The sequence below is a fragment of the Salmo salar genome, chromosome ssa17, assembly GCF_905237065.1.
Source record: "Salmo salar chromosome ssa17, Ssal_v3.1, whole genome shotgun sequence".
NCBI classification, from domain to species: Eukaryota; Metazoa; Chordata; class Actinopteri; order Salmoniformes; family Salmonidae; genus Salmo; species Salmo salar.
In genome coordinates, this window is record NC_059458.1 from 64,603,770 (window position 1) to 64,675,858 (window position 72,089).

Below are 72,089 nucleotides of genomic sequence, written 5' to 3' on the forward strand. Positions count from 1 at the left end.
GATTGCTGCCCACCCCTCTCCCCTACTTCATTATAAGACTTGGACGACATCATGGTGAGGTAATCAGACAAGCTGAGCACACACACAAACACATACACACCAAAAAGAACACAAACATGCCTGCGTGCACACACACTCTCTACATACACAAACCAGCAAGGCCCAGCCAAACACGCTAGGCTGTCCACTCCCTGCCTGTATACAGTACACTGTATATACCCAGTCAGACAAGGGCACTTTGCCTCTTTCCTCTCCCATGTATCTAATTAGAACTGTGTTGTCCCTGGGCCTGAGTGTCTGCTCTGCTCTGTCATTAATCCTCTGGCCCTCTGGCTGCCCACCAACTGGCCCACTGATACCAAGCAGGGTCAAAATCTTCTGCTCCCAGGAACACGGTCGCCTACGCCCGACTGTGGCTGTGCGTGGCTCGGCCGGCGTGCTGCTGGCCAGCGGCAGGGTGAGTCAGGTCCCATTCAAAGAGCACTTCCATAAAGCATGCCTTTCGGGTCAGTTAAACTACGCCATGGATGTCACGTCCGCGTGTTGTCTGTTGTTAGTCTGTTAATGACACATCCAGCAGTCCAGTCTGCAGCCTTCCTCTTAGAAGCCTAATCTTGTAAACTCTTCTAAGTTTATTTATTTTCACATGGCTCTGACAGGGACAAGACACGCAGCTAAGAAAATGTCAGTGCTCATGCTGTGTTAACAACACCATCCAAAATAAATATTAATCCACCAGCCTAAATTCATTGGCCGCCTGCCGGCAGCAACATGCATAGGATTCAGTACCTAATGTGCTGAATGCCTATGTAACTGCACATTGACACAGCAATCGTGGAAGACCGCTAAGATTATTAATGGTGGGAATGTATTGACGGCAAGATGATTGCCACAGGGCAGGAGACAGAGGGGGGAAGTAGAGGGTCTGGTAAACCTTTGAGCTTAAACCAAGTTTCTCACTCACTGTCAGCATTTTGTAGAGACAGAGAGAAAAGAAGGGAGAGAGAAAGAGAACGAGGGAAAGATGAGGATGGGGAGAGAGAGTGAGAGGAAGCAAAATAGTTTGTGAGAGGGAGAGAGGAAGTGAGATGAAGAGAGAGGTACCAATGAGAGAGAGTGAGAGAGATAGATAGATGAGAGAGAGAAAGAATGATAAATATATATATATATATATACATATGTATATATATATATATATATAAGAGAGAGAGAGAGAGAGAGAGAGAGAGAGAGAGATGAATAAAATGACTAGAAGAGAGGAGAGGAGGGCTGATGAATGGCCAGACTGTCATGGGGTGAGCAGCCATTGTTTTGGCCGGAGGAGTGTTTTTGAGATGAGCCCCAGGCTTTCCCTGCTGCGAATAGTTTGAGGAAAATCAGCAGCCTGTAGGAGAGCTGGAGACTAGAGACTGATGATGCTGGAGGGAAAGAGACTGGCTGGGAGAGGAATATGTTTGTATGCTGCAAGACTGATATCTCATATTCTCTCCACATGCAGATGCTCACACATGACATGACAGCAGTGTGTGCGTGCGTGCGTGCGTGCGTGCGTGTGTGTGTGTGTGCGTGTGTGTGTGTGTGTGTGTGTGTGTGTGTGTGTGTGTGTGAATTGATCCTACGGCTTATTGTGTGTGTGTGTGTGTGTGTGTGTGTGTGTGTGTGTGTGTGTGTGTGTGTGTGTGTGTGTGTGTGTGTGTGTGTGTGTGTGTGTGTGTGTGAATTGATCCTACTTTATTACTATGGCTTATTGTTTATATTTTTTCTGAAAACCACTGTCCACGTTCTTTTACACATGTAAGTTCATGAGAACATCAGCCGCTACGCTCCACCCCACAAACTCATTACCCAATTTATACTCCTCCTCCAGCTCCACACTGGCAGCTCTCCTTGCTTTATGGAGACGCTAAATAACTTTTTGGTAATTCAAAAAGTTGGTCACTAGTGAAGTGGAACCGTCGGAAAATTAGATTAATATAGGCTCTACTAGAAGTCTAAGTATCTTATTTTACACTTCTTTATTTTCCAGTAAGAATTAGAAATTATCTTTGTATCTTTGTAAAGAAAAAAAAGAAAAGAAATGGAACTTAAAATCATTAAGTTTACCCCCCCCCCACCGAGAGATAGAGAGATGAGAGATAGAGAGAGAGAGATGAGAGAGAGAAAGAACAAGAGACAGAGAGAGAGCGAGAGAGAGAGAAATAAAATGACTAGAAGGGAGTGGAGGAGGGCTGAGGAATGGCCAGACTACATCAAGGCTACATCAAGGCTACATCAAGGCTACATCAAGGCCGTCTCATAGATGAGCTCATGTGGTGCTTTAAGGAGTAGAAAACAGTGGGTGGCCAACAAACAGCGTTTCACTACTTTCTACCTTCTCGCTGAGGAGATCATCGGCCCGGACGTCTCACTTTCAAGCTTCCCTCTCTTCCCTCTCTTTCCTCTCTACCCCAGGTCCCTGAACCCAGAGGTAGACGAGTAGAGGTAGACGAGATAGCCTCCTGCTATCAATGATTCAACAGCTCACTTATGTTTCTGGTTAGTGCTACTCACATAGAGCCCCTGGGACAGGAAGGGCACGTATTCGGTTAAACTTCTCTACATTTAAACCCTCCGTGCACCTTTCCATTTTTAACATTTACATTTACATTACATTTTAGTCATTTAGCAGACGCTCTTATCCAGAGCGACTTACAAATTGGTGCATTCACCTATAATATCCAGTGGAACAACCACTTTACAATAGTGCATCTAAATCTTTTAAGGGGGGGGTTAGAAGGATTACTTTATCCTATCCCAGGTATTCCTTGAAGAGGTGGGGTTTCAGGTGTCTCCGGAAGGTGGTGATTGACTCCGCTGTCCTGGCGTCGTGAGGGAGCTTGTTCCACCATTAACTATGCGAGAGAAGAACTTGATACATTCCTTAACAAAATATATATTGGATAAACAACTGTAACAGAGGAAACTGCATCATTATTCAATGCACAGTTTTGACTTATTCACATGTGGTTTAAGTACACAGTTTTACTGTCTGCTTAAAAAATAATCAACAATCTATATTCACTTTTAATCTGCAGTGTTAATACAAGCTATATGAAATGGAGGCCTGAACACATCATGTTCATTTTCTTATCCAGTTGTGTGCTATGCTAGCTAGTTATGCTAGCCCCATGCTTTCTACAGATAATATAATCTCCAACAGGCAGATATTGCAATTAATCCTGCTGATCTCCTGTGTTAACCTGGACCTCAGTGCTATGACTGGAGTCTGCAGTCTGAAGGCGTACAGAAGAGAGCCCGTCTCTCAGCCCCCCATGAGAAGTCAAAGACCATGGCAAGGAAACTCAGCACCAGCTTCCTGGAAGCTTCACCACCACTTGGCCTCCCCACAGCAGGCAGTCTGTGTCGGTCTGAGCCATGGATACACTCTTCTGCCGGCTGGTTGGGTTGGGTCGATAGATACCATTCGGGTCCTGGTTGGAGAGATGTCTGTGTGGAATAAGAGTACAGTCCCTCCCACACAGATAAATAAGTACAGTACTGCTGAGAACTAGTCTAGGGCCCTATAAAATACACATTGAGGAGAACTAGTCTAGGGCCCTATAAAATACACACTGAGGAGAACTAGTCTAGGGCCCTATAAAATACACATTGAGGAGAACTAGTCTAGGGCCCTATAAAATACACGTTGAGGAGAACTAGTCTAGGGCCCTATAAAATACACATTGAGGAGAACTAGTCTAGGGCCCTATAAAATACACATTGAGGAGAACTAGTCTAGGGCCCTATAAAATACACATTGAGGAGAACTAGTCTAGGGCCCTATAAAATACACATTGAGGAGAACTAGTCTAGGACCCTATAAAATACACATTGAGGAGAACTAGTTTAGGTCCCTGTAAAATACAAGTTGAGGAGAACTAGTCTAGGGCCCTATAAAATACACATTGAGGGGAATGCGGACGGAATCACTGAATCCAGACATTAAAACGGAATTCAACAATATTCTAAAATGTATTGAACTTAGTAGGGAATCAATTAAATGCATTGAATTTATTCGAAAATTCATCAATTTGCCCAAGATTATCATAAGACATGAACAAAATCCATCAGTGATTAATATTTTCCTTCAACATTCTGAAGAGGCGACGGCATAGGAATGCCCCTGTCTGTGTGTGCTCGTTTGTCTAGCACTTTGTGTAGCCGTTAGCGATAAGAGTAATGTAATGGCAACTTCTAAATGTAGATGGAAAGGCTTTCCCAAAAACCTTCTCAATTAATTGTTAACTACTTGACAAAATAATATAATGATTATTTGCCTCAATCCAGTGGCCATTTTTAAAAGAAAATTCTGCAGTCACATGAGCGCTACAGAAACATCCTTAACCAAACAATGGTCTCTGGCTGGTGCCCAGTTGAATTAAAGGGTAACTACACCCAAAAATCTACATTTCTAAGAATTTTTATAGACCTCAAAAGTGGTCTTCTGATGTGATTTAAGCATTGTTTTGGACATAGAACATCCAATTTTGTTGTTTTCTATTAAAAATGTTTGATTTTGAGAGTGAAAACCTGAAACAAAACTGGAAAAACTGAAACCTGGAAATTCAAAACGGAGAAAGCAGAATTTGGTGAAAAAAACGGAATAAGGCGAAAACATTATAGGGCCAGGCCCTATAATTACAAGGCCCCTGCTACACTGTCAGTGAATCCTACCCTGGTTCTCCACATATTAATTTCTTCTTCCATCTCTGTAGGTCCACTCTGGTGCTGCGCAGGGAGAATATGTTCCTAGGCACCAGAGGCACGGCTGTCGATCAAACGGCGCATATCTCCCACTCCGGGAGGGGGGGGGTGTAAAGGCAGGACCCTTTTGACCAACGCACTTAAATAGATACAGCACTGTACTTATTCAGGATCCTTCTCCCCCTTCTGTCTCCCTGTGTCTCTGCCTCTGTGCCTGGCACTCACCTCAGCTCCCAACCGGGAGTGGAAATAGAACACGCTGTGGTCCTCTTGTGTTCCTGTTTGGAGCTCCCACAGAGTGCAGGGAGCGAGGTAGAGGTGCTTCACAGAACCTAATACAGCTCCTGGAGAGCTGAGCAGAGATGATAATCAGAGAGCAATGGGGAGGGGTGGAAACAGAGGCAGCCGGAAAGAATGTTCAGATTCGAGGAATAAATCGTGGAGATTTATGCTCTTATGCGTTTTTGTTCTGTTTTTAATGGAGCACACCAGGGAATCTGAGAAACAATCCTACACTAAACTGTGTTCCCAAATAGGAGCTGTGTCGCAGGGGGTTGGTTTCTATGGTTGCGTACTCTCCATTTTAAAATATCATGTCATTCCATTATCTGTTGGCTCACAAAACTAACTAAATACGAGAAGTGGAAGAGCCTTTGGGGAGATGAAGACGGCATATTTCCATTTGTGCTGCAGAATAAGATGGAAGGTGTCTTGAGGTAGCTCAGAGCAGTTTGGAGGACATGTAGATCCTGATGGGCCTTCTTCTATTAACAGCAGGCATATAGAACTGAAGCATTGATGGGGAGTTTACCATACACCTAAGATCTCAACATAAATTACCTACACAGAAGATTTGCCGGATCAATTTACAGACAGCATGGAAATGTAAACAAACTGTGTACATTTAGTGAAAAATGCGACAAAATCTTAGATGAATTTGCTTTTCAAAGATGGAAATACCTCTATTTTCTCCTCTCTCAACACAATATACATACAAATTGAGACATCTGTATGTGTGTGTGTGCTTGTGCGCGCGTGTGTGTATGTGTGTGTGTGTGTGTGTGTGTGTGTGTGTGTGTGTGTGTGTGTGTGTGTGTGTGTGTGTGTGTGTGTGTGTGTGTGTGTGTGTGTGTGTGTGTGTGTGTGTGTGTGTGTGTGTGTGTGTGTGTGGACTATATGGATAGGCATCACACTATGAATAGATGTGCATGTGGTATTATCGTCCCACCATCTCAGCCTCCCTGCCTTCCTGTGGATATGACGATATGAAGATATGAAGAGCCACACATAAAACAGTTGGTCACTTCCTGTTGTTTATTTTGTAAGTGCCCCTCCATGGGTCCCCTGTTGACAGACTAATGGATGAGTCCAGGATAGTGTCTCTCTGCCCGGCCAACAGCCCGTTTAATGGAGCCAGGCTGAGAACACACACCAGGTGTGGTGAAATAAAGATAATAGTCTGCCAGCCTTCCACTCCTCTTGCCTTTCGCTTAAGTGCAGCCATCTGATGACCCACTGGACTTATCCTTTTCTCAGACCTGGTGGAGAGGCAGAAGAGAAGAGAGCTGAGTGCAGTTGTATTAAAGCAATTGCAAAGACCTAGACGAAGACAAATGGATGTTTTCTCTGTTCAGTGACAAATCATAGGGCCCGAGGGACAAGACACGAAGGATTTTATGGCTTATAACATTCAAGAAATTCCCATGTGTGGTGAATATGCTCTTCGGGGCAGAAAATGCTTAATTTAAAAGAATGGACTTGATTGAAGGTAGACTCAGCAATATGACGTAGATGCAGAAAGTCAAAAGCGTAGTGGGTGAATTTCCGCAACAACTAAGAGCGTTGAAGCGCAAGGCTTAACTTCTCTGCTGTTTTGGTCCTGTGGCTACCACTCTGTACACAGTGTGAAGTGAACCCATTCACATGCAAAGATACTGTGTGTGACTATGTGAGAGCGATGTGTTGCATCTCGCTTATTTCAATATCTCCGGTGCTGCTCGTGGCAAAGTCATTTTCCTGAGTCTATCTTTAAAAGGTTTCAAAGGTAACATTCCTTTTGTTAAATTCTTGAATTTGAATTACATTTGAATTGAAGTAGAAAAACAGGGTACATAACTGCAATTCAAATTTGAATTAAAGTAAATACAATTGAATTCAGTGAAATTCTATATTAGGTGTAGTCTTCACAAATAGAAATCTTGTACATAAAACATATACATGAATATCAAATGTTGTTGAAACAATTTATTTTCAGGACAAACTATGAATGATCAAGGAAAACAAGGAAAACAAAGCGCAACAGCGTCTCTTCAACCTGAGGGAACTGAAGAAATTTGGCTTGTGACCTAAACCCTCACAAACTTTTACAGATGCACTATCGAGAGCATTCTGTCGGGCTGTATCACCACCTGGTATGGCAACTGCACCTTCCACTACCGCAGGGCTCTCCAGAGGGTGGTGCGGTCTGCACAACGCATCACCGGGGACAAACTACCTGTCCTCCAAGACACCTACAGCACCCGATGTCACAGTAAGGCCAAAAAGATCATCAAGGACAACAACCACCCAAGCCACTGCCTGTTCACCCCGCTACCATGTAGAAGGCGAGGTCAGTACAGATGCATCAAAGAAAGCTGGGACCGAGAGACTGAAAAACAGCTTCTATCTCAAGGCCATCAGACTCTTAAACAGCCATCACTAACACAGACTTGAAATCATTGGCCACTTTAATAAATAGAACACTAGTCATTTTAATAATGCACTTTAATAATGTTTACATATCTTGATTTACTCATCTAATGTGGATGTACTGTATTCTATACTATCTATTGCATCTTAGCCTATGCTGTTCTGACATTGCTCATCCATATATTTATATTTTCCTATTCCATTCCTTACTTAGATTTGTGTGGATTAGTTTTTTGTTGTGGAATTGTTAGATATTACTTGTTAGATATTGCTGCATTGTCGTAACTAAACGCACAAGCATTTCGCTACGATCGTAATAGCATCTGCTAACCATGTGAATGTCACCATTATGGTAGGAGACTATAACACAGTGTTAAGTACCTCAATGGACCGTAAAGGTAATCACTAAACAAACAATTATCACCGTGCCTTTAAGGAAATCACAAATATTATGGACACATTAGAAACAGTGGATATTTGGAGACTAAAAAATCCCGACCTAGTGAGATATACATGGAGGAGACTTAATCAAGCTAATCATCTTGACTACTTTCTTGTCTCTTTCTTCCTTGCATCAAAGGTTAAAAAAAGTTGTAATAGGAGACAGAATGCGATCGGATCATCATCTAATCGGCATTCACATAACTCTTATAGATTTTCCACGTGGACAGGGATATTGGAAATTCAATCAAAGTTTACTGGAGGACAACTTATTTTTAACGAAGACAAAAGAATTTATAACAGAATTTTTCCAGTATAATATAAGTTCAGCAAATCCCCTTATTGTTTGGGATACCTTTAAATGTACCTTCAGAGGTCATTCAATTCAATATTCATCAATAATAAAAAAAAGCAGTTTCTGGCTAAAGAGAAGACTAATAAGGGAAATCCATGAACTAATAGTACACATAGATAGCAATAAAAACAATACTACAGACATACAAAATAAGTTAGAGGAAAAACAAAAAGAACTTGAGGTACTTATTCAAGAATGATCGAATGTAATCTATTACAAAAATAAAGCAAACTGGATGGAAAACGGAGAAAAATTCACAAAATTCTTCCTGAATCTCCAATACGGAAATCGAACAAAAATTATTTGTAGAAACTCGTTACTGAAGACAGAGTCATCTATGATTCTCCGAATTATATTTTAAAAGAGGAAGCTAGTTATGTTCTCCTTTCCGTCCCATCCTCTCCCACTAAATGAAGATTACAGTAAGGAATTCTTTCCTGAATAATATAAAAAATGGAAAATTATCAAATGTACAGAAAGATCAGTGCGAAGGCCAAATTACAGAGGAAGAACTTTTTGAGGCTATTAAATCCTTTCAGTCCGGAAAAACCCCAGGGTTGATGGCATACCGGTAGAGGTATAGTAAGTCTTTTTTGATATACTAAAAACTCCATTGTTAGATTGTTTTAACTACTCCTGTAGAAATGGTAGTCTGTCAGGTACTCAGCAGGAAGGTCTGATTTCTCTATTATTAAAACAAGACCCAGATGGCAAATATAGAGACCCAGTCTATCTAAAAAACTGGAGGCCCCTTACACCTCAATGTTGTGATGCAGAAATACTAGCGAAATGCATAGCACTCAGAATTAAAAAGGTTTTACCAGGTATTGTTCATCCTGATCAGTCAGGTTTTTTACATGGACGATACATTGGAGATAATATATGACAACTACTAGAAATAATAGAACACCATGAAACATCTAAGAAGCCAGGCCTGGTATTTACAGCAGATTTTGAAAAGGCATTTGATAAAATAAGACTGGATTTTATTGATAAATGCCTGGATTTTTTCAATTTCAGTGATTCTCTTATTACATGGGTAGAAATAATGTATAGCAACCCCAGTGTAAAATAGTAAATAACTGCTACTTCTCAGAGAGTTTTGAATTGTCAAGAGGAGTTAAACGAGGGTGTCCGCTGTCACCACATCTATTCATTATGGCCATCAATATGCTAGCAATTAAAATCAGATCCAATAACAACATTAGAGGATTAGAAATCCAAGGCTTAAAAACAAAGGTGTCCATGTATGCCGATGACTCAAGTTTTATATTACGTCCACGAGGTAGATCCCTGCAATGTCTCATTGAAGATCTAGATAACTATTCTGTACTCTCTGGACTAAAACCTAACTATGTTAAGTGTACAATATTACGTATTGGATCTAACCGGCGGTTTACCTATAATATGGGCTGATGGTAATGTAGACATGCTTGGTATTCATATCACAAAATATATAAATAAGCTCTCCACAATGAATTTCAATGGAAAACTTGCAAAAATAGACAAGATCCTGCAACCATGGAGAGATAAATACCTGTCTATTTATGGAAAAATTGCTCTGATTAACTCCTTTTATATATACCTTAGCCAAATACATTTAACCTCAGTTTTTGACAATTCCTGACATTTAATCCTAGTCAAACTTCTATGTCTTAGGTCAGTTAGGATCACCACTTTATTTTAAGAATGTAAAATGTCAGAATAATAAGAGAATGATTTATTTCAGCTTCTATTTTTTTCATCACATTCCCAGTGGGTCAGAAGTTTACATACACTCAATTAGTATTTGGTAGCATTGCCTTTAAATTGTTTAACTTGGGTCAAACGTTTTGGGTAGCCTTCCACAAGCTACCCACAATAAGTTGGGTGAATTTTGGCCCATTCCTCCAGACAGAGCTGGTGTAACTGAGTCAGGTTTGTAGGCCTCCTTGCTCACACATGCTTTTTCAGTTCTGCCCACAAATTCAATGGGATTGAGGTCAGGGCTTTGTGATGGCCACTCCAATACCTTGACTTTGTTGTCCTTAAGCCATTTTTCCACAACTTTGGAAGTATGTTTAGGGTCATTGTCCATTTGGAAGACCCATTTGCAATCAAGCTTTAACTTCCTGACTGATGTCTTGAGATGTTGCTTTAATATATCCACATAATTTTCCTCCCTCATTCTGCCATCTATTTTGTGAAGTGCACCAGTCCCTCCTGCAGCAAAGCACCCCCACAACATGATGCTGCCAACCCCGTACTTCACGGTTGGGATGGTGTTCTTCGGCTTGCAAGCATTTTCCTCCAAACATAACAATGGTCATTATGGCCAAACAGTTCTATTTTTGTTTCATCAGACTAGAGGACATTTCTCCAAAAAGTATGATCTTTGTCCCCATGTGCGTTGCAAACTGTAGTCTGGCTTTTTTATGGCGGTTTTGGAGCAGTGGCTTCTTCCTTGCTGAGCGGCCTTTCAGGTGATGACGATATAGGACTCATTTTACTGTGGATATAGATCATTTTGTACCAGTTTCCTCCAGCATTTTCACAAGGTCCTTTGCTGTTGTTCTGGGATTGATTTACACTTCTCGCACCAAAGTACGTTCATCTCTAGGAGATAGAACGCGTCACCTTCCTGAGCGTTATGATGGCTGTGTGGTCCCATATACTATTGTTTGTACAGATGAACTTGGTACCTTCAGGTGTTTGTAAATTGCTCCCAAGGGTGACCCAGACTTGTGGAGGTCTTGGCTGATTTCTTTTGATTTTCCCATGATGTCACGCAAAGAGGCACTTAGTTTGAAGGTAGGCCTTGAAATACATCCACAGGTACACCTCCAGTTGACTCAAATGATGTCAATTAGCCTATCAGATCATTTTCTGGAATTTTCCAAGCTGTTTAAAGGCACAGTCAACTTAGTGTATGTAAACTTTTGACCCACTGGAATTGTGATACAGTGAATTATAAGTGAAATAATCTGTCCATAAACAATTGTTGGAAAGATTACTTGTGTCATGCACAAAGTAGATGATGTCCTAACCGACTTGCCAAAACTATCGTTTGTTAACAAGACATTTATGGAGTGGTTGAAAAACGAGTTTTAATGACTCCAACCTAAGTGTATGTAAACTTCCGACTTCAGCTGTATATAATGAATATTAATTGGCTAGGATGAGATTATTAAATATAAAAGCACTAAACCTCTATCTAAAAGCTTCACTTATTCAAAAGTTTTACTTAAACCCTAAATTGTTCTCAAGTAGATAAGCTCATCCATTGTTTAAAAATTGCCTTTTGCCTTTGTGCAGATTTCCATGTCTCATTTTTGATTAATTTATTTTTTTATTTTTTTATTTCAACTTTATTTAACCAGGTAGGTCAGTTGAAAACAAGTTATAATTTATAACTGTGACCTGGCGAATATAAAACAAAGCAGTGCGACACAAACAACACAGAGTTACACATTGGATAAACTAACGTACAGTAAATAACACAATAGAAAAATCTATACACATTGTGTGCAAATGTAGTAAGATTAGGGAGGTAAGGCAATAAATAGGCCATAGTGGTGAAATAATTACAATTTAGCAATTAACACTGGAGTGATAGATGTGAAGAAGATGAATGTGCAAGTATAGATACTGGGGTGCAAAGGAGCAAAAAGGAAAAAAAAACAATATGGGGATGAGGTAGTTGGGTGGGCTATTTACAGATGGGCTGTGTACAGGTGCAATGCCCGGTAAGCTGCTCTGACAGCTGATGCTTAAAGTTAGTGAGGGAGATATAAGACTCCAGCTTCAGTGATTTTTGCAATTCGTTCCAGTCATTGGCAGCAGAGAACTGGAAGGAAAGGCGGCCAAAGAGGAGTTGGCTTTGGGGATGACCAGTGAAATATACCTGCTGGAGCGTGTGCTACGGGTGGGTGCTGCTATGGTGACCAGTGAGCTGAGATAAGGCGAGGCTTTACCTAGCAAAGACTTATAGATGACCTGGAGCCAGTGGGTTTGGTGACGAATATGAAACGTGGGCCAACCAACGAGAGCATACAGGTCGCGGTGGTGGGTAGAATATGGGGCTTTGGTGACAAAACAGATGGCACTGTGATAGACTACATCCAATTTGCTGAGTAGAGTGTTGGAAGCTATTTTGTAAATGTCATTGCCGAAGACAAGGATCGGTAGGATAGTTCGTTTTACAAGGGTATGTTTGGCAGCATGAGTGAAGGAGGCTTTGTTGTGAAACAGGAAGCCAATTATAGATTTAATTTTGGATGGGAGATGCTTAATGTAAGTCTGGAAGGAGAGTTTACAGTCTAACCAGACACCTAGGTATTTGTAGAACCGTCTTGAGTAGTGATGCTAGACGGGCGGGAGGGTGCGGGCAGCAATCGGTTGAATAGCATGCATTTCGCTTTACTTGCATTTAAGAGCAGTTGGAGGCCACGGAAGGAGTTTTGAATGATATTGAAGCTCGTCTGGAGGTTTGTTAACACAGTGTCCAAAGAAGGGCTGAAAGTATACAGAATGATGTCGTCTGCATAGAGGTGGATCAGAGAATCACCAGCAGCAAGAACGACATCATGTATGTATACAGAGAAAAGATTCAGCCCGTGAATTGAACCCTGTGGCACCCCCATAGAGACTGCCAGAGGTCCGGACAACAGGCCCTCCGATTTGACACACTGAACTCTATCTGAGAAGTAGTTGGTGAACCAGGCGAGGCAGTCATTTGAGAAACTGTTGAGGCTGTTGAGTCTGCCGATAAGAATGCAGTGATTGACGGAGTCGAAAGCCTTGGCCAGGTTGATGAAGACAGCTGCACAGTATTGTCTTTTATCGATGGCGGTTATGATATCATTTAGGACCTTGAGAGTGGCTAAGGTGCACCCATGACCGGCTCAGAAACCAGATTGCATAGCGGAGAAGTTACGGTGGGATTCGAAATGGTCAGTGATCTGATTGTTAACCTGGCTTTCGAAGACTTTAGAAAGGCATGGTAGGGTAGATATAGGTCTGTAACAGTTTGGGTCTAGAGTGTCTCCCCCTTTGAAGAGGAGGATGACCGCGGCAGCTTTCCAATCTTTAGGGATTTCAGACGATACGAAAGAGAGTTTGAAGAGGCTAGTAATAGGGGTTGCAACAATTGTGGCGGATAATTTTAGAAAGAGAGGGTCCAGATTGTCTAGCCCAGCTGATTTGTAGGGGTCCAGATTTTGCAGCTCTTTCAGAACATCAGCTATCTGTATTTGGGTGAAGGAGAAATGGGGAGGCTTGGGCAAGTTGTTGTGGGGGGTGCAGAGCTGTTGACCGGGGTAGGGGTAACCAGGTGGAAAGCATGACCAGCCATATAAAAATGCTTATTGAATTTCTTGATTATCATAGATTCATCGGTGGTGACAGTGTTTCCTAGCCTCAGTGCATTGGGCAGCTGGGAGGAGGTACTCTTATTCTCCATGGACTTTACAGTGTCCCAGAACTTTTTGGAGTTTGTGCTATAGGATGCAAATTTCTGTTTGAAAATGCTAGCCTTTGCTTTCCTAACTGCCTGTGTATATTGGTTTCTAACATCCCTGAAAAGTTACATATCGCGGGGGCTATTCGATGCTAATGCAGTACGCCACAGGATGTTTTTGTGCTGGTCAAGGGCGGTCAGGTCTGGACTGAACCAAGGGCTATATCTGTTCTTAGTTCAATTTTTTTGGAATGGGGTATGCTTATTTAAGATGGTGAGGAAAGCACTTTTAAAGAATAACCAGGATTTCTCTACTGATGGAATGAGGTCAGTATCCTTCCAGGATACCCGGGCCAGGTCGAATAGAAAGGCCTGCTCGCTGAAGTGTTTTAGGGATCGTTTGACAGTGATGAGGGGTGGTCGTTTTTTTATTTAAATATTTTTTTATTTTACCTTTATTTAACTAGGCAAGTCAGTTAAGAACAAATTCTTATTTTCAATGACGGCCTAGGAACAGTGGGTTAACTGCCTTGTTCAGGGGCAGAACGACAGATTTTTACCTTGACAGCTCGGGGATTTGATCTTGATTTGATCTTCCGTTTGACCACGGACCCATTACGGACACAGGCAATGAGGCAGTGATCGCTGAGATCCTGGTTGAAGACAGCAGAAGATATTTAGAGGGCAGGTTGGTCAGGATGATATCTATGAGGGTGCCCTTGTTTACGGATATAGGGTTGTACCTGGTAGGTTCCTTGATCATTTGTGTGAGATTGAGGGCGTCTAGCTTAGATTGTAGGGCGGCTGGGGTATTAAGCATATCCCAGTTTAGGTCACCTAACAGTACAAACTCTGAAGTTAAATGGGGGGCAATTAATTCACATATGGTGTCCAGGGCACAGCTGGGGGCTGAGGGGGGTCTATTACAAGGGGCAACAGTGAGAGACTTATTTTTGGAAAGGTGTATTTTTTGAAGTAGAAGCTCGAACTGTTTGGGCACAGACCTGGATAGCATGACAGAACTCTGCAGGCTATCTCTGCAGTAGATTGCAACTCCACCCCCTTTGGCAGTTCTATCTTGGCGGAAAATGTTGTAGTTGGGTATGGAAATTTCAGAATTTTTGGTGGCCTTCCTAAGCCAGGATTCAGACACGGCTAGGACATCAGGGTTGGCGGAGTGTGCTAAAGCAGTGAATAAAACAAACTTAGGGAGGAGGCTTCTGATGTTAACATGTATGAAACCAAGGCTTTTACGGTTACAGAAGTCAACAAATGATAGCGCCTGGGGAATAGGAGTGGAACTGGGGACTACAGGGCTTGGGTTAACCTCTACATCACGAGAGGAACAGAGGAGGAGTAGGATAAGGGTACGTCTAAATGCTACAAGGACTGGTTGTCTAGTGCGTTGGGGACAGAGAAAAAAAGGAGCAGATTTCTGGGCGTGGTAGGATAGATTCAGGGCATAATGTACAGACAATGGTATGGTAGGATGTGAGTACAGTGGAGGTAAACCTAGGCGATGAGTGACGATGGGAGAGATTTTGTCTCTGGAGGCACCAATTAAGCCAGGTGAGGTCTCCGCATGTGTGTGGGGTGGGACAAAAGAGCTATCTAAGGCATGTTGAGCGGGACTGAAATCTATACAGTGAAATAAAACTATAAGAACTAGCCAAGACAGCAGTTGACAAGGCATATTGACATTAGAGAGAGGCATAAAGCAATCACAGGTGTTGATCAGGAGAGCTAAGACAACAACGGGTAAATGGCGATGAATGGGCAGAGCGGGTCAGTTAGATAAAAACAGGACCATGAGTTTCTTGGCTGGGGCCCGACAAGTAAACAAAATGAGGTACCGTGTTATTGAAACAGTCCTGGGGGCAATGATACTTTTTTTCAAAGTACAACAACCATTGCAGAGCAGGCTACAATTTCAATTTCATCCCCCTGAAAAGATAGAACAAATATTACAACAAATATTATGGGTGAACTCAAATGTGCTGGTTGATAAAATACCTGTATTTATGGGAAAGATGTTTGAAAAGGTTATTTCGTTCTGAAATTATACTGTAAATTGGAATGGTAGAGTTATGTCCTTCATGGAGTTATCAGAATTGTATGGGAAGGTCTGCTTAATCCAAGAGTACAACCAATTGATTACAGCATTACCCCAAAAATGGAGGAGACAGGTGGCAGTGGGAGGAGGTAGGGAACTGGTCTGTCTGCCCAATATAAAGGATCCAAACTGGCGGAGGAATAAAAATAGCATAAATAGGAAAGTATACCAGTTTCATTTGAGGACCAGGACGTTGACAACTATGCCATACAGATTGCAAAATAGTTGGGAAGAGATTTTTGATGTACCGATTCCATGATACAGGGTGTATGAGTTGATATATAAAACAACGCAAGATTCAAGACTTTGTGCTTTTCAGCTAAAATTATTATATAGAATTCTTGCCACCAACAAAATGTTGAATATTTGGGGCGTAAAATCGCTGATTCTCTGCAGATTTTGTTGTGAATCAATAGACCATCAATAGACCATTTATTTTGGTATTGCCCTCAGGTAGCCTTTCTGGTCTCAGGTTCAGGAATGGCTGAAAATGCATAGCATTGATCTAAAATTGACCCTAGAAATAGTACTGTTAGGAGATCTGGAGAGACTGGGTCAGTCAATTACTAATATACAAACACTCTTGGTTATAGTATTTGTCTTCAACTTGCAATCTGTGGATTCTATTCGCTTAGATAGATTGAAATTGTACGTACATTATTTTACAGCTAATGCCGGTTTGCCTGAGGCTGATGCCGTGCAGGTGTTTGTACACATGCATATACACACACTCTCATTCAAATAAATGCATACAAGAACACACACATACATGTAATAGTGGCAGACATGCACACAAACGTATACAGTTGGCATTGCTTTTATGATTTCAGTTGTCCTTGATGTCCTTAGTTTTTTATAAAAAAAAATATCTATATTATTTATACATGTTTTGCTTTGTTGTTTGCTGTTTTCTTCTGTGTTTTTCTTTTTTCTCTTTAGTTCATTCTCTTGGTTGTTGGTGCATTGAGGGGTTATTGGGGGTGGGGAATGGAATTAATGTATTAATTAATGATTATTATTATTTTTTTTATTCTTGGGGGGACTATGGTAGGGGTCTCAAATGGTTCATGTTTTTGGCCTGGAGGGAGATCTGTCAACGTGCCCTTGAGCAGGGCATTGACCCTGGATGCTTCTGTGTGTTGCTCTGAATGGGAGTCTGTTAGGTGACTGGTATGGTGTTGTTGTTGAGCTGCTTCACTGCAAGTATATTGTATGTTTCGGCTATTCAATAAAAAATATACAAATTTTTTTAAACGTGTATGTGACCAATAAAATTTTATTTTATTTTGATTTGAAAACAAAACCTGCATGTGAATATTCTATGTTATTACATTTCAATTTAGTTCAATATGGGGAAAATACTACATTTCCCAAAATGCATTAATTTAACCCTCAAGGCTTTCAAAAATAAGTCAAACAACTGAAATGGTTAGTGGAAATACAATTGCCTATTCTAAGCACTAAGGTTAAAAGAGTATATGAACATATTCTTTGGTATCTGGACGTGTGACCTGTTAGATTCAATATAACATTCATGTTCTATTGTTATGGAATAGGTTAGGCAGTTTAGATAGCACACTAAATATAATCCACTTGGACTGGCCGACTAAGAGGTCATCTCTTTAAGTTGCTGTCTCCTGGGCACATGTGCATCCGACACAGTCCTCAAATGCAGGTTTCTCACGTAAATGGCACACATTTATTCAGGTTACAGTGTACCTATGTACCTAGGCCTAAGACCCCCAGACTTAACAAGTGCAGAAAAATCAGTAGACTAGTCATTGGTTTTTCTACATATGAGAGCTCATCCTACATAAATGTTAACACTTTACAATTTTTGGTTGTAGACCGGGCGGTTATGAACTGGTGCAGTTCGGTAGTGTGGTTGAGCATTTGTTGAGAACGTTTATAGTAGGTGTTTGTGTCAAGCTAGCATCCTAGGTGAGGTAATCAGTAGGGCTAATGTCAGTTTCAGGTTGTTGGCTAGCAAGATAGCCGATGTTTGGTGTGGCCATGCTCGCAAAGGTAGTCAATTGTTTGCAGCTGGTAGTTGTTAGCTACTGTAGAGCTGATGAGGTGTTTTTCTCATGGGCCAGAACATTTTGTGTTGACTGTTTTGGCAATGATTTTGGTAGCTTTTGTTAGTGCTGTGTGCAGGATTAGATTTCCCAGTTTGGAGTCTCGATGACTCTGTGGCACATGCGTTTGTGTTAGCACTAGGCGAGTGGCTAACGGTTGCAGCTTTGGTAAATCAGGTTGTGTTAGTGCTAGGCCAGTGGCTAACTGTGGCCATGGTGTGTAGCTTTCGTGCATGGCATGCTGGTTTGGTTTTCGCCTGGTAGGAGTGGTTATCTCTGGGACTTTGAGTGTGTGCAGGTGCAGTAGTGGTGAGCTAGTGACTAACTGACTTTCATCAGTCGATTTATTGGTTCGGTTTGGTGTACTGATTTTGACTACGGGGCCGTTTGAGCCAGCAGTGTTTTGAGCAGAGGAAAAGGATAGTTGGGGTTTTCTCAAGGAATCGAGGGATCAGTTATGTCAGGTGGCAGAAATGCTAGAGGTTGAAATAGCAGAGGAGTTGAGCAAGTTAGAGGTTGCAGAGCAGTTATCAGAGAAGTGGAGTGAGCTCTTGCCCCCGGTTCTGGTGGATAGCAGTCAGGAGGAAGACATCCCACTGGGCACAGACGTCAGTTCAACGTCTTGTTTTGATTTACATTTGGTTGATATGTCAACTAACGTGAAAAGCGAACTGACATTTTTTCCTGAGATGCTGACCTGTTGCACCCGCTATAGCCACTGAGATTATTATTTGACCCCACTGGTCATCTATGAACGTTTGAACATCTTGAAGAATGATCTGGACTTAATGTTGATTCTCATAGCCTGGTTCTTCTCTAGGTTTCTTCCTATGTTCCTGTTTTACAAGGGAGTTTTTCCTAGCCACTGTGCTTCTAAATCTGCATTGCTTGCTCCTTGGGGTTTTAGATTGGGTTTCTGTATAAGCCTGCTGATGTAAAAAAGGCTTTATAAATACATTTTATTGAGTGAATTAAACGTGAAATCAACCAAAAATTATGACTGATGACTCTTTGCAAATCCAATCGGTTTTCCACATTGATTCAACGTCATCACATTGAAAGTTTTGGTTGAAATAACGTAGAAACAATGTTGATTCAACCAGTTTTTTCCCAGTGGGTTATTGGAAATTGGAAGGCTAGAACAGGAAATAGGACTCTTGAAACAGCAGATCAATGAAGGACAGCGTAAAGGGTACTAAACCACTTTGTTACTAAACCACTTTCCTTCAGTGATCAGAGTGATGAGCTAGCTTCCCCTAGTGATCAGGTTTGGGTAACACCCGTGAAAAGTCAGTTGTCTCAGGGGGCGAAGTCTCTCAAGGAGAGTTTTGACGTATCCCCACTTTGTGAAGTTACTCCTGTTCAGAGAAGGGCTGATGGCAAACCAGATAGAGAGGAGGATGGTTAACACTTTATTTGGACAGTCCGTCTGTAGATGCTCTACAGACTATCAGTAATATTTCAACTAACTATTGACTAACCCTCTCCCTAGCTTTTAACCCTTATCCAAACATTAAACTTAACCCTTACCCTAACCCTTATTCTGAACATAACCTTAACCCTAACTGTAACCTTAGCAAGCAGTTGCTTTATATAAACAGATAGTTTGTTGATTGTATGACCATCTGTAGAGCATCTACAGATGGAAAATCCAGACTATCCAAATAAAGTGTGACCGGAGGATGATTTGTGTTGGGACTTGGAGAAAACATTATTTGCCAAACTAGACAGTGTTTCTCAGGAAATGGTTCTCCCTAGTGAAGAAGTAATACTGAGCAACTAGGTTATCTTAGAGGTCTGAGAACATATTTGGTTCCCCCAAGTGATCTGTTAGTTTCAGAGGTTGTCAGTGATCATTTGGTTCCTTTAACTGACACGTTCTTTGACAAAGTGGGGAAGGTTGTGGTTCCTCAGCAGCCTGACTATGAGGTTGTTTGGTGGTCAAGGGTTGATTTAGCTTACCCATTTCTCACTGAGCTATGGAAGGTGGATTCTTCCCAGTCACTTTTAGTGACTATCCGCTGGAAGACCCGGTCTTGGTTTTGCGGGTTGACACGGCTGTGTCATGTGATGAGAATGAGAAGCTTGAAGAAGTGAGGTTGGTGAAGAAGCCAGATCCACTGGTGTTGTCACTTCCTGTTGCAGTTGACCGTTCCTGCAGCATGTAGGCCTAGTGAAATAAAGATAATGAGCTGCCAGCTTTCCACTCCTCTCGCCTGTGCTTAATTGCAGCCATCTGATGACCCCCTGACAGGTGAAATGGACATCCTTTTCTCAGACCTGCTGGAGAGGCGGAGGAGAAGAGAGCTGAGTTGAGCTGCGTTCACTGGTGCATTTGTATAAGGCTGTGGGTGAAGAAATTGTACTGATTCATTTATTCTACTCCAGTGACAAATCATAGGGCCCGAGGAACAAGACACTAAGGACTTAATGGCTTATAACATTCAAGCTTGTGGTGGACAGAAAATGCTTCATTGAAAATAATGGATTGATTAAATGGTTTTGAAGATAATGCTCCTTTTGTTGTTTTGAGGGATGTGTTTCATACAGTACTGTGACCAGAGAGAGAGAGAGAGAGGGAGCGAGAGAGAGATATAGAGCGAGAGAGAGCGAGAGAGAGCGAGAGAGCGAGAGAGAGAGAGAGAGAGAGAGAGAGAGAGAGAGACGAGAGAGCGAGAGAGAGAGAGAGAGAGAGAGAGAGAGAGAGAGAGAGAGAGAGAGAGAGTATAAGGACCCAAGAGAGGGAAACTAAACAACAGACTGAAAAAGTGATAAAGAGATAGGGAGTTAGTTAAACACGTGGAAACCCCACAAAAGTGCAAACAGTATTTGCCGGTTGATAATTCATAGTTCAGAGCAGATAAACAAAACATTTGTCCTCTAAAATCTCAGACTTCCTGAGATTGAGCAGCTCTGAAATTCGTCAGCCAAACAAACAAGAGCTTCCTCCCTCCATGCATCTGTAATTCCTTCATCCATAGCAATCAAAATCATTATGAATAATTCAGTTGACAAACAACTCACACATAATCATTTAATGAGTTCGTCTCCCCTCTCCTCAGCAGGCTCTGATATACTGTTAGCTGCCCAGGGTGGAGATATATTTGCATCTCTTGGAGAAACATCAACAAGAAGTCCACTTCAACAATAATGAGTAACATAATTTTTTATGTTCAGTTAGACCCCCGCCTGTCACGTCCTGACCAGTAAAGTTTTTTTTTGTTATTGTAGTTTGGTCAGGACGTGGCAGGGGGTGTTTGGTCTATGTTCTAGGTTAGTGTATTTCTATGTTCAGTCTAGTCTATCTATTTCTATGTTTAGTTCATTGGATTGACCTTCAATTGGAGGCAGCTGTTCCTCGTTGCCTCTGATTGAAGGTCCTATGTATAGGGGTGTTTTTGTAATGGGATTTGTGGGTAATTGTCTCCTGTTTTGTGTCTGTGCACCTGACAGGAGTGTTTAGTGGCGTTCGTTGTTTTTGTATACATGATTTGTTTGTTTTTCCTTCTTTTGATTTAATAAAGAAGATGAGTATACACGTTCCCGCTGCACCTTGGTCTAATCCTTACGACGCCCGTTACACCGCCACAGGTTGACTGTTTCACTTTACTGTGCAGTATATCAACAGCACACCTGAAACCATAACCATGACAACGTAATAATAATAAATAAATAATAAACATATTTTATGTATAACCACTTGGCTTGTGTGAATGCGGGTTGAACTGGAAGTGTTAAAACATTGTATGATGAGCAACATCCAGTAAGATACAGTATATGCAAGCATATAGGCAATTTATTACATGTCTGATGCCTTACGTCAAATAAATGTTCATAAAGCTATGTTAATAATCAAGCTTTAATGATGCACAATAAAGTAGTTGTGTATTATATAATGCATCTAAACATAGGATTTTAAAGGCTTATATATGTATTATATCATGGTTTGTTTCCTGTTTCACACATAATCAAGTCACGAGATCAAGGTCTTTCCCTCATCTGAATGACAATGAAAACACCTGCATATTTTATTACACCATACACATTCTATATGATTAACTTCCCATCAAGAAGGTCCACAGCTGTCTAAACACATGCTCTGAGTCATTATGGCAATGCTATTTACTCATCTCTCATCTCTGCCCAGGCTCCACACACACACACACACACACACACACACACACACACACACACACACACACACACACACACACACACACACACACACACACACACACACACACACACACACACACACACACACACACACATACGGAGTGGGTGGAAACCTGTGCAAAAATTATGACTGGAAAGACTATCATTTTGCAATGCATTCTGTTATTCCCATGGACAAACTGCACATTTACTTGCAATGTATGAAAGTGATTGCCAGCCAACTTGGTAAACAAGATCAAGATCTACTGTATCTGTTCATTTTGTAGCAGGGCAACTTCACGTTAATGTTTACCTGGGAAGGAAGTAGGAGCGACACTGCGGAATGTTCCAACATCATTACCATGGCAATAACAATCCCCCAAATTAAGGGTACAATTATTTTACAATGGGTAATTGTCACCTCCGCTACTGAGAACATATCTCCTAATGAGGTGTCAGTGCTCATAATGGAACCTTTTCCATCCTTCTTTTCTTTCCTAACAGTGATCCTATTGGATTTTATTCTTCATCACCAACCCTTGTCTCTGTGCTTGGCGTCAGCAATAGAACTGTTCTGAATCATAGGGGTGGGTGAAGAGAAGAGAACAGAAGGGACAGGAAGAGAAGAGAAGAGAAAATGAGAGGGGAGAAGAGAAGAGAAGGAGAGGAGAGGAATAATCAAAGGTTGTGTAACTCCCCAAGAGCCTCCCGCTGCCCCTGGAACTAACACATAACAGATAGTCTTCAGTATGGTGAGAATAGAACACATAAGAGACCTGCAGTGGGTCCAATCCTTTCGATTAACATTACTCTCCAAAGCAAAGCCTCTGCTGAGAAAGACATTTGGTGTTCATCAAAGCAGTTCAGCCTGTCTCTGTGTCCAGATGTGGACTGTAATTATGTTTGATGCTAACATCTTCATGCATGAAAGTCATAATGTGGAAGGGTCAATGTCATGAGAATTTTCAATCCCAATGATAATAACTAACAATCAATTAAGCTTTGACCAATCCCCAATGTTTGTAAGACCCTAGGTTTAATAATAATTAGGCAAAGACTCAGCTTATGCAAAAGGTTCGTACAGTTTATTCACGAGAACGTTCTAAAGTCCACAATACAAAGACATGCCATTTTATAACTCACTCCCTACTTACGCACATACCTCCACACAAACAGTAGATAGCCTACACACGAACAGTAGGTGGAATGTATCATTCCCCATGGTTCTCACCACTGTTTATCACTACCAAACTGGCAGTTCCATTCCCCCTTGAAAGGACTCCCTGTCCTATCATAAGTTTCTCAGAGTTCTAGCCAGGTCAGATCATACACAGTTGAATTGATCTCGGTATCTTCTTAGTCACACACACACACACACACACACACACACACACACACACACACACACACACACACACACACACACACACACACACACACACACATTTCTCTCCCTCACATGTCTCTACCGAACCTTATTGGACTTACATTTAGTACTTTAATTATTCATTATACATGCTACATAAACTAATAATCACTAATAGTTACGTTTCAGGGTGGAATTCTTTAATCATTACCTTAAACCTATAAATTCCCTTATCAGTCAACCTAAAAGAGGAAACACATTACCTAGCAATGACAAAGTAATGTGATAACTATACCTGGAGTAGCAGGACAGCAAGCAGCCAAGCCAATCCTGAGGGGTTAACCTTGAGCCGCCGTGTTTGATAGACAATGGTAAACATCATTATTCAGCCAATCAGGTATCCCCTAAAGTAATTTATTAAATTAGAAGGTAATTGCTTATGTAAACGAAGCCTAATTGAATATAATGGCCAAGCTTTATTTAGCATTTAATTAACATGGCTGTTAAAGCAGAAGTTTACAGCGGCTGAGCTGTGAAGATGCAGAAGTGCTTGGTGCAGTCTTGTAATGTCTTCTATTGTTTGGTCTGGTCATTTATGTTGGAGGTAGTGTAGAGAAGTAATATTGAATATATACATACACTACCGATCAAAGGTTTGTCACTTAGAAATGTCCTTGTTTTTTAAAGAAAATCTCATTTTTTGTCCTTTAAAATAACATCAAATTGATCACAAATACAGTGTAGACATTGTTAATGTTGTCAATGACTATTGTAGCTGGAAGCGACAGATTTTTTTAATGGAATATCTACATAGGCATACAGAGGCCCATTATCACTCGTGGTCCAATGGCACGTTGTGTTAGCTAATCCAAGTTTATCATTTTAAAAGTCTAATTGATCATTAGAAAACTCTTTCGGAATTATGTTAGCACAGCTGAAAACTGTTGTTCTGCTTAAAGAAGCAATAAAAATTCCCTTCTTTAGACTGGTTGAGTATCTGGAGCATCAGCATTTGTGGGTGTGATTACAGGCAAAAAAATGGCCAGAAACAAAGACCTTTCTTCTGAAACTCATCAGTCTATTCTTGTTCTGAGAAATGAAGGCTATTGCATGCAAGAAATTGCCAAGAAATTGAAGATCTCGTACAACGCTGTGTACTACTCCCTTCACAGAAGCGCGCAAACTGGCTCTAACCAGAATAGAATGAGGAGTGGGAAGCCCCGGTACACAACTGAGCAAGAGGACAAGTAAATTAGAGTGTCTAGTTTGAGAAACAGACGCCTCACAAGTCCTCATCTGGCAGCTTCATTAAATAGTATGCGCAAAACACAGTCTCAGTGAAGAGGCGACTCCGGGATGCTGGCGTTCTTCGCAGAGTTGCAAAGAAAAAGCTATATCTCAGACTGGCCAATAAAAATAAAATATTAAGATGTGCAAAAGAACACAGACACTGGACAGAGGAACTCTGCCTAGAAGGCCAGCATCCCGGAGTCGCCTCTTCACTGTTGATGTTGAGACTGGTGTTTTGCGGGTACTATCCCTCTGCAACTGGATCCTGGACTTTCTGACGAGCCACCCTTAGGTGGCAAGGTTAGGTAACAACACATCTGCCACGCAGATCCTCAACACCGGGGCCCTTCAGGGGTGCGTGCTCAGTCCCCTCCTGTACTCCTTATTCACTCATGACTGCATGGCCAGGCATGACTCCAACACCATAATTAGTTTGCTGATGACACAACAGTGGTAGGCCTGATCACCGACAACGATGAGACAGCCTATAGGGCGGAGGTCAGAGACCTGACCATGTGGTGCAAGTACAACAACCTCTCCCTCAACGTGATCAAGACAAAGGAGATGATTGTGGACAACAGGAAAAGTAGGACCGAACACACACTCATTCTCATCGATGGGGCTGTAGTGGAGCAGGTTGAGAGCTTCAAGTTCCTTGGCATTCACATCACCAACAAACTATCATGTTCCAAGCACACCAAGACAGTTGTGAAGAGGGAACAACAAAACCTATTCCCCCTCAGGAGACTGAAAAGATTTGGCATGGGTCCTCAGATCCTCAAAAGGTTTTACAGCTGCACCAACGAGAGTATCAGGTATCAAGGTAAGACCCAGATACAGACTGTGTCAAAGTAACAATGTTTATTACAACAGGGGCAAAGGAACAGGACGGCCGGCATGCTCAGGGTCAGGTCAGGCAGAGTTCGGTAATCCAGAGGTGGGAGAAGGTACAGGACGGCAGGCAGGCTCAGGGTCAGAGGCAGGCAGAGTGATCCGGCGGGTGGGTACAGGGTCAGGACAGGTAAGGGTCAAAAACCAGGAGAACGAGAAAAGAGAGACTGGGGAAAAGCAGGAGCTAACACAAAAATGCTGGTTGGCTTGACAAACAAGACAGACTGGCAACAGACAAGCAGAGAACACAGGTATAAATACACAGGGGATAATGGGGAAGATGGGTGACACCTGGAGGGAGGTGGAGACATTCACAAAGACAGGTGAAACAGATCAGGGTGTGACAGAGCGCATCCTGACGGGTTGCATCAATGCCTGGTATGGCAACTGCTCGGCCTCCGACCGCAAGACACTACAGAGGGTAGTGCGTACGGCCCAGTACACCACCGGGGCCACGCTTCCTGCCATCCAGGACTTCTATATCAGGCGGTGTCAGAGGAAGGCCCTAAAAATTCTCTAAAGGCCCTAAAGACTCTAGCCACCCTTGTCATAGACTGTTCTCTCCCCCCCCCATATTTTACACCGCTGCTACTCGCTGTTGTTATCGTCTATGCATAGTCACTTAAATAACTGTACCTACATTTACTTAAAATTACATCAATTACTTCGACACCGTTGCCCCCGCACATTGACTCTGTACCGGTACCTGTGTATATAGACCTGCTATTGTTATTTACTGCTGCTCTTTAATTATTTGTTATTCTTATCTCTGACTTTTTTTTGGGGGGGGGGGATTTTCTTAAAACTGCATTGTATTCGGCGCATGTGACAAATAGAATTTGATTTGATTTGATATACACACATATATACACATATATATACACTGCTCAAAAAAATAAAGGGAACACTTAAACAACACAATGTAACTCCAAGTCAATCACACTTCTGTGAAATCAAACTGTCTACTTAGGAAGCAACACTGATTGACAATACATTTCACATGCTGTTGTGCAAATGGAATAGACAACAGGTGGAAATTATAGGCAATTAGCAAGACGCCCCCAATAAAGGAGTGGTTCTGCAGGTGGGGACCACAGACCACTTCTCAGTTCCTATGCTTCCTGGCTGATGTTTTGGTCACTTTTGAATGCTGGCGGTGCTTTCACTCTAGTGGTAGCATGAGACGGAGTCTACAACCCACACAAGTGGCTCAGGTAGTGCAGCTCATCCAGGATGGCACATCAATGAGAGCTGTGGCAAGAAGGTTTGCTGTGTCTGTCAGCGTAGTGTCCAGAGCATGGAGGCGCTACCAGGAGACAGGCCAGTACATCAGGAGACGTGGAGGAGGCCGTAGGAGGGCAACAACCCAGCAGCAGGACCGCTACCTCCGCCTTTGTGCAAGGAGGAGCAGGAGGAGCACTGCCAGAGCCCTGCAAAATGACCTCTAGCAGGCCACAAATGTGCATGTGTCTGCTCAAACGGTCAGAAACAGACTCCATGAGGGTGGTATGAGGGCCCGACGTCCACAGTTGGGGTTGTGCTTACAGCCCAAAACCGTGCAGGACTTTTGGCATTTGCCAGAGAACACCAAGATTGGCAAATTCGCCACTGGCGCCCTGTGCTCTTCACAGATGAAAGCAGGTTCACACTGAGCACGTGACAGACGTGACAGAGTCTGGAGACGCCGTGAAGAACGTTCTGCTGCCTGCAACATCCTCCAGCATGACCGGTTTGGCGGTGGGTCAGTCATGGTGTGGGGTGGCATTTCTTTGGGGGGCCACACAGCCCTCCATGTGCTCGCCAGAGGTAGCCTGACTGCCATTAGGTACCGAGATGAGATCCTCTGACCCCTTGTGAGACCATATGCTGGTGCGGTTGGCCCTGGGTTCCTCCTAATGCAAGACAATGCTAGACCTCATGTGGCTGGAGTGTGTCAGCAGTTCCTGCAAGAGGAAGGCATTGATGCTATGGACTGGCCCGCCCGTTCCCCAGACCTGAATCCAATTGAGCACATCTGGGACATCATGTCTCGCTCCATCCACCAACGCCACGTTGCACCACAGACTGTCCAGGAGTTGGCGGATGCTTTAGTCCAGGTCTGGGAGGAGATCCCTCAGGAGACCATCCGCCACCTCATCAGGAGCATGCCCAGGCGTTGTAGGGAGGTCATACAGGCACGTGGAGGCCACACACACTACTGAGCCTCATTTTGACTTGTTTTAAGGACATTACATCAAAGTTGGATCAGCCTGTAGTGTGGTTTTCCACTTTAATTTTGAGTGTGACTCCAAATCCAGACCTCCATTGGTTGATAAATTGAATTTCCATTGATTATTTTTGTGTGATTTTGTTGTCAGCACATTCAACTATGTAAAGAAAAAAGTATTTAATAAGATTATTTCATTCATTCAGATCTAGGATGTGTTATTTTAGTGTTCCCTTTATTTTTTTGAGCAGTACACACATACATACATGTCACATACGACCCTTAATAAGACTATGTAATTAGTATGCTAACAAATTCTATTCAAATATTTATCTGACTCCATAAAGATGATTAAAATATGCAAGCATGCATTAGGCAATGAGTTATCCATGACTAGCAAGAATTGGTCTGAGAATGGAATTCTAAAGGCAAATAGATTGAATGATATTGTAAAATAAACAATTAATTATACAAGGCATACAACTTAAGTTACAAAACATTAACAAGCATTACAATACATTATTCTAGGTATGAAGATATTAGAGTTACAAAGCATTAATAAGCACTACAAGACATTATTCTAGCCATGAAAACTTTAGAGTTACAAAGCAAAGTATGAACAAATCAGATGACAATATTCTTGGCCAGAGGTCTAGAAGCCTAGGAAATGAGAATCTATCATTCAGCCTTTTTCCATGGGTAGGATACAGGATAAGAGGCAGAACAAAGACATTTCATTCCATTTATAGCATTTGAAGGTGTGACTTTTTCCAAACCAAAACCAACCACCATTGAACAATTAAATTATACCTAGTTACAGTAACCTGATCACTCAGGCCCAATCTCTACAGGATGTCACAGCATCCAAAGGTTTTGTGGGGGATGAGACCAATGCAACTAGGGTAGAACTCCTAAAGACAATACTACTCCTTTACATACAGTAGTTTACAGTTCACCCTGTACAGGTACAAGTTACCACATAGATCATACCTCCATATACAGTAGTTTACAGTTCACCCTGTACAGGTACAAGTTACCACAGAGATCATACATCCGTATACATTAGATAGCATCAGAGCTCTCCTCTGGGGACAAGTATAAATTAGATAACAAACATGGCTGCAATATATAATTCTATCACACATTCAAGTAGTCAGTCCGCTGGATGGTCCTTGAGCATTGTCTTGGGCCATTTGCCATGCAGACCCAGCGATTAAAACAAGACTCAAAAGCCTTTTACTTAATTCATTCAATGCTTTAAAGCGTTTTCCGAATAATTTTGATGTCATCCTTTAACTTTTGATATAAAAGATTACCTGAAGGTAAAACTTATGGTATCATACCATCAAACTATCATACCAAAAAAGTATAATTTCAAGACAGGCACTGAGAAAAGACACCCTGAATGGTAAGGCCCCCATCAGTCCCTTGCCCTCTTGACTCACTTATAAGGCTTGCTCTTGTATGTCCTGTTTGACATTGTCTCTATTGCCTCTTGACAACATATTATTCAAGTTTCCTATCTTTCTTCATCTGTGGTTATTGCAATACAATCAGAACTTGTGCACAATTCTGTCTGTGAAATGTCACACTGTATTGATAGATATTCCTCTCTCCACAAACACTCCAAAGCTCATTAACTCAGGGAACTCGCATACAGGGAATCATTTCCCAAAACCATCTAGGATGCACTTCCCCTGTTATTATTTTCAAGTCACGGCATTGCCTGTTGACGAGACTCGCTCAGTCGTATGGGAACTGGTCCGTACAGATAACGAAAAATGAACAGTGCATTTCCAGAACAAAGACACTCAAATGGAGAACCAACAATGCATGATGTGTTACTACCCAACTTTTCATGTACAGATGGACTAAGTGGAATTTTGGAGTACTTCGAACAGTTCAAAGAACAGCGGGCAGGTTTTCCTATTTGTTACTTGTGAAGGGTTTTATTGAAACTCCGGCGGAGATGGATAAAGAGGATAGTCGGGGAAACATGTTATCAGTATTTATAATAGAAAGTACATTCCCTCCCCGGAGATGAACACACAGATGCATCCATAATTGATCTGGGGAGTAAGTGAGGGGTCCTGTGTAGTCTGTGGCGGGCCCTCCTATTCACCACCTCTTGTAATGTGATGATGGACACTCCGCTGGAGCCAGAGATAACACGGAGGCACCCAAGAGAGGAAAGACTTAAGCACAGAGATAGTCTGGGAGAGCAGCTACTGTAGACAGTGCTAAGAAGCAGAAACAGTGAAAAGGAAATAGCTTCATATCTCAGAAAATCCTAAACAATAAGAGGCTTGCAGAGGGAGAGCAGGTCTCACAGCTCTGGTAAGTAGTCCTTCACATAGTGGGGTGGGCTCTCCATTGTATCAGCAGTGATGGGGTTCCATAAAGGACCCAAAGCGTTCCCCAAATGGAAGGGTTCAAAGCAAGAGGTCCCCATATGAAGGCCTCAATGATATTAGATTGATGATGAGCATAATAAGGAATGGAATGGTGAGAGGGATTTCGATGAGAAACAACAAAGAAGGAATTCTGGACACACAAAGAGAGGTCTCTGCAGTCAGCACGTGTGTCATATCTCACACCAGGCCAGAGCAAAAGCCTGACTGCAAACAAACAAAACACTCCAAGCTCACCCATGAGATTTACCATCAAAATCCACCTGACAAAGACTTCATATAGCTTCCAGTCCTAGCACAGTTCAGAGATCACAGCAGACCATTGATACCACAGACAGATATTACACGTACCTGTTTGTTCCCAACAAAAAGCTCTACAGATGGTAGAAGGATTTACACACAATCCCTAGTGGGATTTAGGGGAAGGATCAGACTCCAGAAACACAGGAAGTGTTGACCTTGTCATTTGGCGCAAAGTCTTAGTATGGCTGGTAGGTAAACTGCCACCAGAAAACATCTAACACTTTCTGGTCTAACTCCTTGTTAAGTCCTGTGTTTCTCTGGCATGAATTATTCATCACAGATAGAATTTGGAAACAGAAAATGGAAAACCAAAGTAAAACCACGAGGGGAAAAAAGTACACTGTATGACCCGTCTCTGTTGAAACGCCCGAAGCTGTTATCTGAGACAAAATGCCCTTGGTTTGTATCCTCTCCTCAAAAAACCCTTTAACCTATGTGTTTCTTTATAGCTGGTGTGTATATACACAATTTAAAGAAATGGATTCCTACTCAGAGCGCCCGGGGCTGGGCAGAACAAAAAACATGTGTATCAGTGCTTAGCGGAAATGAAACGCGCAAGACAGACAGCTGTTCTGTCTGTTGCTACTCTTTAGTAGTTCCATTAAGAAGCCATTCATCAGATATTGCATTCCCAGGACGCACAGCTTTCTCTTTCGCCAGAGTCCCAGTGACTGTGAATTCATCCCGTGGGGGGCACCGCTAATTGAAATGTCATTATGGCTCCACACTTACATGGGAAAGAGCTTAAAGGAGCTGGATCATGTATGCAACCAACATTCTGGAGTATACAAGTCAAGATGAAGTGAGGACTTGAAAGGCAGATACTAAGGGAATATGTGGGGGCTAGTAAGGTTATTCCAGCAGGCATCTTTATGGTCTTTTTGATCATTGTTGACTTCATATTTTCCAGAATCTAATTTGGCAGTCCTTGACGCAATTCAAAAAGCTAACACAGGCTTGGTGTGGAACACCGATTTTATGATCAGTTGGACAAATGAATAGTGCCCAGTGATCGTTCTCTGTGGCATGCTGTTGTTAAAGGGCCCATAAGAGGACAACTTTACAAACAAGCTGCTTCTCCACTTTCGTGGTCAGTGCTGTAAAATGTGAATGGCCCTGAAAAGAAGCAAGTTGGAAATAATGACTTTGTGAGTATGTGTAAAAAAATTGTATGAAATATTCTAATCAAAGCTACGGAAGCAGACGGACCTTGAAGAAATGTAATCCTGGTCTGCATGCTAACCACACATTTGCCTTAAGAGCGACTAAACCAACTTGTATGGTTAAAAACGGCCTATGTGGCATCAATACGTCAGAAACATTTATTCTAGTGTCAAAATTGACTACAAAGTGTAAATAGGATAATTTTTTGTCATAAATTCAGTATATTTTGTGAGATTTGTGTAATTGATGATGCCACAACTTGCATGAGGATTGGGTTTTCATTTCAATCCTGCCCACACAGCGGCTTAAATCACACAGGCAGCCCAATACTGATCTTTTTTTTCTACTAATTTTGACCAAACACATACAATCTTTTCACATCAGATCTTTTTCTGAGCTGATCTGATTGGTCAAAACACCAATTAGTGAAAAAAATATATCAGAATTGGGCTGCCTGTCTAAACGCAGCCTTCCTGGCAGACTAATCACAATTGGCAGTAATCAAATAATCCGGTGCACGCTATCCAATCGCTTACCAGAATCAACCTACAACCAACAATTTATTTACAGACAGCCAAACTAACCATTAGCACACAGCGCCTCTGACTTGTTTAGACAACACACAAGAAGACGTCGTCGCAAATGTCATGTTGAATGAACAGTCGTTTTTTTTTAAACGGCTTGTGTTTATTCCAACTCAAACATTCTCACATTTGTGAACTAACATTTGCATCACAAACACAGCTGTCATCAAAGATAGGCTACTACTCTAAAAACAAGCTGCTACTCTCGAAACAGCTACTACTCTAGAAACAAACAAGGTTAACTGCCTTGTTCAGGGCCAGTAACCGAAAGGTTGCTAGATCGAATCCCCAAGCTGACAAGTTAAAAATCTGTCGTTCTGCCCCTGAACAAGGCAGTTAACCCACTGTTCATAGGCCGTTATTGTAAATAAGAATTTGATCTTAACTGACTTGCCTAGTTAAATAAAGGTTACATAAAAGTAAACAAATAAAATATTCTAGAAACAAGCATCTACTCGAGAAACAAGCTACTACTCTAGAAACAAGCTGCTTCTCGAGAAACAAGCTCCTACTCAAGAAACAAGCTACAAATCTAGTAACTAGATTCTACTCTAGAAACAAGCTACTATTCTAGGAACTAGAATCTACTCTAGAAACAAGCTACTACTCTAGAAACAAGCTATTACTCTGGAAACAAGCTACTATTCTAGAAACTAGATTCTACTCTAGAAACAAGTTACTACTCTAGAAACTAGATACTACTCTAGAAACAAGCTACTACTCTAGAAACAAGCTACTACTCTAGAAACAAGCTGCTACTCTAGAAATAAACTATCTCTCTAGAAACAAGTTACTACTCTAGAAACAAGCTATTAGTCTAGAAACAAGCTACTATTCTAGAAACTAAATTCTACTCTAGAAACAAGCTACTACTCTAGAAACTAGATACTACTTTAGAAACAAGCTACTACTCTAGAAACAAGCTACTACTCTAGAAACAAGTTACTATTCTAGAAACTATATTCTACTCTAGAAAAAAGCTACTACTCTAGAAACAAGCTACTACCCGAGAAACAAGCTACTACTCGAGCAACAAGTTGCTGCTCTAGAAACAAGCTGCTACTCTAGAAACAAGCTACTATTCTAGAAACTAGATTCTACTCTAGAAACAAGCTACTACTCTAGTAACTAGATTCTACTCTAGAAACAAGCTTCTACTCTAGAAACAAGCTACTATTCTAGAAACTAGATTCTCCTCTAGAAACAAGCTACTACTCTAGAAACATCTACTACTTTAGAAACAAGCTACAACTCTAGAAACACGCTTCTACTCTAGAAACAAGCTACTATTCTAGTAACAAGCTACTATTCTAGAAACACGCTTCTGCTCTAAAAAAAGGCTACTATTCTAGAAACAAGCTTCTAGTCTAGGAACAAGCTACTACTCTAGAAACAAGCTTCTACTCTAGAAACAAGCTGCTTCTCTAGAAACAAGCTACTACTCTAGAAACATTCTACTACTCTAGAAACAAGCTACAACTCTAGAGACAAGCTGCAACTTTATTAACAAGCTAATATTCTAGAACAAGCTACTATTCTAGAAACAAGCTACTGTTCTAGAAACTAGATTCTACTCTAGAAACAAGCTTCTACTTTAAAAACAAGCTACTATTCTATAAACAAGCTACTGTTCTAAAAGCAAGCTACTGTTCTAGAAACAAGCTGCTACTCTAGATATAACCTTCTACTCCAGAAACAACCTACTACTCTATAAGCAAGCTGCTTCTCTATATACAAGCTACAACTCTAGAAACAAGCTACTACTCTATAAAGAAGCTGCTTCTTTAGAAACAAGCTACTACTCTAGAAACAAGCTACTACTCTAGAAACAAGCTACTACTCTAGAAACAAGCTTCTACTCTAGAAACAAGCTACAACTCTAGAAACTAGATTCTACTCTAGAAACAAGCTACTACTCTAGAAACAAGCTTCTACTCTAGAAACAAGCTACTACTCTAGAAACAAGCTACTACTCTAGAAACAAGCTTCTACTCTAGAAACAAGCTACTACTCTATAAACCAGATTCTACTCTAGAAACAAGCTACTACTCTAGAAAGAAGCTTCTACTCTAGAAACAAGCTACTTCTCTAGTAACTAGATTCTACTCTAGAAACAAGCTACAACTCTAGTAACTAGATTCTACTCTAGAAACAAGCTACTACTCTAGAAACAAGCTTCTACTCTAGAAACAAGCTACTATTCTAGAAACTAGATTCTCCTCTAGAAACAAGCTACTACTCTAGAAACATTCTACTACGTTAGAAACAAGCTACAACTCTAGAAACACGCTTCTACTCTAGAAACAAGCTACTATTCTAGTAACAAGCTACTATTCTAGAAACACGCTTCTGCTCTAAAAACAGGCTACTATTCTAGAAACAAGCTTCTAGTCTAGGAACAAGCTACTATTCTAGAAACTATATTCTACTCTAGAAAAAAGCTACTACTCTAGAAACAAGCTACTACCCGAGAAACAAGCTACTACTCGAGAAACAAGCTACTACTCGAGCAACAAGTTGCTGATCTAGAAACAAGCTGCTACTCTAGAAACAAGCTACTATTCTAGAAACTAGATTCTCCTCTAGAAACAAGCTACTACTCTAGAAACTAGATTCTCCTCTAGAAACAAGCTACTACTCTAGACACAATCTACTACTTTAGAAACTAGATTCTACTCTAGAAACAAGCTTCTACTCTAGAAACAAGCTTCTCCTCTGGAAACAAGCTACTATTCTAGAAACTAGATTATACTCTAGAAACAAGCTACTACTCTAGAAACAAGCTGCTACTCTAGAAACAAGTTACTATTCTAGAAACTATATTCTACTCTAGAAAAAGCTACTACTCTAGAAACAAGCTACTACCCGAGAAACAAGCTACTACTCGAGAAACAAGCTACTACTCGAGCAACAAGTTGCTGATCTAGAAACAAGCTGCTACTCTAGAAACAAGCTACTATTCTAGAAACTAGATTCTACTCTAGAAACAAGCTACAACTCTATTAACTAGATTCTACTCTAGAAACAAGTTACTACTCTAGAAACAAGCTTCTACTCTAGAAACAAGCTACTATTCTAGAAACTAGATTCTCCTCTAGAAACAAGCTACTACTCTAGAAACATTCTACTACGTTAGAAACAAGCTACAACTCTAGTAACTAGATTCTACTCTAGAAACAAGCTACTACTCTAGAAACAAGCTTCTACTCTAGAAACAAGCTACTACTCTAAAAACAAGCTGCTACTCTAGAAACAAGTTACTATTCTAGAAACTATATTCTACTCTAGAAAAAAGCTACTACTCTAGAAACAAGCTACTACCCAAGAAACAAGCTACTACTCGAGCAACAAGTTGCTGCTCTAGAAACAAGCTGCTACTCTAGAAACAAGCTAATATTCTAGAAACTAGATTCTACTCTAGAAACAAGCTACTACTCTAGTAACTAGATTCTACTCTAGAAACAAGCTACTACTCTAGAAACAAGCTTCTACTCTAGAAACAAGCTACTACTCTATAAACCAGATTCTACTCTAGAAACAAGCTACTACTCTAGAAACAAGCTTCTACTCTAGAAACAAGCTACTTCTCTAGTAACTAGATTCTACTCTAGAAACAAGCTACAACTCTAGTAACTAGATTCTACTCTATAAACAAGATACTACTCTAGAAACAAGCTGCTACTCTAGAAACCAGATTCTCCTCTAGAAACAAGCTACTACTCTAGAAACAATCTACTACTTTAGAAACTAGATTCTACTCTAGAAACAAGCTTCTACTCTAGAAACAAGCTACTACCCGAGAAACAAGCTACTACTCGAGAAACAAGCTACTACTCGAGCAATAAGTTGCTGATCTAGAAACAAGCTGCTACTCTAGAAACAAGCTACTATTCTAGAAACTAGATTCTACTCTAGAAACAAGCTACAACTCTAGTAACTAGATTCTACTCTAGAAACAAGTTACTACTCTAGAAAAAAGCTTCTACTCTAGAAACAAGCTACTATTCTAGAAACTAGATTCTCCTCTAGAAACAAGCTACTACTCTAGAAACATTCTACTACGTTAGAAACAAGCTACAACTCTAGTAACTAGATTCTACTCTAGAAACAAGCTACTACTCTAGAAACAAGCTTCTACTCTAGAAACAAGCTACTACTCTAAAAACAAGCTGCTACTCTAGAAACAAGTTACTATTCTAGAAACTATATTCTACTCTAGAAAAAAGCTACTACTCTAGAAACAAGCTACTACCCAAGAAACAAGCTACTACTCGAGCAACAAGTTGCTGCTCTAGAAACAAGCTGCTACTCTAGAAACAAGCTAATATTCTAGAAACTAGATTCTACTCTAGAAACAAGCTACTACTCTAGTAACTAGATTCTACTCTAGAAACAAGCTACTACTCTAGAAACAAGCTTCTACTCTAGAAACAAGCTACTTCTCTAGTAACTAGATTCTACTCTAGAAACAAGCTACAACTCTAGTAACTAGATTCTACTCTATAAACAAGCTACTACTCTAGAAACAAGCTGCTACTCTAGAAACCAGATTCTCCTCTAGAAACAAGCTACTACTCTAGAAACAATCTACTACTTTAGAAACTAGATTCTACTCTAGAAACAAGCTTCTACTCTAGAAACAAGCTACTACCCGAGAAACAAGCTACTACTCGAGAAACAAGCTACTACTCGAGCAACAAGTTGCTGATCTAGAAACAAGCTGCTACTCTAGAAACAAGCTACTATTCTAGAAACTAGACTCTACTCTAGAAACAAGCTACAACTCTAGTAACTAGATTCTACTCTAGAAACAAACTACTACTCTAGAAACAAGCTTCTACTCTAGAAACAAGCTACTATTCTAGAAACTAGATTCTCCTCTAGAAACAAGCTACTACTCTAGAAACATTCTACTACGTTAGAAACAAGCTACAACTCTAGTAACTAGATTCTACTCTAGAAACAAGCTACTACTCTAGAAACAAGCTTCTACTCTAGAAACAAGCTACTACTCTAGAAACAAGCTGCTACTCTAGAAACAAGTTACTATTCTAGAAACTATATTCTACTCTAGAAAAAAGCTACTACTCTAGAAACAAGCTACTACCCAAGAAACAAGCTACTACTCGAGCAACAAGTTGCTGCTCTAGAAACAAGCTGCTACTCTAGAAACAAGCTACTATTCTAGAAACTAGATTCTACTCTGGAAACAAGCTACTACTCTAGTAACTAGATTCTACTCTAGAAACAAGCTACTACTCTAGAAACAAGCTTCTACTCTAGAAACAAGCTACTACTCTATAAACCAGATTCTACTCTAGAAACAAGCTACTACTCTAGAAACAAGCTTCTACTCTAGAAACAAGCTACTTCTCTAGTAACTAGATTCTACTCTAGAAACAAGCTACAACTCTAGTAACTAGATTCTACTCTATAAACAAGCTACTACTCTAGAAACAAGCTGCTACTCTAGAAACTAGATTCTCCTCTAGAAACAAGCTACTACTCTAGAAACAATCTACTACTTTAGAAACTAGATTCTACTCTAGAAACAAGCTTCTACTCTAGAAACAAGCTACTACCCGAGAAACAAGCTACTACTCGAGAAACAAGCTACTACTCGAGCAACAAGTTGCTGATCTAGAAACAAGCTGCTACTCTAGAAACAAGCTACTACTCTAGTAACTATATTCTACTCTAGAAACAAGCTACTACCCAAGAAACAAGCTACTCGAGCAACAAGTTGCTGCTCTAGAAACAAGCTGCTACTCTAGAAACAAGCTACTATTCTAGAAACTAGATTCTACTCTAGAAACAAGCTACTACTCTAGTAACTAGATTCTACTCTAGAAACAAGCTACTACTCTAGAAACAAGCTTCTACTCTAGAAACAAGCTACTACTCTATAAACCAGATTCTACTCTAGAAACAAGCTACTACTCGAGAAACAAGCTTCTACTCTAGAAACAAGCTACTTCTCTAGTAACTAGATTATACTCTAGAAACAAGCTACTACTCTAGTAACTAGATTCTACTCTATAAACAAGCTACTACTCTAGAAACAAGCTGCTACTCTAGAAACTCTTCTCCTTTCCCCCTTCTGACATCCAGGTGGCGAATCGCATCTCTGCATGTCTGGCAGACATATCAGTGTGGATGACGGATCACCACCTCAAGCTGAACCTCGGCAAGACGGAGCTGCTCTTCCTCCCGGGGAAGGACTGCCCGTTCCATGATCTCGCCATCACGGTTGACAACTGCCTTGTGTCCTCCTCCCAGAGTGCTAAGAGCCTTGGCGTGACCCTGGACAACACCCTGTCGTTCTCCACCAACATCAAGGCGGTGACCCGATCCTGTAGGTTCATGCTCTACAACATTCGCAGAGTACGACCCTGCCTCACACAGGAAGCGGCGCAGGTCCTAATCCAGGCACTTGTCATCTCCCATCTGGATTATTGCAACTCGCTGTTGGCTGGGCTCCCTGCCTGTGCCATTAAACCCCTACAACTCATCCAGAACGCCGCAGCCCGTCTGGTGTTCAACCTTCCCAAGTTCTCTCACGTCACCCCGCTCCTCCGCTCTCTCCACTGGCTTCCAGTCGAAGCTCGCATCCGCTACAAGACCATGGTGCTTGCCTCACGGAGCTGTGAGGGGAACGGCACCTCCGTACCTTCAGGCTCTGATCAGGCCCTACACCCAAACAAGGGCACTCCGTTCATCCACCTCTGGCCTGCTCGCCTCCCTACCTCTGAGGAAGCACAGTTCCCGCTCAGCCCAGTCAAAACTGTTCGCTGCTCTGGCACCCCAATGGTGGAACAAGCTCCCTCACGACGCCAGGACAGCGGAGTCAATCACCACCTTCCGGAGACACCTGAAACCCCACCTCTTCAAGGAATACCTGGGATAGGATAAAGTAATCCTTCTAACCCCCCCCTTAAAAGATTTAGATGCACTATTGTAAAGTGGTTGTTCCACTGGATATTATAAGGTGAATGCACCAATTTGTAAGTCGCTCTGGATAAGAGCGTCTGCTAAATGACTAAAATGTAAATGTAAAACTAGATTCTCCTCTAGAAACAAGCTACTACTCTTGAAACAATCTACTACTTTAGAAACTAGATTCTACTCTAGAAACAAGCTTCTACTCTAGAAACAAGCTTCTCCTCTGGAAACAAGCTACTATTCTAGAAACTAGATTATACTCTAGAAACAAGCTACTACTCTAGAAACAAGCTGCTACTCTAGAAACAAGTTACTATTCTAGAAACTATATTCTACTCTAGAAAAAAGCTACTACTCTAGAAACAAGCTACTACCCGAGAAACAAGCTACTACTCGAGAAACAAGCTACTACTCGAGCAACAAGTTGCTGATCTAGAAACAAGCTGCTACTCTAGAAACAAGCTACTATTCTAGAAACTAGATTCTACTCTAGAAAAAAGCTACAACTCTAGTAACTAAATTCTACTCTAGAAACAAGCTACTACTCTAGAAACAAGCTTCTACTCTAGAAACAAGCTACTATTCTAGAAACTAGATTCTCCTCTAGAAACAAGCTACTACTCTAGAAACATTCTACTACGTTAGAAACAAGCTACAATTCTAGAAACACACTTCTACTCTAGAAACAAGCTACTATTCTAGTAACAAGCTACTATTCTAGAATCACGCTTCTGCTCTAAAAACAGGCTACTATTCTAGAAACAAGCTTCTAGTCTAGGAACAAGCTACTACTCTAGAAACAAGCTACTAGTCTAGAAACAAGCTTCTACTCTAGAAACAAGCTACTACTCTAGAAACAAGCTTCTACTCTAGAAACAAGCTACTTCTCTAGTAACTAGATTCTACTCTATAAACAAGCTACTACTCTAGAAACAAGCTACTACTCTAGAAACAAGCTGCTACTCTAGAAACTAGATTCTCCTCTAGAAACAAGCTACTACTCTAGAAACATTCTACTACTTTAGAAACTAGATTCTACTCTAGAAACAAGCTTCTACTCTAGAAACAAGCTTCTCCTCTGGAAACAAGCTACTATTCTAGAAACTAGATCATACTCTAGAAACAAGCTACTACTCTAGACACAAGCTGCTACTCTAGAAACAAGCTACTACTCTAGAAACAAGCTGCTACTCTAGAAACAAGTTACTATTCTAGAAACTTTATTCTACTCTAGAAAAAAGCTACTACTCTAGAAACAAGCTACTACCCAAGAAACAAGCTACTACTCGAGCAACAATTTGCTTCTCTAGAAACAAGCTGCTACTCTAGAAACAAGCTACTATTCTAGAAACTAGATTCTACTCTGGAAACAAGCTACTACTCTAGTAACTAGATTCTACTCTAGAAACAAGCTACTACTCTAGAAACAAGCTTCTACTCTAGAAACAAGCTACTACTCTATAAACCAGATTCTACTCTAGAAACAAGCTACTACTCTAGAAACAAGCTTCTACTCTAGAAACAAGCTACTTCTCTAGTAACTAGATTCTACTCTAGAAACAAGCTACTACTCTAGAAACAAGCTACTACTCTAGAAACAAGCTTCTACTCTAGAAACAAGCTACTACTCTATAAACTAGATTCTACTCTAGAAACAAGCTACTACTCTAGAAACAAGCTTCTACTCTAGAAACAAGCTACTACTCTAGAAACTAGCTACTACTCTAGAAACAAACTGCAACTCTAGAAACAAGCTACTATTCTAGAAACTAGATACTACTCTAGAAACAAGCTACTATTCTAGAAACAAGGAACCAATCACGTTCACGTTGTCGCATGGTTGGTACGGTGGCTGTTTGGGATATCACACCCGCAAACACCTCTTTCTCATGGCTTCTTTCATTTCTTAATGAGCAAGCTAAAAAGCCAGGCCAAGTCAGTGAGTTCAGCCCCTCCTTAATATAATTTCTGTCTCTAACAGCCATTATAGGACTAATTAATCTGATGTCTGCTGAAAGCCATCTAATGCTAAGGGGACTACTATTGGCTTTGCTTTGGTAGAGTATCATAATAAGAATCTTTTCATGAGTGTTGTTGTGCTGAAGTGGGGATTGCACCTGTAGCTACTCCATTGAGTTGGTGCTGGAGAGCATTACACTGTGAAGAGGCTGACCCTGTCATTTAAACCCAGCCACTGCACAACGCTCTGTTTGCTTACCTTTCATCTCTGTCCCCTTTCTTTTCCATATTCAGCATCAATGGTGGCTGTTATGACTGATAGTTGTTGCCCATTATCTTTGAACGAGATTAATAGAATTGGCGGTGTGGCCCGCTTTCATGACGGTAAATCGGAGATGTGAACTGCCATCAATTTCATTAGGGGCTGAGATGCTTCCTCTCAGTTTTTCCATAATTTTCTTTAGTACTCGCCGCGCTCTAAGCTTTGCTTGTCATCATTGCTTTGACATTTCTCCTGCTTTATATTCATTTGTCGGCAGTAAATAGGAACATCTCTCAATGTTCTCCTTCAATTCCAGAGGTGTCTTATTGTATTATGTCATTTGGCATTTATTTTCTCCCACACTGCCCTCTTAATAAATATTTAGCCCTTGTTGTGGTTTTATACATATTAGTCTGTGACATTGATTAACCGTATGATGACATACACTACCAGTCAAAAGTTTTAGAACACCTACTCATTCAAGTGTTTTTCTTTATTTTTTAATATTTTATACATTGTAGAATAATAGTGAAGACATCAACACTATGAAATAACACATATGGAATCATGTAGTAACCAAAAAAGTGTTACACAAATCAAAATATATTTCATATTTTAGATTCTTCAAATAGCCACCCTTTGCCTTGATGACGGCTTTGCACATGCTTGGCATTCTCTCAACCAGCTTCATGAGGTAGTCACCTGGAATGCATTTCAATTAACAGGTGTGCCTTCTTAAAGTTAATTTGTGAAATTTCTTTCCTTCTTAATGTGTTTGAGCCAATCAGTTGTGTTGTGACAAGGTGTGTGTGTGTGTGGGGGGGGGGCCTCAGCCTCAGAAATTGCAGCCCAAATAAATGCTTCACAGAGATCAAGTAACAGACACATCTCAACATCAACTGTTCATAGGAGACTGTGTGAATCAGGCCTTCATGGTCGAATTGCTTCAAAGAAACCACTACTAAAGGACACCAATAAGAAGAAGAGACTTGCTTGGGCCAAGAAACACGAGCAATGGACATTAGACCGATGGGAATTTGTCCTTTGATCTGGAGTCCAAATTGGAGATTTTTGGTTCCAATCGCTGTGTCTTTGTGAGACGTGGTGTGGGTGAACAGATGATCTCTGCATGTGTATTTCCCACCGTAAAGCATGGAGGAGGTGTTATGGTGTGGGGTTGCTTTGCTGGTGACACTGTCTGTGATTTATTTAAAATTCAAGGCACACTTAACCAGCATGGCTACCACAGCATTCTGCAGCGATACGCTCCCTTCTGGTTTCGGCTTAGTGGAACTATCATTTGTTTTTCAACAGGACAATGACCCAACACACCTATGCCCGGATTTAATTACTTTTCATGAGAGGGCCATAACAATAACAAGTTTTACATTGCATATTGCAAGAAAGATAAAAATCTCACCTTTCTGGTAATTTCTATTTATTTATTGACGAGATGTACTGAGGTTTGAAGACACAAGCTAAAGTAGATATTACAAATATGATGAAAATATGAAATATCACATATGATTAACTTCCTATTCATGAAAAATGGGTGAATAGGGCTTGAGTTTTGAGGGAGATAATCTACATACAGTACATTTACAATCAACTTTACAAATGACATCCTATAAGATTTCAGCTGCCTTATTACTGTAATAATTCATCATAAAACTAGTGGGTAGGGAAGATTTTCCTTATTTTTGTGGCACAGCTTTCAGTCATTCCTCTCCCTCCCCTTGTGAAACCCACCGTGAGTTGGCTAGTGACTCTACACATTTGTTACGATCTCAGCTTTCATGTCCTATACAAGTTATACATCTGAAATGAACTTAAAGTTGTTTTGTTTCACATCTACAAATAATGTTTCGTTTAAAAATAATCATAATTCAATATAAAGCCATGTGTGTTTGTTAGGGGCACAACTTTCACTGAGGACAGGGGGGACATGTCCTCCCTACATTCTGAAATTGCATTTTTGTCCCCCACCAGTTTTATCATTGGAATGTGATACAAAACAAGGCAAAGGTGTGCTTTAGGACCATGCGGACACCTCCAACCAGTCGGGTAAGCTGTTTGGAGTGTTTATCCAACTGTATAAAAAAATTAAAAAAATAAAGTTATGTCGCCCCCACTTCTAAAACCAAAGTTGCACCCCTGGTGATTGTCATAGAACGATAGGACTACTTCCTATCGTTGTGTGAGACTCTCAGCTTCCCAATGCTATGCAGCTTGTGATGTACCCTTCCACCACAAATTGACAGACAGTCGGACGAACTAATGAAAATTTAGGCGGGACCTTAGAGTCTTCAGAGGTGAACTCAATTGAAACTGGGAAGCGGGGATATCAGCCAAAACTGTCACAGAGCCAAGTTCTCATGGCCTTTTGCCTCTTAGGTGGCCTTTCTTATACAGTAAATGTAAGGACTGACGCCGGAGATGAGAAGCAGGTACGGGGAGTCAACATTTAATAAGGAACAGACATGAAACAAGACAGGCACAGCGTTAGCACACGGGCAAAACAACGACATTCGACAAACAATGCTGAAGCGGGGAACAGACAGATATAGGGGAGGTAATGATACAGGTGATTGAGTCCAGGTGAGTCCAATAATCGCTGATGTGCGTGACGGTGGAAGGAAGGTGTTCGTACTGATGTTGGCAAGAGTGTGTAATGCTGGGGAGCCTGGCGCCCTCGAACACCAGGGGGGAAGAGCGGGAGCAGGCTTGACAGTACATTTTTTCAATTAGCTACCAAATAAGACCTGTGGAAAAACTGCTACCTCATTCTATATGTGTTATAGTCAAAGCCTACTGAATAGAGGAAGGCACTGAGGAGCATAAAGAAACTGCATTAAATATGCACTAAACCATCTGTACATGGTGGCATACGAGGAAACACCAGCTGAAAACCAGATCAATTGATTGATATGCAATGAAACAATATCACTGTTTGAAGGCCTAGTTATGCAGAAGCAACAATATTGCTATTTATGGCCCTAGCATGTTATATAGTTTTCTGACCTTCTGACAGCTGCTGAATTACATGACCTTAAAGCTAATAATTTCTGAGACTATGACAATTTTACTTCCTGGTACGAGAGTGACAGAGACCACCCACAATCCTGTTTAATAATACATGCTTAAATGAGTGAGCTAACCTGGAAGCATGCCATCCATCTAAATGTAGCATGTGGTGCCCTTGTGGGCCACCAAGGTTCAGGGCAGCTCTGCCTTGAGTTGATGGTGGTGACTTGTAGTGAGCAGGAATTTCCCTGTGTTCATTCAGGCTGCTTGTATAAATCTAGGCCTACATCACTGGGGCCAGGCCTCTAAGTCAACCTCCACTCCAATGCACAGGTAAACACAACACAATTGTCTCCATGGAATATTCATCAGGACATCTGAGTAGTGCTCCCGTGTTGCCCCCATTGAATCGGGCACTTGTATAATTTGATACTCAGCCTGAGTGTTCACAGATCAATGTGAGGCGCTTCAGATTCTCATACATAATTTGCCACTGAAGTGATCAAGTGAAGTGATTTGAGACGTTATCAGGGTTTTTAAAGTCCCGTCGAATGACATTTGAAATCGATCCCCTGTATAGGACACACACATGTAGGTGTGTGGGTGAGTGCACACACACAAACACACACACACATCAATACAAATTCATACAGTTGTGTACACACCCTAACATCATTTACTTCATGAGGACATAATTGAGTATAAAGTGTTTAATTGTCATCAAACATCAACAGGGCAAGATTAGGCCGATGGGTTAAACATTAAAATGGACATTACCACATGGCTCTTACATTAGACGGTCCATTACAACGATGATATTACATGTATTCCACATACAGTATTGTGCGAAAACAACAAATACCATCTTTTCCCTCTAAAGCGATCAATAATATTATTGTCTTGCCTTGTGCTCGTTTGTTTTCATTATTCTCAACTAATGAGACAAGCATATTCTTTGAGACAAGCATATTCTCCCCTGCAAGGCACCAAGAGTACACACCATTAATCAACAACTATGCTTTAATCGTGCGGCTGCCGCCTGGGTTTGTCTGCTACTGTGATAGCAGCTGTCACAATGGAACAATGTGCTTTGGTGCTTTTCCATCAACTCAGACCTCAAAACTCACTCAAGTCATGGGGAAGGACCCCTTCCTGCTTCAGCATCTTCAATCAGCTTGTCGTTGAGGTCAATACAGTAGGCTGCTGAATAAAACACTGATGTGGAGAGTCCTGATTTATGAAAGTAGACTGAGGTCACTACTTCCCTGAATTCTGTGAGAATAAAGGGGCGCTTAAAAGTCTTAATTGACTGCAGTGCTCTCTGTCTACCCACAAGCCCTTGCTTCTGAAGCCGCTGCAGGAAGCCGGTTAGGTTGAGCGCGGCAGGGCCACGGGGGACCCAGTCACAGCTGATTGGTATGCAAACGTACAGTATGTTCCCTCCATTCTTTATTGTCCTTCACGGAGAGTTGCCGTGGCACAATAAAAAGTGAGACTGCATTAATCTGCTATTTATTATCCGTCCTCCGACAGGAAACAGAGGAGGGAGAGACACAAACCTGATATTACCATATCGTAATCCAACCGAATGGGTTTAGAGTAATTTAATAATGTATAACACCGTGTGTACACAGGGTTGACTTGGACGCCTGTAAAAAATCCCTGTAATGCTTTGGATTAATGTCAATGCATTCAATGCGGGCAGATTGGTGACCCATTGGATGCTATTGGACAAGGTGAAATAGGTGAAACAGTTTAATTATTTTTATGAACTGCAGTCAAGAGCTATAGAGACAAGATTTCAGTAAGTCCTCCTAGATGTTCATTATACATTAAATCAATAAGAGCAAATATTTGCCATTTCCTGACTGTGTGATGTGCCCTGCGTTATCACTTAACCTTCATGTAGGGAAACTCTCGAGTGGTCACTTCCTCTTGCATAATAAATACAGCCACGGAAATCGAAAAATGTGTTATATTAAAAGCCTGAAAAGTGAAGACCAAAGGATTTTTTATCTGTCCGGGAACACGCTGTCGTTTTCCTATTTTATTCAGCCAAAGAAGCGCTATTGATGTAAAACCAGTAACCCTGGGCAGTAATTACTCTGTGCATTCTTATCGCCCGGAAACTAGGACGGAGGAAAAGACGGGCGAGAATGAGAAAAAAAGGCTTTGGCTGAGGAACTTTTCATCTGACCTGTCAATCAGGTGGATTGATGCTTCCGGACCACTGTAGTTAACACGTTTTTTTTTACAAGATTAGCTTAAAGAAAACATATCTCTATGTTTCTTTTTTCTTTCATGAGTTACAGACAGTTGTTTTGCATCATCTCTTGTTTTGTTGCTTCTCTTTTATGTTTGTTTTAAAAGTATCTTAATTCCATATTTAAGAGTCTACGTATATGTTAGTATTATATATTGTCATTATATATTATTATATACCACCTAACCACTATCAGAAACAACATTGGTGGGTTTTGAATAGATGGGATACAGCTTTTGTCAGATTTGACTTATCGTAGCAGGTTAGGAGAACTTACGCAGCAGGTTAGGAGAATTAACATAGGAGGTCAGGGGAATTAGGTTAAGGTTAGGGAAAGAGTTAGGGTTAGGTACAATGCAGAAATTTGACAAAAGCTGTTGTCCTTCTACCCATGAACACGTTGGTTTGGGCAGACAAGTAGTGGTATTCCGTATTAGCCATCATAGCCCAGTTGTCTCATAAAGGATACTGTTCTGTACCAGCAGCAAGAGCTACTGTTGTAGGTTACAGTATTTCCTTGATCCCTCTTTCCCTTCAATCCCCAAACAAGTATAAATGCTACAGTTCTGTAGTGCAGGTCAAATATAGATCAGAGTGCAGAGCCAGGAGCATTGTAGTGTCATGCTAATGGCTCACTGTTGATCATACAGATGTATGAACTTAATTTTAGCCAGTTTGCTACAGCAGGAAAATAACCCTGCAGCAACAGGACATTTGAATATTTATACGGATTATAAATAATGGAAATCTTTATAGGTGTTAATACATTTTTCCTAAGGGAAAATCAAGTTTTACATTTCTAAGTGGAAAATACAAACTTTCAGAAGCCTTTTTAAACCTCAATTACACAACACATTTTACATTTCTGGCATTGCAGGATCAAATCAAATCAAATGTATTTATAAAGCCCTTTTTACATCAGCAGATGTCACAAAGTACTTACACAGAAACCCAGCCTAAAACCCCAAACAGCAAGCAATGCAGATGTAGAAGCACGGCGGGTAGGAAAACTCCTTAGAAAGGCAGGAACTCAGAGAGAGAGAGAGAGAGAGAATCAAAAACAGCAGTTCTGGAACAAGGTAACACTTCTGGTGAATAGGTCAGGGTTCCATAGCCACAGGCAGAAAAGTTGACACTGGAGCAGCACCACAACAAGGTAGCACGTCTGCAGAACAGGTCAGGGTTCCATAGCCACAGGCAAAACAGCAGGAACTGGATCAGCAGCACGACTGGGGACGGGGACAGCCAGGAGTCATCAGGCCGGTGGTCCTGAGGCATCATCCTAGGGCTCAGAGAGGGGAGAGAATTAGATTTAAAGGGAGCATACTTAAGTTCACACAAGACACCAGATAAGACAGGGGAATTTCACTAGATACAACAGACTGACCCTAGCCCCCCGGCAAATAGACTGTTTAATCAGGAAAGTTCTCATGCAACAGGCTGATCAAATGACGATCCTACATCTGTAGCCATTTACTCGTTCTGCAATTACATCTACGGACTGTCTTCTATGAGGGCAGAGGGGGATATGGAGAGTGAGTAGACAGAGATGGAGTTCAGATAAGACCTGAAGTTGACTCATGATTTTCTTCACACTCTTATTTTAAGCTTCCTGTTGTCTCTCTATCTCTCTCCTGTTACAGATAGACCTGGTACAAGCCAAACCAAGTATACCCCAGCCATTACCTAAGCATTCCACAGGAAGAGAACCATAAGCAATTAAGTATCCAGACTAACTGGGTTAATCAGGTAATTGCTTAGAAGACTTGAGAAGACTTGAGGTAGGGGAATGGATCAATGTTCACCAGATAAGATGTTTATCTTATCTGGTGAAGAGCAGGCTGGGTATTCTCTGCTGTAGCTACATCAACTACACAGAATCAATGTAAGTGGTGACAATACATTTGTTGACTTCATTTAAATATCCAATACTTGCATTCATGCAGCGGATTGTGAGACTGCAAAAAGACTCCGCTGCTTACTGAGCATGATTCGTACCAACTGCTAAGAACTGTGTTCTGTGCAGAGGCCAGGGGTATACCACAAAGCAGGATAGAGGAGTTTGCTAGCTAACTTTGGTCAATTCTGAGTTCAACTCGGGATAACCGTTGACACAAAGGTGGCTCACGTTTTAGCCAGGTACATTTCTATGGCAACGAATCCTAAACTCTAACCTGCTTCAGGGAAGGCTAACGCCATTTTATCCTGAATGAAGTGTCTGAACTGCGAGTTGAGGACCAATGAAATCATATTCCCTCTCCCTCGCAAAGATTGAGTCATCATACCCTTCATTTTATGAAATATTTTATTATTCAAATATTTTATGTGTTAAAAAGAATAATATTAAAATACGTATCACACTGCACACACTTAGTAATAACAGGACACATTTGCAACTTCACGCGCAGTAACTTTAGTTCGACTATAAACAATGATTTTATCGATAGTGGAAAAAAGGGGTTCTCCTTCATTGATAAAACACACCAAAGCACACCAAAGATGGCATTAACGATACGCTTGATAAACAATATCTCCCACCATAGATTCAATTATTTATCTTTCTTTTATTTCATCAAAAATGAAAATGTGGCACTGACTCGCCCATGGATAGCTGTTTCAACATTGTCTCAATGAAGAATTCAGCGTTTGACTCATTGGGCAATCCATGTGTGACATGCACGCGCAGTTACAAGCCTGGCTTGTGCAGGATCAATATCCACCTTCGCAACGTGGATGAAGCCTGGGTTAGACAAATAGGGACACACACAATACACACATGCAGACACACACACACAATTGCACATCCATACACACACGCATGCACACACAGAGTCAGGGTGGGCCATCATTTTGTGGGAGGAATTGAAATGGTGTGCACTAAACAATGAAGGTGTACATGGAAATCCATACATGTGATGTATGACAATCCCACCTTCTCACGTCCCATTTTTCATCAGCTTTCTCCGTTTTTCAATACATCCTTTTACAGCATGATGTATACAGTGGGTTTTTCATATGAGTCAACAAACAGTGGTCTAAGGTGAGTTCTGGGTCTACAGCATACCACAAAAACACCAATATCTCTTGCACAAACTGGTTGATATTCAGCATTGCGTAGGACAGAAATACAGACCTAAACTGAAGTGCTTCCAACAATTCACTGCCAAACAATTTGTCAGACTCAAATTGTAGATAATACATATGTTGTCAATGCAGTTGACTTAGGTGACAAAACATGTCACTGATGCAGTTACGGTCAGTGCATTCAGAGGAGAAAAATGAAAAAGGGCTTATTTCCTTTGAACCTGAAGGTGAGAAATAGATGTATCAGACTGAGCAGACAGTCTAGACAGTGGTCTACTACTCAGCTACATGATTTACACCTTTCAGTATTGACTAATGTACAATGTGAAACTCGGCCAGGGTTCACACAGTAATATTGATCCAACAGCTCGACATCCCACATCATTCATTAAAAAAAGTTTCAGATCCTCTCTCTTACCATTGCATCTTCGTCTCACCAAGCGTGAAATTGATCGACTCATGCTAGTTGTTCAACTACTCAAAGAATCTCACCGACTTTACTTTTTCATATACACATTTCCTGGAGGAGGTGGGTTTATTCAAGGCTCTGTATCGTTATCTGCTCAGGGCCGAGAGCAAACACAAGCCCTATATAACGTTTACGGCCATCTTAAACATTGATGTTAGGGGTCCCCTCATGCCAGTGACTGTCACTATACAAGGACATTAAGAAGCACTGTTGCTGTTTGCGTTACTGCAGAGTGATTGTTTTCCCCTGTCTATAGCCTGCATCACTTCACTACTCCTTTCTCTGTACTGTCATATCACACATATACAAGTTACTCTCAAAGTCCAACAGTGAGGTTATACAGCTGTGCCAATCTGAAGGGATCCCCTTCACTCTCGAGCACTCTTTCTGAATGTCCTGAGTGCTGGCCAAACTAGTGGGGTAGAGAGGATTCCTAAAGATGTTGGACGGGGGGGAGTGGCAGGGTGGAACAGTGGTGCAGAGTGTCTCTCCCTGGTCACTGCAGGACTCTGCTGGCCTGGCTGGCTTCCCTTTATTTAATTAAATGTTTTATTTCACCTTTATTTAACCAGGTAGGCCAGTTGAGAACAAGTTCTCATTTACAACTGTAACCTGGCCAAGATAAAGCAAAGCATTGCAACAAAAAACAACACAGAGTTACACATGGGATAAACAAAAGTCAATAACACTATAGAAAAATCTAAATACAGTGTGAGGCAAATGGAGTATGGAGGTAAGGCAATAAATAGGCCATAGTAGTGAAGTAATAAATAGGCCATAGTAGCGAAGTAATTACAATTAGGCAAATTAACACTGGAGTGATAGATGTGCAGATGATGATGTGCCAGTAGAAATACTGGTGTGCAAAAGAGCAAAAAAGTAAATAAAAACAATATGGGGATGAGGTATGTAGTTGGATGGGTTATTTACAGATGGGCTATGTACAGCTGCAGCGATCAGTAAGCTGCTCAGTTAGCTGATGCTTAAAGTTAGTGAGGGGGATATAAGTCTCCAACTTCAGCGATTTTTGCAATTCGTTCCAGTCATTGGCAGCAGAGAACTACAATAACAAATAACCCCTTTACTGGTCAGGACTTGACACTATGTGCACACTGCCCACAAAATGAGGTGGAAACTGAGCTGCAATTCCTAACCTCCTGCCAAATGTATGACCATATTAGAGACACATATTTCCCTCAGATTACACAGACCCACAAAGAATTCAAAAACAAATCGAATTTTGATAAACTACCATATATATGGGGTGAAATACCACAGTGTACCATCACAGCAGCAAGATTTCTGACCTGTTGCCACAAGAAAAGGGCAACCAGTGAAGAACATACACCATTGTAAATACAACATATATTTATATTTATTTATTTTCCCTTTCGTACTTTAACTATTTGCACATCATTACATCACTGTATATATACAAAATATGACATTTGATATGTCTTTATTATTTTGGAACTTTTGGAAGTGTAATGTTTACTGTTTCATTTTTTATTGTTTATTTCACTTTTGTTTATTATTATTTCACTTGCTTTGGCAATGTAAACACATGTTTCCCATGCCAATAAAGCCCTTAAATTGAATTGAGAGAGAGAGAAAGAGAAAGAGAGAGAGGAAGAAGTGGGAAGGAGAGAGAGAAGGAAGAAGTGAAGGAGAGAGGGAGGGAGAGTGGATGAAAGGGGAGAGAAGATATGGTGGGGAAGGAGAGGCAGGAAGAGATACTGCAGGGACTAGAAATAGCAGTGAAGAAACGGAATCTGGAAATGGGAACTGTACATAAATGTACATAAATCAACAAGTCTAATGTCTGTCTGGTGTACGAAAATCCTGCATGACGTAATACAATCCTGCATTGTTTGTCATGTGGCTGGCTATGTCTATGTCTGTGTGTGCATTTCTGCAGTATTCATATCTAGCTGCAACTACAGCACGTTTGTCACTTACAATAACATTAAGATGTCATCAGTGTAAACATGTCTTGAGGGATATTGTACATACCAAGAATGGATGCTGTATGATGAGTAATGATGGAATTTGTCAGCCTGTGGCAGAAGGATCGAAGGCATTACCATACTTATGAGGTTCATGTGAGATGACACCAGAAAACGATTTGCCAAAATGCGGTGCAGTCTCATTACTTTCTGCTGCACAAACGTAGACTACTTTATACCCAAACATGGCTGTTATCTGGCTTTGATTTAGAGGAAACAGACCAGGCACAAATCTAACTGCTCTTAAATGCCAAATCAGATACAGTCCAGACCACAGGAGGCTGGTGACACCCTTAATTGGGGAGGATGGGCTCGTGGTAATGGCTGGAGCAAAATAAGTGGAATGTTATCGAAAACATCAAACACTTGTTTCAATGCCTTCCCATTTACTCCATTCCAGCCATTATTATGAGCCGTCCTCCCCTCAGCAGCCTCCACTGGTCCAGACAGGTAAATACTACTCGGCGCAGCTCAGAGGAGCAGCACCGATGCCACAGCCACACGAAATACACACAAAATAACTGCAATTAGACACAGCATTCAGGGCCAAGACGCTCTGGGGTTTCATAGAAAGGAAGATAAATATGTGATGTTTCCTCATTAGATCTGTATAAAGACACAGGAGACAATAATACAAGAAACAACACTTCTGTAGCTTGTCAACTATGTGTCTGTCTATCCCTGTTCTCTCCTCTCTGCACAGGCCATACAAACGCTTCACACCGCATGGCCGCTGCCACTCCAACCTGGTGGTCCCAGCGCGCACGACCCACGTGGAGTTCCAGGTCTCCGGCAGCCTCTGGAACTGCCGGTCTGCAGCCAACAAGGCTGAGTTCATCTCAGCCTATGCTACCCTCCAGTCCCTAGACTTCCTGGCGCTGACGGAAACATGGATTACCACAGATAACACTGCTACTCCTACTGCTCTCTCTTCGTCTGCCCACGTGTTCTCGCATACCCCTAGAGCATCGAGCCAGCGGGGTGGTGGCACTGGAATCCTCATCTCTCCCAAGTGGACATTCTCTCTTTCTCCCCTGACCCATCTGTCTATCTCCTCATTTGAATTCCATGCTGTCACAGTTACCAGCCCTTTCAAGCTTAACATCCTTATCATTTATCGCCCTCCAGGTTCCCTTGGAGAGTTCATCAATGAGCTTGACGCCTTGACAAGTTCCTTTCCTGAGGATGGCTCACCTCTCACAGTTCTGGGTGACTTTAACCTCCCCACGTCTACCTTTGACTCATTCCTCTCTGCCTCCTTCTTTCCACTCCTCTCCTCTTTTGACCTCACCCTCTCACCTTCCCCCCTACTCACAAGGCAGGCAATACGCTTGACCTCATCTTTACTAGATGCTGTTCTTCCACTAATCTCATTGCAACTCCCCTCCAAATCTCCGACCACTACCTTGTATCCTTTTCCCTCTTGCTCTCATCCAACACTTCTCACTCTGCCCCTACTCGGATGGTATTGCGCCGTCCCAACCTTCGCTCTCTCTCTCCCGCTACTCTCTCCTCTTCCATCCTATCATCTCTTCCCTCTGCTCAAACCTTCTCCAACCTATCTCCTGATTCTGCCTCCTCAACCCTCCTCTCCTCCCTTTCTGCATCCTTTGATTTTCTCTGTCCCCTATCCTCCAGGCCGGCTCGGTCCTCCCCTCCTGCTCCGTGGCTCGACGACTCACTACGAGCTCACAGAACAGGGCTCTGGGCAGCCGAGCGGAAATGGAGGAAAACTCCGCCTCCCCTGCGGACCTGGCATCCTTTCACTCCCTCCTCTCTACATTCTCCTCTTCTGTCTCTGCTGCTAAAGCCACTTTCTACCACTCTAAATTCCAAGCATCTGCCTCTAACCCTAGGAAGCTCTTTGCTACCTTCTCCTCCCTCCTGAATCCTCCTCCCCCTCCCCCCCTCCTCCCTCTCTGCGGATGACTTCGTCAACCATTTTGAAAAGAAGGTTGACGATATCCGATCCTCGTTTGCTAAGTCAAACGACACCGCTGGTCCTGCTCACACTGCCCTACCCTGTGCTTTGACCTCTTTCTCCCCTCTCTCTCCAGATGAAATCTCGCGTCTTGTGACGGCCGGCCGCCCAACAACCTGCCCACTTGACCCTATCCCCTCCTCTCTTCTCCAGACCATTTCCGGAGACCTTCTCCCCTTCCTCACCTCGCTCATCAACTCATCCTTGACCGCTGGCTACGTCCCTTCCGTCTTCAAGAGAGCGAGAGTTGCACCCCTTCTGAAAAAACCTACACTCGATCCCTCCGATGTCAACAACTACAGACCAGTATCCCTTCTTTCTTTTCTCTCCAAAACTCTTGAACGTGCCGTCCTTGGCCAGCTCTCCTGCTATCTCTCTCAGAATGACCTTCTTGATCCTAATCAGTCAGGTTTCAAGACTGGGCATTCAACTGAGACTGCTCTTCTCTGTGTCACGGAGGCTCTCCGCACTGCTAAAGCTAACTCTCTCTCCTCTGCTCTCATACTTCTAGACCTATCTGCTGCCTTTGATACTGTGAACCATCAGATCCTCCTCTCCACCCTCTCCGAGTTGGGCATCTCCGGCGCGGCCCACGCTTGGATTGCGTCCTACCTGACAGGTCGCTCCTACCAGGTGGCGTGGCGAGAATCTGTCTCCGCACCATGCGCTCTCACCACTGGTGTCCCCCAGGGCTCTGTTCTAGGCCCTCTCCTATTCTCGCTATACACCAAGTCACTTGGCTCTGTCATATCCTCACATGGTCTCTCCTATCATTGCTATGCAGACGACACACAATTAATCTTCTCCTTTCCCCCTTCTGATAACCAGGCGGCGAATCGCATCTCTGCATGTCTGTCAGACATATCAGTGTGGATGACGGATCACCAGCTCAAGCTGAACCTCGGCAAGACGGAGCTGCTCTTCCTCCCGGGGAAGGACTGCCCGTTCCATGATCTCGCCATCACGGTTGACAACTCCCTTGTGTCCTCCTCCCAGAGTGCTAAGAACCTTGGCGTGATCCTGGACAACACCCTGTCGTTCTCCACTAACATCAAGGCGGTGACCCGATCCTGTAGGTTCATGCTCTACAACATTCGCAGAGTACGACCCTGCCTCACACAGGAAGCGGCGCAGGTCCTAATCCAGGCACTTGTCATCTCCCGTCTGGATTACTGCAACTCGCTGTTGGCTGGGCTCCCTGCCTGTGCCATTAAACCCCTACAACTCATCCAGAACGCCGCAGCCCGTCTGGTGTTCAACCTTCCCAAGTTCTCTCACGTCACCCCGCTCCTCCGCTCTCTCCACTGGCTTCCAGTTGAAGCTCGCATCCGCTACAAGACCATGGTGATTGCCTACGGAGCTGTGAAGGGAACGGCACCTCCATACCTTCAGGCTCTGATCAGGCCCTACACCCAAACAAGGGCACTGCGTTCATCCACCACTGGCCTGCTGGCCCCCCTACCTCTGAGGAACCACAGTTCCCGCTCAGCCCAGTCAAAACTGTTCGCTGCTCTGGCACCCCAATGGTGGAACAAGCTCCCTCACGACGCCAGGACAGCGGAGTCAATCACCACCTTCCGGAGACACCTGAAACCCCACCTCTTTAAGGAATACCTAGGATAGGATAAAGTAATCCTTCTAACCCCCCCTTAAAATATTTAGATGCACTATTGTAAAGTGGTTGTTCCACTGGATATCATAAGGTGAATGCACCATTTTGTAAGTCGCTCTGGATAAGAGCGTCTGCTAAATGACTTAAATGTAAATGTAAATGTAAATCTCCATCCCTCCTCACCCTTGAGATAGCCTGGCCTAGGGCTCGTCAGGACTGCCTAGGAAACTCCTCTGTTCTCCAAGAAGAGGAGAATGGACTGCTAACCTCTGTGATCGTTAAACCAAGGGGGTAATAAACGGATACGAAAGCCGTAGCTAAAAACCTGACCATAAGTAGAAAATGGCAAACTCGACCAACTCCCTGATTCCCAATTAATTGTGATGCATGATTTCCCTTTAGATTCGCTCGACATGCTTAATTTTACCACCACTCAAATGTACAGCATCATTAGTGGAATATAAAGGGGCTTGCCATCCCTCTTCCCCTCTCCAGTGGTTTGTTATTGCCCTCATCACGCCAAGTGATTTAAACTCATGGCCAACCACAATCTCTTTTACACCTCCTCTGTCCATATTGCTAAACTTTAACAATGGCTGCACAAATGCAACACACTTCCCTATACACGAGCGGTGAGGCACATCATAAAAGGAAATCTTTTTTTTACATTGGTGTTGATGTGGTGGTGACAGAAAAAGCCTATTACAGCAATGATTTCGTTTTTTGCTTAATTGATCATGGAAGAATGACAAACCACATCATAAATGGAACACATTACAGAATATTTTGTTCTTTCTAAATTGAGAAATTATCTGTATTGAGTTAGTGAGTATAGATTATAGTAATCCATATTGTTTGTGATGGGAAGCCTGGTTTTGTATTTCAAGCCAGAGAAAGGCTGACAACAATGGGTTTCTAAGGATATGGTTCTATGGCTCCTGTTCAGTCATGCCTACTGCCGAGACCAGAGCTGGCTGATGAATGTGTCTCTTCCTGTCTTGGAACGACAGCTACATGCACAGGGAATAGTTTTCTATTTCCTTATACCTGTCTTGCTCCACTTGGCACGATCGATTGTTACTTCTCATTTAGTTTTGAGACAAAGGGACCCCAGGTTGGGCTGAAACTATTTCATCTATCCCCGCCCGCCTCAGAAATCAAATCAAATCAAACTGTATTTGTCACATGCACCGAATACAACAGGTATAGACGTTTATACAAGGAGTAGCGGTAGCGAGTTAAAGTGCAGGGGTAATTGAGGTAATATGCACATCTAGGAAGGGGTAAAAGTGACTATGCAATCAGGATAGATAATAAACAGACTAGCAGAAGTACATGTGGAGTGTGGAGAGTGTGACAGTGTGTCTGTGTGTGAGTGTGAGGCGTCAATATGTGTGTGTGTGTGTGTGTGTGTGTGTGTGTGTGTGTGTGTGTGTGTGTGTGTGTGTGTGTGTGTGTGTGTGTGTGTGTGTGTGTGTGTGTGTGTGTGTGTGTGTGTGTGTGTGTGTGTGTGTGTAGGAGTGTCAGTGTAGTATGTGTGAGTGTGTGGGTAGAGTCCAGTGTGTGCATAGAGCCAGTGCAAGAATGTCAGTGCAAAAAAAAGGGGGTCAATGCAAATAGTCTGGGTAGCCATTAAAAAATACACATACATCGGATAGGTGATTAACTGTTCAGCAGTCTTATGGAGTGGGGGTAGAATCTGAGCCTTTTTGTCCAAGACTTGGCGCTCCGTTACCGCTTGCCGACTTGGGTGGCAGGAGTCTTTTTTTAGGGCCTTCCTCTGACACTGTCTGGTATAGAGGTCGTCGATGGCAGGGAGTTCGGCCCAAGTGATGTACTGGGCCGTACGCACTACTCTCTGTAGCCCCTTGCGGTCAGATACCAAGCACATGCCATAACAAGTGGGGATACAGCCTGTCAAGACGCTCTCAATGATGCAGCTTTAGAACATTTTGAGGATCTGAGGGCCCATGACAAATCTTTTCAGCCTCCTGAGGGTGAAGAGGCATTGTCGTGTCCTCTTCATGACTGTGTTGGTGTGTTTGCTCAGTGTGGATGTTGCCTGTAATCCATGGCTTCTGGTTGGCATGTGTTCAACGTCGTTGTCAATGCACTTATTAATGAAGCCAGTGACGGATGTGATAAATTCCTCAATGTCATTGGATGAATCCCAGAACATACTCCATTCTGTGCAAGCGAAACAGTCCTGTAGCTTAGCATCCACTTCATGTAACCACTTCCGTATTGAGCGCGTTACTGGTACTTCCTGTTTGAGTTTTTGCTTGTAAGCAGGAATCAGGAGGATAAGGTTATGGTCAGATTTACCAAATGGAGGGCGAGGGAGAGCTTTTTATGAGTCCCTGTGTGTGTACTAAAATAGATCTAGAGCTTTGTATGAGTCTCTGTGTGTGTACTAAAGGAGATCTAGAGCTTTGTATGAGTCTCTGTGTGTGTACTAAAGGAGATCTAGAGCTTTGTATGAGTCTCTGTGTGTGTACTAAAGGAGATCTAGAGCTTTGTATGAGTCTCTGTGTGTGTACTAAAGGAGATCTAGAGCTTTGTATGAGTCTCTGTGTGTGTACTAAAGGAGATCTAGAGCTTTGTATGAGTCTCTGTGTGTGTACTAAAGGAGATCTAGAGCTTTGTATGAGTCTGTGTGTGTACTAAAGGAGATCTAGAGCTTTGTATGAGTCTCTGTGTGTGTACTAAAGGAGATCTAGAGCTTTGTATGAGTCTCTATGTGTGTAGTAAAGGAGATCTAGAGCTTTGTATGAGTCTCTGTGTGTAGTAAAGAAGATCTAGAGTTGTGTATGAGTCTCTGTGTGTGTAGTAAAGGAGATCTAGAGTTTTGGATGAGTCTTTGTGTGAGTAGTAAAGGAAATCTTTACTTTTAAGAGTTTTTTCTCTCTAGTTGCACAGGTGACATGCTTGTAGAAATTATGTTTTAAGTTTTCCTGCATTAAAATCACCGGCAACTAGGAGAGCCGCCTCTGGGTGAGCATTTTGTGGTTTGTTTATGGCCCTATACAGCTTGTTGAGTGCCGTCTTAGTGCCAGCATCGGTTTGTGGTGGTAAATAGACAGCTACGAAAAATCTAAATAAATGTTTTCTTGGTAAATAGAATGGTCTACAGCTTATAATAAGGTATTCTAACTAAGTTGAGCAGAACCTCGATACTTCCATAATTTTAAAGATTGCGAAACAGCTGTTGTTACAGTTTTTCTCAGTCGCTTTGGTGCATTTTTCACATCATCCCTAACGTGCAAAATAATAAGTGCATTTCTCAGAACAATTTGAACAAACTGCAATATACAATAGATGTGTTTCTAAAGCTAGTCAGTCACTAAAAATCCTTAGTACATCTCTCAAAAGTAAATGTTCATGCCAATGATCATGTCAGTGTCATCAGAATGATAAGTCATTGAGTCATTGTTCACGAACAAGGTCGTCAAAATGTTTAGGCATGTTGTCAATGGAACTGTGTACTTTGACAGTATTACCTGATGTAAACTTAGGCTACAGTTTGGATGACAGTTACTGTATTGAAAATGCACAAGGCTGCACTTCTATGGCATATATCAATTTCAACAGTACTATTTACATATTACTGTATGTGGGTTATTGATTGAAAGAGACTGGACAACCCAAGGGGCACAAAGGAAAAATAACTAAATTAGAAAGAAACACAGGAAACCACCCCTAAGGCACAACTTTGCCCGCAGCACTGTTCTAGTGCTGTCTCTACACATCCAGACGTTCCTGTCTGTCGGCCCACATATTCTCATCCACATCACACCGGATATTTTCCCTTCCAATGCAACGTGGAAAGAATCTTTTGGAATGCCTTATCCATCCTCTGCAGGCGTCTACTGTGATGTCCTCACATGCTGCATCCATTGCAGCCAGCAGGGTCATCTGTGTGTGTGGCTGACGATCGTACACCTTCCACCTCCATGCTGAAAATAACTCCTCAATTGGGTTAAGGAATGGTGAATAAGGTGGGAGGAATTCTATGAGCATCCTCGGGTGGGTCACAAACCATTGCTTTATGATGTTTGATCGATGGAAACTCACATTATCACAAATGACCACATACTTTGGCAAATCCTCTCTAAACAGACCCCTCTCATCATCAGGGATGAGAGCCCTGTAGAGAGTCTCTAAAAAGTTGAGTAGATGCTGGGTGTTGTATGGCCCTATAAGGGGGATATGGGTTAGGACACCATGCTCCGAAATAGCAGCACACATGGTGATATTTCCTCCCCGTTGGCCTGTAAAATCCACAGTAGCTCTGTGACCGATGATATTCCGACCCAGCCTTCTGCATTTGGTCAGGTTGAAGCCAGCCTCATCCACGTATACAAAGTGGTGAGAGGGTTCACTTGATTCCAACTCCATTATACGCTATATCCCAGAACACACAGTTGAATTTGTTTTGGTAAGGAAGAGTGACATAAAATGTACATATATTGCATGTTCCTTCCACAGCAATGGAAATGTGTGCAGTTTATGCTTACTGTACTATGTATCACTATAAAATGTTGCTGTAAAGTAGTTACATAGATATATGTTTTACCTGTACATACTGGTACCGTAGCTCCTTAACTCTGTCCTCATTCCTTTGGAATGGTACACGGTACAGCTGTTTCATACTCATCTGGTTTCTATGCAGCACCCTGTCGATGGTTGAGATGCTAACCGTATGGATGTTTTCAAAGACATCGTTGTCTTCTATAATGGTCCTTTGTATTTCCCTGAGTCTCATGGCATTGTTTGCTCGGACCATGGTGCAAATAGCCTCCTCCTGTTGAGGTGTGAAAAGGCGTCCTCTGCCACCGGTTTGAGGTAATCTTGCAGTCCTATGTGGGGAAAAATGCAGTGATGCATCGCACACTTTCACATAGACAAAAACTATGCGAACACACATTTTACTGTAAAACATACAGGTGGGTGCATGTAAGGTGCAGTATGTATCTGTATAGAGTATATTTCTGTATGCTGTGAAATACAAGTGGACTACTGTAATGTGAAGCATTGTAGGAAGTATACAGTATACTGCTTATATACAGTAACTGTGCACTGTACATTGGTGGACATACCTGTTCTCTCTTCGAAACGTTTGAACTATTGAGGACACGGTTGATCTCCCAATATTCGGCTGCACCCTTCGACCCGCCTCAGCCATTGTAAGGCCATGATTGACAACATGGTCTACAATAGTGGCCCTTATGTCATCAGATATGCGCCTATGTCCTCTTCTGCCTCTTCCTCTGTTTTGCCTTCCACCACGCATCCTTGCTCCTCTTCTTCCTCCTCTTGGCTGTTGACCCTGTTCGTTTCCTGGTCCATCCATTATTGGAAAATTGCAACTCTGTGTTGTGGTCTGTCTATATATGCTTGCCAATTGATTCTTCATGAGATGCACCTTTGAGCAATTTAGACAACTGGTTGATTGTTGGTTGAACTAACACTTTACATTCCTTCATGAGTGAGGGTCAATTTCACCTGCACCATTCATCAATTCACGTTTTTGTACAAAAGGTCTAATAGAAATGTGTAAAACTATGCTTGACAGTTTATGACAAATAGTTCAACAATTTTGCATGTAATAGCTTATGCAAGGAACTAATGCCTAGATGTTTTGAGGGGTAAGACTATTCAACAGAGAACCATCTACTATATTTTGATCAACATGACATGAGCAATTGAAAATGTGGAAAAAAGCTGACACTTGTACATTATCAATTGCAATATGTACAAAAGCAATTGCAATTTGTTCAAAGGAATAAGAAATTGCTTTAATGATGTGCACAAGTGACTAGATGATTTGGAATTTGTACAAGTAGTATCAAGAATAGCACTTTTGATCTAAGAAATGCACCAAAGCAACTGAGAAAAACTGCAACAAAAATACATACACCCCCTCCCCTGAGCTTCCCTAACGCTGCCATTCTGTTTTGCCGATGTATAGAAAAAACAGCTAGATTTATATTATACACGTACTTGTTCAGCCACGACTGAGAAACATAGAATATTCAAGTTCTTCAGGTCATGTTGATAGGATAGTCTCAAACGGAGCTCGTCCAGTTTATTCTCCAGTGACTGCACGTTCGCCAGTAGAACGGAGGGTAGAGTCGGTTTATCCACTTTCCAACGTAGTCTCATCAGGTATCCCGCACGCTGGCCTCTAAAGCGCCGCCTCCTCCTCCAAGTGTCGGGGATTTGGACCTACTCCAGGATAATCAATAAATTATGTCCTTCGCCTCTGACTCATTGAAGTAGAAGACCTCATCCAAGGTTAGTGATAGCTGTTCTGATATCCAGAATCTCTTTTCAGTCATAGGAAACGATGGCGGAAACATTATGGACAAAAAAAGTTAAGATCAGCAGGACAAAAAAATTGCGCAATAGCGCATAAAAATGCTGCTATTCCCTCAAGCTGCATTTTTGATGCAATCCTCAGCCCCTGTTTGTCACAAATAACCTGCACTCGTGTTTGACTGTGACTGTTCTCAGATCCAAAATGATGCCTATAGTGTGGTTGCCAGGCCTGACAGAGCTCCTTATAGTTTGGGGTTGATTACAACAATCTGAACCTTGGTCCCAAATTAAATCCCGTCTTCCTAACACTGATATGCACAATTTGGTACAACGGGATAGTGCCCATTCCCATTTCCTGTGAGTTGTTGTCCAAGTGACAATATGAGCGGATGCAGGAAAGCATTTCTCATAACAGAACATTTGCATTTTTATGAGTCTGTTATGTGTGTCTGCCGTTTCCTATGAAGACAGTCAAAGAGAACGTCATCACTGAATGATACATAATCTGTAGCGAGAAACACATGTTTATGAAGCCACTGTCCTTTTGCTGACAGGTACTATTGGCAGATAGTTGTTAACCCTATCAGTCCCGAGAACCCAGCAAAAATTGGCTTTTCATTTCTGATACTTGTATTTATCTGCATGTCCAGCCCTCATATTTAGCCTCACAATGAAGTGTTTTACCATTTTCTTTTTTGGACCACAGGGCTACAAGCAGAATGCAATTTGACATAAACAGTTGCATTCCTAAGTTTTATTGACAAATTTCAACAACAACAAAAAATATCAGCCAAAGCAAAAACCTGATAAAAATGAATTTAGATGAATGCTGTAAGAAATAAAGTGTTTGCTTAGTGGGAAATGAATAACTAGTCAGTGACAACTGTGTGGAGTTTGTGACAGCAACTATGTGAGCTTATTACAGTATTATAGACACTATGTCCAGGGATTTCCAATGATCTTCTATGTAGAAGAGCCTCTTACCTTCTAACAACTCACAGGAAATAGCTTTTCATAGATAACTTTTAATAGTTTGCAGCACAAACTATTCTGACTCTACCGACGTTTTTGTAAAAAAAAGACCTGGCCCCGGGCCCCTTCGGGATCCGCCCTTCTCTCAAAAACACTTCTCTAGCTCAGCCACTGTTAATCACACAATGGTTGGTGCAAAATAAATAGGCAAATCCAATGGTACAACCCAGAAGTCTGTAGCTCAAACACACAATGTTTAAAAGCGGTAGAAGTCTAAAATCATGCTGGCGTGACGGTGGGACTCATTGGATTAAATTACGTTTATTTTCAAACTTTTTAATAAGGATATGCTGTCTTTGGAGAGCATGACATACTGATACGGTTCTGTATCAATGGACATAGTTTATTTCAAAGATTTTTATTCACGTCAGCATGCCATTACTATCCTCACAGCTATATAACTATGCCGCAGAGTGTTTTTAAACTCCTGCTCTAACTAGTAATTAGGGCAGTGTCCTTGTCATGGTAAGTACACCATAAAGAGATATTCTAGTAAGGCTCTCTCACTTCCTGATTTCTTCACTGATTCTGGGCTTGTAGTCATTTCTGGCCATCTTCGCAGTCTACAGTGAAATGGCATAGCCTTCTGCTGCGGTTGATATTAAAAGACAGGGAGTTTTTACTTTTAAATAACCCCCCATCTGCGTGCACGGACACACGTTTCATTGTGCACACAAGATGTTCTACCACTGCAGTGAATGTTTTATTTTCTTCAGATAATAGGTTAGTCTAAGACAGGTAAGCCGCGGCAGAAACATCACTAAGCTCGGAGGGGAGCAAAGGCCAAATTGGCTCGTATGTGCAGTTTATCGCTGCAACTGTCTCGATAAGTCACCTCTAAGAGTTTCCAGATCATACACGTAAGGTGTATTTACCTGGCTCAGATTAAATGACCTCAACAGTAACACCACGATACAGACTTTAACTCCTCTTTTGTAAATAGTCATAGTCACAGACAGAGTCAAACAACTTGACTATATTGAATATGACAGACCAATCCGATCCCAATATAGCGTTATGATCCAAAGTAGCAAATACAGATACGGATCTCCTTCCATTTGTTCGTGAACAGAAAGTGAACAGAAAAACTAGAGGTACAGCAGGCGTGCACTTGGGGTATGAACACACATTCATATTTTTATTAAATGTTTTATTACACCTTTATTTAACCAGGTAGGCCAGTTGAGAACAAGTTCTCATTTACAACTGCGACCTGGCCAAGATAAAGCAAAGCAGTGGGACAAAAAACAACACAAAGTTACATATAGGATGAACAAAAGTACAGTCAATAACTCAATAGAAAAAATATATATACAGTGTGTGCAAATGGAGTAAGGAGGTAAGGCAATAAATAGGCCATAGTAGCGAGGTAATTACAATTTATCAAATTAACACTGAAGTGATAGATGTGCAGATGATGATGTGCAAGTAGAAACACTGGTGTTCAAAAGAGCAAAAAAGTAAATAAAAACAATATGGGGATGAGGTAGGTAGTTGGATGGGCTATTTACAGATGGGCTATGTACAGCTGCAGCGATCGGTAAGCTGCTCAGATAGCTGATGCTTAAAGTTAGTGAGGGAGATATGTCTCCAACTTCAGCGATTTTTGCAATTCGTTCCAGTCATTGGCAGCAGAGAACTGGAAGGAAAGGCGGCCAAAGAGGAGTTGGCTTTGGGGATGACCAGTGAAATATACCTGCTGGAGCGTGTGCTACGGGTGGGTGCTGCTATGGTGACCAGTGAGCTGAGATAAGGCGGAGCTTTACCTAGCAAAGAATTATAGATGACCTGGAGCCAGTGGGTCTGGCGACGAATATGTAGCAAGGGCCAGCCGACGAGAGCATACAGGTCGCAGTGGTGGGTGGTATATGGGGCTTTGGTGACAAAATGGATAGCACTGTGGTAGACTGCATCCATTTTGCTGAGTAGAGTGTTTAAGGCTATTTTGTAAATGACATCGCCGAAGTCGAGGATCGGTAGGATAGTCAGTTTTACAAGGGTATGTTTGGCAGCGTGAGTGAAGGAGGCTTTGTTGCGAAATAGGAAGACGATTCTAGATTTAATTTTGGATGGGAGGTGCTTAGTATGAGTCTGGAAGGAGAGTTTACAGTCTAGCCAGACACCTAGGTATTTGTAGTTGTCCACATATTCTAAGTCAGAACCGTCCAGAATAGTGATGCCAGTCGGATGGGCGGGTGCGGCCAGCGATCGATTGAAGAGCATGCATTTAGTTTTACTAGCGTTTAAGAGCAGTTGGAGGCCACGGAAGGAGTGTTGTATGGCATCGAAGCTCGTTTGGAGGTTTGTTAACACAGTGTCCAAAGAAGGGCCAGATGTATTCAGAATGGTGTCGTCTGCGTAGAGGTGGATCAAGGAATCACCCGCAGCAAGAGCGACATCATTCATTATATACAGAGAAAAGGGTCGGCCAGAGAATTGAACCCTGTGGTACCCCCATATGACAGTCATATGAGGTGAACAGTGACAATATACTGATGGTTGTCTATTCTTCTATTCGTCTCACTGACTGCAAAGACTGTTTGTGATGACACCCATTTGTCTCTATTGCGAAAACTTCCCATTTAATAATCGATACAGTACCTTTGGTAAACAGTGAAATGTTCCAGATATGTAGATCTTCCTGTCCTCTAGCAATCTCAAACAATAGAATAAAGATTTGAGGGCTTCTTTCCTGAGCAGTCACCATTAGCGACAGATTCATGGTTCATCTACTTGGGCAGATTTCAGTGCTTTGTCCAACCTACCATCGCTAACGCTATAAACCAGCCCTCAATATAAAGAATTGCTAATAAGCTAATTTAGGGACATTGACGACTGAAACAGAGATGGTGAATGGAAGATAATGAACCCTAAGCTTGTTGTCAGCCCTGTCTGCCGCTCGTCTCCTCACTATGCGACCGGAGGGATTCAATGATTGACATAAAATCAATCAAGACTTTAAGGTGGAAACTGGAAATATGGAAGATGGACGGACACCTCTACAAAATGGCCAACAAGATAACAAAAGGAGCCATGAAGACAGAGATGCAGAGGTTAAGAACATACTGTCGAACATAGCTACACGAGACCGTGTTGTCTAAAACATATACTGTAGGACGACAGCTGTAGAAAATATGATACGAATATTTACAGTATTATTTACTGTAAACACACTAGACAAGACACTATAGGCATGTCTTATTGCTGAAGCTGAGAGCATGTAAATGGGGCCGTGGTCCCTGGGTGAGAAACCAGCCATGGGAACGCAAAGGCCAACAACTGATCCTTGCACAGCTCAGACAATCATAGCTCAAACATAGTGCAAAGAGTGGCTACCAGGTCACCTGACTGACACCAAAATACACCTATTATGGGCTGATGCCAACAAAACGTTACATACACTCATTACTGTCACACACCAGTCAAAAATCTGAGTGAGACCATTAGGGAATGCTGGAACTAAAGAACATTGCACCTTATTTCTGAAGAAAGCAATGTTCTTCCATGTTGCAACAGCAATACGTTCATGCTAATATGTGTTGTAATTGCATGATAGTTAGGCCCCATGTGTCAACAAGCTCTGTTCAGCAGAGTGGTTATTAGCTGGCGGGACACTTTAGGAAATGTGATTGGTCATGCTTCAAGCAGCAAGAGCTGTATAACCAATGGAATTGGGTGAATAATTTCAACATCTCATCCCCTTCGCATTATGTGATGTTTTGCACTTAACTATGTTATATTACATGTTTGATTTGGTTATAAACCAAAACAAATGTCCTTCCTTTTCACTGGTGGGTAAAACCAATGAGTAACCTAACGGAACAAATTGTGTCAGCTGCGTGTCCCTGGCTTCCATGTAAATGTCTTCCACCTGCCTCTTTATTGATTTGTGCATATTTTGTGAGATGTAGCGTTTCACTCTCTCTCTCTTTCTCCCTTCACACCTCTCGTCGCCACGGTCCCAGGTGGATTCAGAGCAGCCCAATTTGTCATTGACTTGTCAGGCCTGAATAAGACAAACTGCTCCATGCTCATTTATCTGTTATAACACCATACCCTGAGGATTCTGGGTCAGGGCTCACTGAGGGGATACGTACGTTACAATGTATTGCTGATGTTAGAGGTTCATGTAAAAAGATATGATAGTACCATAATATCATCTGTACTCTCTAGGATGCACTGCCCAACAATATTGTAGTGCTCTTCACCCCTGCCCTCGATGGGCCACCGTGTGTGTATGGTTATCACACCTGCTTTAGCTGGTCAATGTCCGAATGATCCTTTGAAAAGTACAAATAAGTGTTTTGGCACTAGGTTGGGTCCAATGGCTGCATACACTGCAGCCCTCCAGGATATGTATTGATACTGGAGCAGTGAAGAGCGAAAACATATGTTACTATCCTTCCCCAAAGGGATACGGGACTGTGACCAACTGAACAGCCCAAGGGCATGGTGTCCAGCGGAAGAGAAAATGACAACATATTCCATATTTCCAGTGACATTCTTGAAACCTTGCTAGAATGTTGCATACAGCATTAGCTGAGATTAATCACATTTAGGTCATTATTACTGTCATTTTTACCTGGTCAATGTGAGACTACAAAGACACATTCATTAAGTTTTATTTAATTGTGATGAATGATAAAGGCCCAAAGAGTTCCACCTGACATGTAAGTTACACGGCTGTTAAGAAATTAAACTGATCTGTATTGCCTCTCATCTCCTTGAGATAGCATTGCTTTGGGGTCTCCTGTAAGTGCAACTCCCTCCATTCTCTCTGGGGACATTTATTGACGGCTACAGATACCAGATCTTACAGTTTTTTTTTACAATCGCTAAGACCCATTTCTCAATACGTAGGTCACTTTTTCAAAACTCTTCACACAGTTCTCCTAACCAACTTTCAGTTTGGCACAGCAGTTCATTTCACATCCAAAATGCACTAAAATTACCAAAACACTTCATACATGTCTCAAACCAACTCTTCCATAACACTAGCAAAGGTTGTCACCCAACATGCACACATTGTCACTCATAAAACAATGACCTAAACAACACTAACAACAGGTAGCATTACACAATGTTTTCTTTTGTAAAATGTCTTTACAAAACAAGCATGACACCTCTCTACTGTTTAGTCATCCAGCATTCATTGCGGCAGGTAGCCTAGTGGTCAGAGTGTTGGACCTGTAACTGAAAGGTTGCTAGATCAAATGCCTGAGCTGACAAGGTAAAAATCTGTCATTCTGCCCCTGAACAAGGCAGTTAACCCACTGTTCCTAGGCCGTCACTGTAAATAAGAATTTGTTCTTAACTGACTTGTCTAGTTAAATAAAGGAGAAATAAAAAAATATATATACATTTTAAAAACTTGAAAAATTGTGTTCAGGAGGGACATTTGATCATGTGGATGGGGGTCATAAACCTTCCACCTCCATGAGGAAAATAATTCCTCTATGGGGTTGAGGAATGGAGAGTAAGGTGGGAGGAAAAGTGACACCATCCTGGGATGGGCTGCAAACCACTCTGTGACTGCACGGGAGTGGTGAAATGCCACATTGTGCCATACAATTACAAACGTCAGCCGATTTCGCCTCACTGCAACCCTTTCCTCACCTGGCACAACCCTTCCGTAGAGGTCATCCAAGAATGAAATGAGACGCTCGGTGTTGTATGGCCAAATTAGCGGTTTGTGTAACAGCAATCCATCAGAGGATACTGCTGCACACATTGTGAAGTTGGCACCCCTCTGGCCCGGGACATCCACTGTGACATCCAACCAGCCTCATCCACAAAGATGAATATGTGGGATGTTTGCCTGGCTTCAATCTCTATGACTCTCTAAAATGAATCCACAAGGCAACATAAGAGTTAGGCTATTACGGTAGCTTACATTATACCTAAAAACATGCCATTGTGTTCTCAAAGGAAAGAGTGTACAACTGCTTCATCCTGACTTGATGTTGTTTCAGTACTCTAGAAATAGTTGTTATGCTTACGTTGTGAATATTTCCAAATGTAATGTTGTCTGCCAACACTCTGTCCCGACTCTGTGAGTTTTATGCCATTGTTTCTGATGACCATATCAACGATAGCAGTTTCCTGCACAGCAGTGAAAATCCTACCTCTCCTGCCTGTGGGAGGTAACCGTTGGGTCCTAAGCAGAAATACAAAAATAATTACACACAAGTGGGTTTGGAGGCTTTGCTCAATTTACTTCCGTAATGTGTAGTTCAGTCAGATGCCCTTGCAGAATGCACATCTTACCTGTTGTTTTGCCGGAAATTTCTCACAATAGATGCCACTGTTGAGAGTTCCAGATTTGCCTGCACTCTCAGACCAGCCTCTCTCATTGATAGACCATAATTTATTACATTACAAATCATACTAGCCCTAATCTCATCTGAGACTACAGCTCTTGATCTTCCTCTCAGTCTTCTTCCACCACGCATACGTACTCCTCTCCCTCTCCCAGCCACTCGTCTTCCTCTGTCAGCCACTTCTTTATCTCTGGCAGGGTCCATGTTTAAATTACAGAACAGCATTATTCCTAAGATGTCCCCTTTTGTATAGATGGTAATAAAATTGAAAGGCTAACACCTGGGTAGGTGTTCAGCTACAATGGGAATCAGCTGTGGTTGGTCTAATTGTTTTGATAGTATTTCATTTTTTAGATTTGGAATATATTTCAACATGTTATTACTGTAGAAATATAGCAAATTGCTGTCTTATTCAATGTTGTGTTATGTTAGGTTTTGACCTTAAGTTTAACAGTTTTGAAAAGAGTATGTAAACATGTGCAAATTGTCCTGTTGGTACATAGAGTTTTGGTGGTGGTTGTGTCTGAGTGAGAAAATAATTCATGAAATTTGAAAGATGTAGTCATTGAATGCATTTTGTGCCAAAGCAATGAAAAATGATCCACAGTTTAGTCCACATAGACTGCTGTTGTGCTCGCTGTGTGAAGAGTTCTGAAAAAGTGACCTAAGTATTGAGAAATGGGTCCTAGCGATTGTAAAAAAAAAATGTAACTTGATCACTCTTTTGTTGCTGACAACTTTCCTGCACCCCAATGCAGATGAGCTTCCTAATTTAAATACATTAGCTGAAAACCCACACTAACACACGGTTATATTAACGGTATTGCACTTTTCATGTAGCCTACTGTCGGCCAGCTAATAGCCTAACCACCGATCAAGCAACATTATAGACAATAAATTACAATAGTGTTACTGCAGGATTATTTGGCTATCACAATATAGGTCAAATGAAGATCCTCTGAGCCCCAGGATTAATGAGTGTCCAGTAACTCCAACACATTGTGTCAACCAGAGGAGCACTTGAACATGAGTATTTGAAGAGGGCCATATTGATATCCTGATGTCAATCATGACTCGGCTGCAGACAGGGCTCTAGGGTTCCATTGGGACTCCCCACTATACTCCACCTCCCCAAGGCCTGCTCTTGGGAAAGAAGAGCATTACTGGGTTATTACACTGGACTGGATTGATGAAGTTTTCACTCACATGATCCTCTGTATTTCGCAACACCGTGCTTGAGAACGTACAGTATGGCTCTGAATAGATACAAAGTGGAAGAATAGCCCCTTAATTAATCTTTGGGTTCACGTGTGTGTCTTTAACACATCTTAATTTGATGAAAGACAGTCCATTAACAGAAGACTCTCTCTCCATCTACCCTCTAATTGAGGCCAACCTTTAGCTGTCTCTAGTGTGCCACTTCAATATGCTGCTCTTGATCATCCTCTCCTCTTATAATCTGTGCACCTGTTTGAGGTGACACTCTTTACGCACGCGTGTAAGACGCTGTTTGTGTGGAGGAAGCATGCATCTGAGTATGTGTGGAGGGAGCGTGTGTGTGAGTGTGAGTGTGAGTGTGAGTGTGTGTGTGTGTGTGTGTGTGTGTGTGTGTGTGTGTGTGTGTGTGTGTGCGTGCGTGCGTGCGTGCGTGCGTGCGTGCGTGCGTGCGTGTGTGTGTGTGTGTTTGTTTGTGTGTCTCCAGAAAACAACTGACCTCCATGGCTTTATCCGGTTCATGTTTCTTTTCCTCACAGACCCCCCTCTACTTCACATTATGTAAAGTATATTCTATGCAGGCATTCCCTCCACTTACCGCTAGCCAATTTAACAACCGCTACTTTGCTACACGGTAAGACAGCATTCTTATTTAATGCAGGAGTATATTTTGCAAAAGCCAAAACACCATTACAGTCCACTGTCTTAATTGACAGCTACAGTTAGAAGTGCTTCTATCCATACAGTGTCTACTAACCCCTTTCCCAATTTGGCAACTAGCAATAGCCCAACAATAATGGCTTAAAAACTGAAAATTGCTTTTCTTGGAGTAATGGCTTTGTCAAGTTGAAGAGAAAGGAGAGATGGAAAGAGGCAGTTTTGGGGCAGGTGGGTCTGTTTATGACACTGGGCTGCTTTTCAAATTCCCTGTCTGTCTGTCAATCTTGCATTAAAATGTCTCCATAGTGTTGGGATATAGTATACTCCTATATACAATGCTCTCTATCATATATAACACAGCTGATATGGAGGTATTGTGTGTTGGGAGGAGCACACAGCAGGACTCAGAGAGGCTTCCCCAGTAGATGTCAGTAGAACATTCCAAGCCCAAATGTTTCAACTCCACTGTTTGCTTTGGAATGACCCCCAGAATAACCAATGCCAAGCCTTGTGAAAGGAAGTGAATGGGAATAATAATGGACAATATCATGAGGGAAACAAACAGACAAACACACTGAGAGCTTGTGAACGATAACATCCCTGTTATACAAGATCTAATCGTAGAAAATAATTATTTCCAGACGTCGCTTAGATCATTGTCTCATAATAAAAAGATCCCATCAGCTTCACAGTGAATTGGAACAACAAGAGATG